This window comes from Miscanthus floridulus, chromosome 17, assembly GCF_019320115.1.
Source record: "Miscanthus floridulus cultivar M001 chromosome 17, ASM1932011v1, whole genome shotgun sequence".
NCBI lineage: Eukaryota > Viridiplantae > Streptophyta > Magnoliopsida > Poales > Poaceae > Miscanthus > Miscanthus floridulus.
In genome coordinates this window covers 76260541-76332629 of record NC_089596.1, presented here as the reverse complement: position 1 = coordinate 76332629, position 72089 = coordinate 76260541, and the positions used below count along the sequence as shown (strand labels likewise).

Sequence of the window (72089 nt, the reverse complement as noted above, 5' to 3'; positions counted from 1 at the left end):
AAGCCATTTGTTCAAAACCACACACACTCACACGGAGTTCAAATATAGTGCCAGCTAATGATCATCTCCAACAAAAGCATCAGACGAGATGTAAGAAATGACCATGCCCATGGTCCTAAGCATCATCCATCGCAGGATAAAGGCAGTTGATACAGTAGCCGTAATACATATGCCCATCTGCAACAAGTGGGAATAAAACCCTGAGTACGAGAAGGTACTCAGCTAGACTTACCCGACATAACCGAAAATAAGTGACACCAAGGATTATGAAGGACTTTATAGTAGGGTAGCTGACTCATTTGCAAAAAGAAGCATTTTTAGCATTTCAAGAACCTTTCCAAAAGCATTATTGTCAAATTAATTATTATTAACCTGTCGACTAGATTTGCACCTATACTAGAGCAAACATGTGATTAAGCAAATAATGATAACCCATGATCATCAACCACTTCCATAATGTTATATTCATTACAATTGTCCAAATGTTCCATTAACATTACTACGATGAAGTAACTCAAGTCAAGTGCTCACTATCTAGGAGCGATGGCGATTCGAATCGATTCCTAACCAGCTGGTGATTTATTCCTTACACAAACCTCACTCACCCACTAAAGTGAGGTATCGGTCACCGAGTCAACTATCCAGGAATCTCGAGTTTGCTAGGAACCACATGTAATCGAGGGCCGACCGACTGTACTTTGGTCTTATCATCTCGCCCCCGTGTCCTACCACACCTGCTCCGGCACAGTGCGCTGCGGGCAATCTACTCGGCCCGAATAATCTTCCAGCTTCGCAGTCGAAAGGTACTTTATTCGGCCAGCTAAATGTAAGGCATGCGTTTAACATGACTCGAGGCCCAACAACGGTCGGTCCTTAATTGACACAGACGGAAAGCACTACAGGTCAAAACTCTGTAAGTCTCCGTCCGGTCTCAACTTTATTTAACACTTAGTTATACCATGACTACATAGTTATCCAAGCAGATCCAGGTAACCCCTATAGCTCGCAGGTGACAGGAAATCACCCGACTTTTACCGGTCTAAGCCAGCTAAGCATTGACTCGATTGCGGATACCAGGGTAACAAGGATATAGAATAACAAAGGTAGACAAGGTATAATGCAGCAACGGTTGCAAACAACTCCTGAACGTAATGCATCAATTAAAATAAAGCATTTAATTAACAATTGCAAATCGAGGAGAAAATGCTCTGGGGCTTGCCTCTCTCGAAGGAGCTCGGGCGGTGATCGGGGCACTCCAGAAGTTCCTCAACGTCCTCCTCGTCGACTTTAGGCACTTCCTGCGGCTGCACCTCGAGCTGCTCCTCGGGCTCCTTGGGTATGATGACTGGGTTCTCGGTTTGTGATCCTGTATGATGCATGTGCGTAAGTGCTTATGCAAAAAGTGCATCGGATGAAATGAATACAATGGATATGCTTGAATGCAAGGTAGTCAACATCATCCAAAAACATATACTACAAACACATGTCATCTATTGCATTCTCTTCTACTACTAATATGCTAAGTCAACACATCTCATTAAATGCTTCAAAGATACACCAAAGCTTCACTAATTTCTTAATTACACATAAAGCAACACTTGATTAAACCCTAATTAATAATAGGCTTGAATAGCAACATCTATTTTTAATTGCTTAGAAAAATCTTAGAAAATTACCATAGCACAGTACTCTCCTAAGTAGTCTACCATCAGATTTTTATGGTATTTGAATGAGTGGATTAGCCTACACAAAAATAATAAGCTATGGCATGATTATGAACATGAAAATACTTTGTACTGTGAAAAGTATCAAACACCAGATGAAATATTTTTCCTATGTTCTACACAACAAATAATCACTATACAAAAATTATCATGTGCATATTTTATATAAATTTTGCTCTCTAACAAAAATAACAAAAATCAGCCATTAAAGGCACTTGAACTACACCTCATAATTTTTCTACAGTACATGCATGACACATATTTTTCCTAGGAAGTACATTACATAAGAAGAGTAACAAACTTAGAATCATATTTTTCTGATACATATATGATTTACTAACCATTTTATAAGATATCAGCAATATCAAGAATTAATTAAAGCTCTACAGAAAAGTATCTAAAAATGACATGCAATAATTTTATCATGTAGATCTAGTGACAAGGAACCTAGCAAAATTTGTTTCAACAAATTTGGAGCAAATTTGAGCAAGTTATAAATTTCCAAAGCATTTAACAGAATTCTGAAAAGCATTTCTTAAATTCATTTCAAAATCAGCCGACACAATTGCTGGGTGCACCCGGTGTTGTGCACCCGGAACCTTCACCAGCCACTGCGGCTGGGCCCTACGGCCCCACGGGTCAGCGACCTGAGAGCAGGGGAGGAGCTCCGCCGACCGGTGCTCACCAGCGACGAGCCCTTCCGGTGGCGCGGGTGGTGCCAGCGTGCACACCACGCCGAGCCACACTAGCTGAGAGGGTGGAGGTGGCCCGGCAACGTGATGGACCACATGGCCACAGCAGCGCGCTCGTCAGAGAGGAAGGAGGTGGCCAAGCTCGACCCTTACCTCGACGACGACGGCCGCGAGTGAGCGCAAGCGAGGCAGGGATCCTAGGCGGAGCTACTGGCAGCAGGAATCGAAGGAAGAAGGCGTGGAAGGTGGTATGTCGCCGGCGGGGCAGCGGCAACATTCGGTGGCGAGAGCGAGTGTGCGCTGCTGCTGGCGCTGCGTCTGAGAGAGCGGGAGGGCGAAGTGGAGAGCGCAGCGGCTTCAGCAGATGAAGGCGAGTGCATGGAAGCAGAGGCAGGCCATGGCTGCCGCGCGGCGTGCGTCGTCGGAGCATGGCGGGCACGCGGCGAGCGCGTCCTGATGTGGTCGGGCGCGGCGAGCAGGAACGGCGCGGCGCAGCGCTGGGGCAGGCCGGGCCAGCGGGCCAGCACGGAGGCAGGCCAAGCGCGCGAGTTGGGCTAGGCCACGGCGAAGGCACTGCTGGGCGAGACGCGGGGCGGGCGAGCGGGCGGCGGGCGCGGAGGCAGGCCGAGCCGGCTTTGGCCGTGGGTCGAGAAGCGAGGCGGCGGCCCGTGAAAGGATAGAAACATTTTTTTCAATTTTCTATTTTCAAGGAAATTTCAAATAGCAGTTTTCAAATACCCTTTTGAGCAATAAAATGACTTCTTTTGAAAATGGCTCAAAAATAAAAGTTGCTTAGAATTTAATCCTCTACAACTTTACTTTTATGACCAAAGTCCAATTCTTGCTAGATTTTGAATTATAAAATTAAAGTCAATTTTACTCAAAACCCTAATTTTGGAGAATTATTTTTAAAGCAAAATTTGGCAATAATTTAAATACAAACTTTGCTCCAAAAATTATGCTAAATAATTCTAGATGATTTACAATGATAGCCAAACATGTTTTACTAACCTAGCAAGCATAATTAGAGAAAAAACAACTCTAAACAAGTGTATGCAACATTCATGTTTCAAGAGCATGTTTCATATGTTTCGAAGCAGGGTTTCAGTTATTATTTACATGATTAGGCATGTATGATTAGGATGCTTGATGATGCATAATATGCATGATTTGCAGTGCCTAAATGCTGGTATAACACCGGGGTGTTACAAGTTTCCCGACTCCAAGGAGTATGATAGGCAAAATGGGGTTGTTCTTTTCTTTTTATTTGTGAAAAGCATTACTAATAGTTCATCCTTACAGTCAAGTTTTATTGGCAGTCATGATTACTTCATTAGCTAACCATTCTAGGTAAGCACATGTTCTACTTTCAAGTAAGGGTTGAGCAATCAGAAACATTTTACCATCCTTTATCTTCTAGTTCTTATTATAGTGCTAGACCATAGCCAAGTCGTACCGTCTCATAGAAACGACGATTCGTGAACCAATGTATCCCAGCTGGATACCCCAAAACACACGCCCCGGTTGCACCCTAGGCACAAACAAGATCAACCCATTCCACTCCTATCACGGGGTCTAGGTCTTCGTCCAAACTTGGACTCCAAGCCCCCACACTTAAGACCCGGTCTCAGTATGGTACTTAGACCTCCACCTTTCTCCACCTCCAATTAGTTAGTCCGAAAAGAGCCGGAACCCATGACAAGAGCGTAACGAGCCTTTCCACTCCCATAAGCAAGAATATGCTCAGGATAATAAGTCTGTGACCTGACTACCATCCACAGCAACAGATGATCCTTAATTCACATGGATAGGGAAAACATGTAACCAAGCTAAGCCATGTTGACTGCGGAACACAACCTGTTACACCCACCAATATCCATACCATATCCCTGCCCTGTCTCTATTTTTCCTTTCATCATTTTATCATGAGAGTAATAATAATAATCACATATTGTGAGTAACGGCAGGTTACTCACGCTACCAAAAACCTAAGCATGGCAGCTACTCGAACCTACACTAGTAAGACTCTTAGGACAATTATATCTATGCATGTGTTTTTCATAAAATTCCTGCAACATAAATGCACATCACACACACACAAACACACACACACATATATATATATACAAGTGATTATAAAAAAAGGGTTATGCACCGGGGCTTGCCTTTGACAGGCGCGGTGTCAGCTGAGTCAGTCAGTGGCGGCTCTGAGACCTCCTCCTACACGAGAATCTTCTCCTCGTACTCCTCGACGATCTCCTCGAACTCATGATCGTCAGTGGTCATGATCTCCACCAACTCGTTCTCTACATGCATGTGATGATGATGCAACACTTAGCATTTATACAACAATAACTCTTAACATAAGAATACGCATAGTAAGCCATTAAGCTAGCTCTAATGACTAAGATACTAGCTAACTATCATCTTCATCAAGCAAGGTGTTGAGTTCAACTAACAAGCACCTTGCTTTACAAATGAAGAATATACCTTTATTTCTACTAATGATTTAATATATATTGAAACAAAGAGCATTTAACTACCCTAATACTTAGTCTATTCTAAAGCTACAAAAATTACAGTGAGCACATAATAATACAATGAAGCTACCGTAAAAATTTCAAGACTAAAGCTATCACCAATTTACCACAAAAATTCCTACAATTATTCTCCAAACAATTTAAATATTTTCAAATGATTTAATAGCTCTTGGTATCAACATGTACATATATGAACTAAATACACTAACAAAAGAGCACAATTTTAGGAACTTAACAAAATTTGTTTCACAATTTTTGGACACCTACATGATTTTATAAGATTTACCAAAGATCGGCTTAAAAATTATATTAGAAAACTATTTCTAATTCCTTATGAAAAAGAAAAACGAATTCTCCCACGTGGCCCACACGCGCGGCCCACATGACGCTGGCCCATGCACGCGAGGTGGCCCACGGCGAGGAAGCCCGCTCACACCGGCGCTTTTGCAGAAATGCTCCCGCGCTATCTTCTATTAACATGAAGACTATGCGCACTATTTCTACAGACAATGTTTATGCAAGAAGACCCTCGTATTAACCTGTCTTCGCATCGAAGAGGTCCCCGACACCTCCATGCTCGCCGGCACGGCATTGACCGGCACTGGGCTGCTATATCGGCCAACTAGGGATCCCCTCGACCCACCTAGAGGACCAATGCTCACCTACGGGACAATGCACAACAATGGGCAGTGATTCAGAGACCGGAGACGAAGCAGGGCGACCTCTCCACATCGGTGAACAACCTACGGTGGCGATGACATTCTGGTGAGCCACGACGCTAAGGGAGTAGTAGAGGTAGCAGGTGAGCATTAGAGACTCACAAAGGACCTGGCCGAGGCGATGGTTTGGCTGGAGATGCCCTAAGCAAGGCTGGCCGCGTACATGCGGTGAGCTCGGCGATGAGCCGCAACGGACACGACCGCGTCAGCAGCATTGGGACAGCAATAGGGGTACGGCTTAGGTGCGCATAGTGAGGTGGGGTTCGAGGCAAATCTAGTGGTGCAACCAATTTGGCCCGAGGTGGTTAGATAAGAGCTGCCCTCGATGATGGGCGGACTCGACCTTATCGACACGGTGGTAGGGAAAAGCTCCAAAATTGAAGCTCGATCGGGCGCCATTCAAGGCGAGATGGGGATGGGTAGCTAGGCAGCTGTGCGACGGAGCCAACAACACGACAAATTGACTTGAGGTGATCTCTCCTTGACAAATTTAATGGCATGCTCGACGGCGATAGTAGAGGGAGAAAGGGAGAAAGAGAGAGACGGGGCACGGTAGGTGGCTTGGCTCGTCCTCGCCTTGGCAGGATGTGAGCAACACGATCAGGACACCTACGCATGGCACTACAGACAAGGCATGCATGTATCCGACCGACATGGCCTGTGTGGCCGCAATGTCTTAAATGACAAGGCGACGGTGGCTCGACCATGTGCACATGGTAGTGGCGGCCTTGAACTGGGCCGGCAGCGGCGCAGGGGGTACAACGGATAGGTGTGGATGCGATGATGATGCGATGGCAGCGGCCGCGTCACGACTCGAGGCGTGTCGGTAGTGCGGCGAGGCAGCAGTGGGTGGACATGACGGCAGCAAGTGTGGCCGCGGCAACACCAATGGTGGCACCATGAGGCTAGGCAACAGGACATGGGGCCAGTGGCTTGCTACGGCCGACCTTGACCAAGCCTAGGCGACCCGACAGACCCAGCGTGGTGGCACCGGTTGACCACACGGGATGCGGCCATGTGCACGGCGTAGAGTGGCCCCGCGGTGACTGCACGCACGGCGCCAACCATCCCGATGTAAGGTCAAGATGGCGACTAGAGGGGTGTGGATAGTCGTTATTAAAATCTAATCGCGCCGGCTAACCAAAACAAATATGGAATTATAACAATCGGTCTAGCCGAGACTATACCCCTCTATCTATGTTCTCTAGCACCTTGCAAATATCCTAATTAAACAATAAAGGTGCCGAGCTAGCTAGAGCTTTCCTAACCAATTCTAGAAGCAAGGTCACACGAACCTATGCCACTAGTACTTTACGTAACGGGGAGCTTCTACACATGCTAGTAAGCAAAAGCATAAAACCAACTAAGCTCACTAGTAATGCTCAATAACAAAGCAACCAATGCCAAATTAGAGAGCGCAAATACTTAGCTACACAAACTAAGCAATGTGACTAACAAGGTTACATAAACTAAAATAGTCACATGAGGGAGCTACTTCTATGCTACACAAGCAAGAAGGTAACTAGTGAGCTACACAAGCAAACTAATTACAAGAGCAACTACACAAGCACAATGTATATGAAAGTAATTACAAGCTTGTGTAACAAGGATGCAAACCAACAGGAAGAGCAAAATTGATACGATGATTTTTCTCCCGAGGTTCACGTGCTTGCCAACACGCTAGTCCCCGTTGTGTCGACCGCTCACTTAGTGGTTCAGCGGCTAATTGGCATCACCCGCCAAGCCCACACATCGGGCACCATAAGAACCTACCCTAAAAGTAAGGGTAGCTCAATGACACACTTTACTAGAGTTGCTCTTCGTGGCTCCCGTGGGGCGAGCACAATGCCCCTCACAGAGCTCTTCTCTAGAGCACCGCACAAGCTTCTTGCGGGCTTTGATAGAGACCACCACCAAGCCATCTAGGAGGTGGCAACCTCCAAGAGTAACAAGCACCACCGGCTTGCAACTCGATCACCTAGTGCCACTCGATGTAATCTCACAATGCAATGCACTAGAATCACACTCACTCGCAATCGATTCGCACTCTTGCAAGCACAAGTGAGTTAGAGGGCATCCAAGCACTCCTACACAAGCCATATAGGCATGAGGGTGCTCAGCGACCAGCCCAAGGCCGGCCACATACTCCTTTTATAGCCCCAAGGGCTAAAATAGCCGTTATCACTACCGTACGCGCAGGTCATAACTACCGGACGCGCAGGTCATAGAGTTTAGTTGCTAGGATGACGCCACGCGTCCCCTCCTTTCGAAGCCGACCATTGGGCTTCAATGGCTCGCTCCCACATGTGCATACCCTTGACCGGACATGCCTAGGTCCAACGACTGGATGCGCCAAGGCCGAGTCCGGTTATCAATACATTTCTACACAACTAACCGGACTCGCCTTTCTCCTACGACCGGACTCGACTCTCCCAGTGTCCGGTCACTTACAGAGAGGTTCCAGAGATATTTTTCAGTGACTAGACACGTTCGGTCATCACACACACACATTGTGGGGGGTATGACCCTAGATACCTATGGCAGGCCACATGGGCTACGCCTCTAGGGGCGGTCCAGCCCACGAGAAGGAGCCTTACGGGGCACGATTCTACTCGACGCCTCCTACAAGGCATGGGAAGGATATCTGAAAGATGTCACATAGTTTGATAGGATATGCATGATCCCGTATTTCTTGTAATCTATTATTACTTTCTGGTTATCTCTCAGATCTAACCGTCTTGTAACCTTGCCCCCGGACTATATAAGGCGGGCAGGGCCCCCCTACAAAATCACGGCAAATCATACGATAGCTAATACAAACCAACAGACCATAGGAGTAAGGTATTATGTCATACTGATGGCCTGAACCTATATAACTCATGTGTCTCTGTTGCCTTCTTGTTCTTGATTACACGCTCCTCTGCCGATCAATCTACCATCGTAGGATACCCCTCGGTGGACTGCCGACGATATTCTATTGACAGTTGGCGCACCAGGTAGGGGTGTGCATGCTGTTTCCTTGTCGAACAAGATGGCTTTTTCCGCAGGCTCTTCGTTCCTCCCACAGCTCGGCCAGATCTTCATGGTCGGATCCATCACATGGGTCATCAATGCCGACAGAGTTGGAGAGCTTCTCGAGCCAGTGTAGATCCATTCTGTGTCGACCACCCTCGCACTTGCGACTGTAGATCCAATCTCGGAGCCACTTCTGAGGTCGACTTCATCAGCCACTCACCGCTCGCTTCCTTGCTATCAGAGGAGGCACATCAACAATGATGATCTAATCGAGTCTATCGATCGGGTCGACCTAAAACTCGCCGATTGCCTCTCCATTGCTGAGTCGGCTCTAGACACCCTTATTCAGCACCAACCACCTTCCGATCCCGATCTGTTGGAATTTAGTGCTCGGGAAACCTCAGGGCTCACCGCCCTACCCTTTGGGCTCGCCAACACTGTCGCTACATATCAGGACACCCTGAGGGGCAAATTCGCCGACCGGCTCGCCGACCGACTCGTCGACCAGCTTCCACCAACTGTCAACATGCTGCATGCCAGCTAGGGTCCCGGAGCATCCCTCCAAACTATCCTTGAGGAAAATCCGGACTCCGAGTCTCAAGGCTCCACCGAGCCCCTTGCCAAGACCTTCACCCAGCAACCTCCTCTCCTGCCTTTCCGGGGTGGCGCAATCTTCAATGTTAGTATCGATAGCCCCCTCGGAACGGTGAAACAGATGAGGAACGCGCCACTCGTGAAAACAGGAATGCCAACCGTGTGCAACGATGTGACAATGAACGCGCCATTGCAATGGCCGAGGCCGCTCATGATAACCAGTTCAATTCACAAGGAAGGCCCCTCCATCGCAATCTCAACATAGAATTCCTTCGCGTTGACGGCCACAACATTTTCAAGACTCCGAGCACCAATCTAGCTATGGCCGCCAACGAACTTGCTCACCTCCCGCAGACGCTCGAGCTCGCCAAGGTCGCCGCTATGCTTAAAGCGGCACACTGACAAGTTAATGAGATCCGAGAAGTTTAGAGACCTTCATGCTCCACAAGCATGATCCACTGATCCTTGATCTAATCGCTGCCCCAGTCAAAGCCGCTTCACTGACCAGTCACTACCTCCCCAGGGGGGAGTTGGAGGCCACCACGCCGAGCATCATTGCTAGCACGACCAAGAGGTCGAACAGGACGCCCGAGTGCACCTTAGTAACCTTTGGGATGCACGATGGTGTATCGATCAATGATGTTTCGAGCACCATGAAGATGAAGTACGATGTCACCAAGAGTACGAGCAAGAGTACAGCAACCCAGACTCAGCTCTGGAGCCGATCGTCGCCGGTAATACTACCGATGTCGGCCCCGACAGCCCAGAAGGGCCCCCAGCATTCACTAGGGCACTCCGAACGCTCCAGTGGCCCCATGGTTTCAAAATCACTGGGGTCGAGCCCTATGAAGGGAGGATGAATCCAACTCAGTGGCTATAGGCTTATGCTACCACCATCCGCGCTGTCGGAGGAGACACCAACGTCATGGCAAATTATCTCCCCATCATGCTCACGCCAGCCACCATGAGCTGGTTCACAAGCCTTGCCCCAGACTCCATTGGATCTTGGGAAGATCTGAAGAGAGTTTTCACCGACAACTACATGGCCACATGCAGGCGGCCGGGTACCAAGCACGATCTCAACCGCATCACCCAAAAGCTGTCTGAACTACTCCGTAGCTACATTAGACGCTTCTCCGAGATGAGGAATTCTATTCCCAACATCACGGAAGCCGAAGTTATCACCGCCTTTGTCCAAGGACTTCATCACCGAGAACTCCATTCTAAGTTCAATAGGAAGCCACCTACCGGCATCGGCGAGATGATCACAACTGCAAACCAGTACGCTGACGCCGAGGAAGCGGAGGTGCGCTTTAATGAAGATACGGGCACTAATCGCCCGCCTCACCGCCACGACGACCGTAATGATGACCGACACCACAACGATCGCCGCCACGACAACCGCAACGACGGCCGATAGCACAACGATCGCCACTACGATGACCGCAGTTTCCATCGGGACAGCGGACGAGATTGGCCAGATGGATACAAACCTGGTCAGAATCGCCGCCGCCGACCAGATCACTTTGTTGCCAATATCAATGAGCTACGCGCAAAGTGTAACTACGATGAGCAGTACAAGAAGATCCTTGACGGACCGTGCCCCCTGCACAAGAATGCTAAACACAAGATGAAGGACTGCCTTGGTTTGGCTAAGGAGTTCCAGGAGAAAAAGTACAACAACAACAATGGTGGGAACGGAGGACGCTGACCACCTAGGGATAATAATAATGCCTTCTAGAACCACGACAAGGTGGTTGCCACCATCTTCGAGGTTTTGCCTCCAACAAGAGCAGAAGGGAATGGAAGCTCGCAGCCCGATGAGTGCTCACTGTCGTTTCAGAAGAAACTACTGCCAACCCCAGCTATCGCCTGTGGTCCGAAGTCTCCATCACCTTCAGCAGGCCGACCAGTGGGCGGACATACCCTACACAAGGCATTTTCCCCTCATCCTTAACACGACTGTCCAGAAGGTGCTCTTCAAAAAAGTCCTCATCGACGGTGGGAGCACTTTGAATCTACTCTTCGTCGGGGCCCAAAGGGAGCTCGGCCTCGGGCCAATAGATCTCACGCCTTTAGACTCGTCCTTCTAGGGCGTGGTACCTGGCAGGGCATCCAAACCGCTTGGGTAGATTACCCTACCAGTACAGTTTGGCACAGCAACCAACTACCGAGTGGAGCATATCAACTTCTATGTTGTAGACTTTGACACCGCCTATCATGCCATACTAGGGCGACTGGCTCTGGCCAAGTTCATGGCCGTTCCGCACTACGCGTATTTGGTGTTAAAGATGCCTTCGCTAGTAGGGGTCCTGTCTTTGCGGGCCAACCTCTCCGTCGCCTATGCCTGCGAGACAGAAAGTCTTGCCCTCGCCGAAGCCACCAACCTCTCCATCCAGATGGCTAGCGTGATCGCTGAAGCCAAGATGCCATCTGCTGATGACATGGAGATCCCAGAACCTCCTTGTGCCTCCGCCAAGTCCAAGGAAGTCAAGGAGATCAGCCTCGGCCTCGATGACCCTTCCAAGATGGTGAAAATTGGGGCTCACCTTAACCCCAAATAGGAAAGCGTGCTCGTCTCCTTCCTACGTGCCAACGCCGATGTGTTTGCTTGGAAACCTACAGACATGCCGGGGGTACCACGGGAGAAGATCGAGCACTCCTTGAATGTCTCGCCGACCGCTAAACCGATCAAGCAAAAACTTTGCCGATTCACGTCGGACAAAAAGGAGGCTATTAGGGTAGAAATAAAATGGCTCTTAGCTGCCGGATTTATAAAAGAAGTGTATCATCTAGATTGGTTAGCTAATCCTGTTCTTGTTAAGAAAAAGAATAAAGAATGGAGAATGTGTGTTGATTATACTGATCTTAACAAACACTGCCCTAAAGACCCCTTCGGCCTACCTTGGATAGATGAGGTTGTAGACTCCACCGCTGGCTGCGAATTACTCTCCTTTCTTGACTGTTACTCCATCTACCATCAGATCTCCCTCAAGAAGGAAGACCAGGTCAAAACATCTTTCATTACGCCTTTCAGTGCATACTGCTACACCACTATGTCCTTCGGACTAAAGAATGCTGGAGCGACCTACCAAAGGGCTATCTAGACGTGCCTTGACCAACAGATCAGCTATAACATCAAGGCCTACATCAACGATGTGGTCGTCAAGACTAAAACCACCGACAACCTCATCACCGACCTTGAAGAAACTTTCACAAACTTGAGCAAATACCGATGGAAGCTGAACCCTTCAAAGTGCATCTTTGGAGTTCATCCGGTATCCTGCTAGGCTACATCGTTAGCGCTCGGGGCATTGAACCAAACCCTGATAAGGTCTTCGCCATCACCAACATGAAACGACCGACGTGTGTCAAGGATATATAGAAGCTTACAGGCTGCATGGCTGTGTTAAGCCGATTTATCTCGCGCCTTGGTGAAAAAGGGCTACCTTTCTTCAAGCTCCTCAAGGCCTCTGAGCTTTTTTCTTGGTCAGAGGAGGCAGACACAGCTTTCGAGCAGCTCAAGTTGTTTTTAACAAAACCTCCAATCATGATAGCGCCACAACCAGATGAAACTCTGCTGGTTTACATCGCCTCCACTTCTCGAGTTGTCAGTACGGCTATTATCATCGAACGCGAGGAAACTAGACACGCCTACAAGGTACAACGTCTGGTCTATTTCATCAGCGAGGTACTTAATGAGCCCAAAACTCGTTATCCTTAGGTGCAAAAGCTGTTATATGCAATTTTGATCACCTCACATAAGCTCCAACATTACTTCGAATACTACAAGATTGCCGTGGTCACTGAGTTCCCTCTAGGGGATATTCTCCGCAATAAAGAGGCCAATGGTCATATCATCAAGTGGGCTATTGAGCTCGGCACCTACTCCATTGACTTTAGAAGTAGACCGACCGTCAAGTCATAGGCGCTTGCTGATTTCATCGCTGAGTGGACCGAAATCCAAAAACCCATCGCCGCCACTTGCCCCAAGCACTGGGTGATGTACTTCGACGGTGCCCTTAATATCAATGGTGTCGGTGCGGGCATTCTGTTCATCACACCGACAAAGGATAAACTCTGATATGTTCTTCGCATACATTTTCCGGTCTCCAACAACGCCGTGGAATACGAAGCATGTCTCCATGGCCTCTGTATAGCCGTCGAGCTCGGCATCAAACGCCTCATGGTATACGGGGATTCCGCTCTGGTTATCAATCAGCTCAATAAAGATTGGTCCTGTTCCAGTGAGAAAATGGACACATACTGCGTCGAAATCAGGAAGCTTGAAGGGAAATTCTACGGCATCGAGTACCACCACGTGGTACGGGATCAAAACCAACTAGCCGACCAGCTATCAAAGATAGGATCTTCTTGCACCGCGGTTCCGCTGGGGGTTTTCATTCAGGACCTCTTGACACCATCCATTAAAGAAGATAAGGAAGTTGTAGAAGTACCCCCTGTCGAGCAGTTGGTACTCACGATACCTTCGCAGGTCACCAATTGGAGGGAACAGTTCATCAAATACCTCTCCAACGGTGAAGTACCCGCCAACAAAATCAAAACCGAACGACTAATTCGCTGAAGTAAGCACTATGTGTTGGTAGACGGCAGCCTGATGAGGAAAAGTGCCAAGGAAGGGATACTGCAGAAGTGCATCATCCAAGACGACGGTGTGAAGCTACTCTCCAAAATTCACTCTGGCTCCTGTGGCAATCATGCGGCTTCGAGAACACTGGTCGGCAAAGCTTTCAAAGTAGGTTTTTACTGGCCCACGGCCATCTCCGATGCGGAAAATCTCATTCGACGATGTGAGGGTTGTCAGTTTTTTGCCAAGCAAATACATGTACCAGCACAGGAACTACAGACCATCCCAGCTTCCTGGCCATTCTCATGCTAGGAACTGGATATGATCGGACCTTTCAAACCAGTGCCAGGAGGTTTCCAGTATGTGTACGCACCATTGATAAGTTCTCCAAGTGGATTGAGTACAAACCACTCGTAGCAGCTACTGCTAAGAAAGCAGTCGAGCTCTTTGAAGACACCGTACACAGATTCGGTTTCCCAAATAGCATCATCACCGACCTCGGAACAACTTTTACTGGCCATCATTTTTGGGACTTCTACGAAGATCGGTGCATCTCTGTTAAATACGTTTCCGTTGCTCATCCTAGAGCTAACGGCCAGGTCGAATGGGCCAATGGTATGATCCTCGACGCCCTCAAAAAAGGCTCTATCAGAAAGAAGAAAAGCATCCGGGCAGATGGCTCAAAGAACTACCAGCTGTGGTCTAGGGACTACGCACTCAAGCTAGTCACAGTACCAGCGTATCTCCATATTTTATGGTCTACGGCTCAGAGGCCATACTTCCAGCGGATATTGCATTCCGAGCATCCAGAGTAGAAAACTATGATGAAGAACAAGCCGCAGCTGTTCGGACAGAAGACATTGATCGGGCTAAGGAAGAACATCTGATTACTTGCATCCACACATCCAAGTACCTCGAAGGTCTGCGGAGGTATTACAACCATAACATCAAAGGTCGTTCGTTCGCGATCGGCGACCTCGTCTTACGTCGGAAACAAAAAACCGAAGGGCTTCACAAGCTGTCTTCACCCTGGGAGGGCCCTTATGTTGTAAAAGGTGTTACTTGACCAGGGTCTTATCGCTTATGCGACTTAGATGGACTCGATGTTCCCAACTCCTGGCACATAGAGCACCTTATACATTTCTACCCCTGAAATAACATAGATATGTATTCTTTACTTTAATATTAATAAAGTTCTGGTCTCCATAATTTTTCTCCATTTCTTCCTCCATCATAAGCTTCACTTACCATTAGCGGGCTATACGCCACTCCGTGATGACCTCCAATACGCTCGCCAAGTACGCCCAAATCGCCGAGCATGATCTCTCCAAATCGCTGAGCACGATTTCTCCAAATCGCCGAGCACGATTTCTCCAAATCGCCGAGCACGATCTCTCCAAATCGCCGAGCACGATTTCTCCAAAATCGCCAAACATGATTTCTCCAAATTGCCAAACACGTTAACTCCAAAACGCCAAACACGATTTCTCTAAATCGCCGAACACGATAACTCCAAAAATTCGATGAACATGATTTCTCCAAAAATCGCCTATTATGTTTTCTTCGAATCACATAAGTCTTTCCTCCTAAAAATGACAATGATTTTTGCACTCCAAATTTCGTAACATAGCTCACCGAGCAACACATGTTTTTTCTTCCTGTTTTCTATGGATGACCTAGTCTCCGATTACTTCCTACACGCGCTAAGGGGCTACGCGCTCTACGTGTCGGTTGGTCAGCTGCGGTTCCTTGGTCATGCTTGTTCATCCTACATGTGTTAGGGTCTCTATGCTCGACGTTATGGACTATGGGTTAATCAAGGCCTAGATTTCAGGCATAGACTAACTGCTCGGACGCCACTTTAACTATTTTTCTCGACAAGTTACTCAAATCAGCCGCCGAGCGGCATGAGTTTTGTTTTGACAATTATGGAGGAAACCAAGGCTCTACCATCCCACCACACGTGCTACGGTCTCCATGCTCTGCGTATCGGGTAGTAGGCGATGGTCCTATGGTAACGCTTGTTTTCCCAACATGCACACGGGCTACATACTCTGCGAATTACGGGCTAGCTAAAGCATTAGGTTTAGTGGAAACTAACTGATCGAACACTACTTATATTATGCATAACGACGTCAGGTTATTAATACAAACGACTCTTCATCGCTAAATAAAGTAAGTAGTACAGGCGACGGTATCCGAGCAGTTCGTTAAGATTCGCCACCAGCTTCTGTTTCGCCAAACAGGTCTATATCGCCGACAAGCATTTTGGCTGCATCTTCAACATCATCCTCTAGTTGCTGGGTTTGCGCGTCGCTCAGCCCGTCTGTGAACCCACCACCTATCGACTGGATGTCAATAGACGGATAATGGGACCGAACCACTGCAAGGGCATGAGTAGCGGCGGTCAAAATGACGTCACGGTTGAAATTTTTTAAATTCTCCCACGCTGCCTTGCATCTCTGAATGATGGTATCTGGCCCTTGCTGCCTGCTGTCAGGACGGGGTGCCGGTTCAATATCGATGCAGTTGAGTACTAGTACTATTGCATTGGATATAGTGTTGAAGTTGTCTTTCTGGACCTTGGCTTCCTGTACCAGCACATCGAACTGTGCCTTGGTTTTATGGCGGTAATCTACAATAATTAAAATGGTTCATCAGACCAGAAAAGTACTACAACATTACTTCCGATCAGGGGGTATTTACCTTTCAGCTCTTCGACCAGTTTGGCTGCACGCTCCGACTCTTTCGCTTTCTCTTGTCGAATTTGCTTGACGGTCTAGCGAAGCTGGCTAAGTTCTACGTCTTGCTCTACAAGAACAACGGTTATCATAACAGTGTATTGGCAAATTACTGCAAAGCACATTATGTAGTAAGGCATACCGGATTTCTGCTTGGATACATCCTCGAACTACTGGCACTTCCGATCGAGTTGCTCAGATTTATTTTTGAGTTCTTTGGTTTTCTTGCCCAATTGCTCGGACATATTTTTTAGCTCCTCGGATATAATCGCCAGTCGCTCGGACTTCTTTTGCAGCTGCTCGGATGCAGCCTATAATCGTTCAGAGAGAACCCCCTTCTGATGTTCAAGGTCTAGTGAGTTAGACTCTGTAAGGTCCCGCTCGTGCTGGGCCCTCCTAATATTCTGCTCCAAAAGATTTAACGCCTCTCAGAGTTTCTTGTTTTCCTCGGTGAGAGGCTCCATCCTCTTCATCAGTTGATGCCGCTGCTCGGCTGTTCGAGCTATCCCCTACGGATGAACAATGCTAAAGATAAGCCATAGTTTCCAACCACATATATCAGTGTTTCAGGTGCGAAACTCACCTCGATCTGAGTCATAACACCAGCAACGGCGGATTTTAACCTCTTTATTTCCCTGGTGGTGTCTTCTTCCTCGACAACTACCACCTCTTCCCCGCATTTTCGGAGAATCTGGACGGACTAGGGCTTGGGCGCGGCATGCTCGATCTCCACAACCTCGTCCTCCTCCGCCGTTGATTGAGGCACCATTGGGGGACTCCATGGTCGGACAACTGCTCCGACCATTCCTGGCATCGCTGCGGGTGGTGAAAGTTGCTCCTCGGCCACCGACGGAGTTGCATCCTCAGCCTCTGGTGCATCAACGACAGCTGCAGTTCCGCTTCCAAAGTACCAACCTTTTTAGTCATAGCCTCCGTCATGGTCACCGATGTGCCTGTCGTGTGCACTAACGATTCACCATCGCCAGGAATGCTGGCAGCAGTGGCTGGCTCGTCCTCTGTTCGTTGAGCGCTCGGGGACTCCCGGACGAGAGCAGTTGTCATTTTTTCTTCTGAGATCACGGGCCTCGGCGTTGCTCTACATAATGTCAGCTTATCAGTAACCAAGAGAAATCAAGGAACAATATTATTACTCCAAGGCAAATATACTTACGGTTTGGTCTTTCGATTGATTTTCTTGAATCGGCGATGCCTGCCTGATCCCCCGGGCGCGGCTGCCTAGTCAGCTTGATGGGATGACTCCTGCGCCTCTGCAGTGGGCTGCTGCTCTTCTTGGCGCCTAGGGGCCCCACCTTCTATGCGTGGTTCTGCGGTTATCCCCTCTTGTTGCTCGGGGACTCCGGTAGTTTGCGTCGCCGGGATTTCTATCATTGCCCAAACATAGCTTTCCCTTGCTTGCTGCTTGAGAGCTTCAGCATCCGCCGATGCCTCCTTCGTGCTCGGCGGAAGCACTAACTGGTCCTCGTCATCGTCCGACCACTCCAGCACAGCGGTCCTTCATGGTCGAGCTGTTCAATCTTCACCAAGAGAGATGCCGCCTGGTTTGTGTGCATGAGAGCTTGTGGTTTTCCTCCTCTTTAGGACCAGCTCGTCTACTGCCGGTCTTTTGCCATGGATCTTCTCTGATGCTTGGGATGGACTATCCGACAAGGTGCTCTGCTCCTCCTCTTCGGACTGTAGCGGCCATTGAATGTCCACTCCTTTTGGCCAATCCGCTCTCGGAACATTTGAAAAGTATATTGCCCTATCCTGCGAATGGATCTTTACATAAGTAAGTCAGTTCTTTGCTCGGAAATTGATGCCTAAAAAATGCAAGGTGAAAGGGTTACCTAAGGAGGGGGATTGGTATAGTTGAAAGCCTTCGTTCCTTTTGGCCAACTAAATGAGACATTAGAAGTAAATAGGTCCATGGCACGGTCTATTACTTCTTTCTTTGTCAGACGGTCTGTGTTTTCCCGGGTACTGTCGTTGTCACCTTTATAGTCAAATGCCGGGTGGCCCCTCTATTTGCAGGGCTGAACGCGCCGCACTATGAAGCTAGCCACCACTAGCTCACCCCTAAGCTCCACGCCCTTAATCAAGTCTAGCAATTCCATTACCTGCTCCATGCCAGCATTGTTGGGTCTCTTCAACCAGTTACTATGATTAACCGGGATGTGGTGGACGTCGCATCGAATCATTGGGTGACTTTGTTTGATATAGAACCATCTGGCATTCCAACCTTTAAGGGGGTATTTAGCGGTACGCTGATATATTCGCTGGCCATCCCATCCCTGAGTTGCAGGTACATGTCGCCAACCACCTTGGAACTGCTGCCCCCTTCTTCAGACAGAACAGGTGCCTGAAGAGGTTGAAGTGCGAAAGAACACCGAGAAACGCCTTGTAGAAATGGATAAAGATAGACACATGCAGAATGGTGTTGGGATGCAGATTACAGAGGCTAATCGCCCAAAACTCCATAAGAACCCTCAAAAAGGGGTGGACAGGAAACCCTAATCCTCGCTAGAAATAATCTTCGAATACTACAGCCTCATCAGTATGTGGTGTCGAGAAGGGCTCACCACTAGCCGGCCGCCATCCAGTAGTGAGGCGGTCTGGGAGAACGCCCACCGCCACCATCCTATCGAGATCCGCCACCGACGTCTTTGACGGCACCCACTCCTCGTCATGGCTGGCTCCGATGGCCACTTTCTTTGGCTTTGCGGCTCCTTTTTTCGGCGCCATTTTCTTCGGATTGGAACTAGGTTGGAGGCGAGTGCTCACGATGGTGCGGAATGTGGAGCATAGGGTTTGCGAAGGAAGGAAGAAAGGGAAACTGAGTGAGGTAGGAGGCGATGTATGTGGCGGCATAGTTATAAAGCACTTCCTCCAGTTTTTATTGCGCCTAAGGGTTTTTGGGAAACCGTTTTCGCCATTAGCGCTATTTCGACTCCACCAAAGCGGTTTAATGGGCCGCAAGTTGGGCTATCATGCAACAGTAGCCCACGTCGCTCATTTATCACCACCAAATATTCACCAATTTCTCCGCAATTTAATGAGGCTCAGCACCTGATGCTGCACAGCCATTACTCTGATTTTTTTCTCAACGGTTTGATTTATCCGATATCTACGCTAGACACACGGGGACTAGCTACTTGCTCGGATGGATTACTTTTTTCTGAGCCTGGCACCACGTGACTACGTCACCTACTGTCAGGCTCGGGGACTAAGTGGGCACACTTCACCTTGTGGTGAATGTGTTTGTTTTTCATCTTGAGGCTACGAACGAGGACTGGTAACCTGCTCGGCTGGTTCAGTATTTTCTGAGCCTGACACCACCTGACTACGTCACCTACTGTTAGACTCGGGGACTAAGTGGGCACACTTCACCTCACGGCGAATGTGTTTGTTTTTTCCGAAAGACTCCGAGCCTCTAAAAGTTAAACCAAGGTTTCTTTAACCTCGTGGTCAGACTCTAAGTGGGCACACTTCATTTTACCACGCGGGAATTTTCAATTTTGAAATTGAGCTCCTTACACCCTTATGACAAGCCGAGCTCGGAACAATGATGCACGCTGCTCGGCGATGATGCACGCTGCTCGGCAACTGCTCACAACTGATCGGTGATTCATTATGGTGGTCGAACCATGATCTGGACAGCTCGGTTTTTGTTCGCACCTGCTCAGGAAAGTTCAAGATGGCATTGCTCAACGGGTACAAGGTGCTTGGGGACTAGCTATGGGGGGGGTATGACCCTAGATACCCACGGCAGGCCACATGGGCTACGCCTCTAGGGGCGGTCCAGCCCACAAGAAGGATCCTTGCGGGGCATGATTATGCTCGGCGCCTCCCGTAAGGCATGGGAAGGATATCCGGAAGATGTCACATAGTCTGATAGGATATGCACAATCCCATGTTTCTTGTAATATATTATTACTTTTTGGTTATCTCTCAGATCTAACCGTCTTGTAACCTTGCCCCCCGGACTATATAAGGCGGGCAGGGACCCCCTACAAAATCACGGCAAATCATACGATAGCTAATACAAACCAACAGACCACAGGAGTAAGGTATTACGTCATACTAACAGTCTGAACCTGTATAACTCGTGTGTCTCTGTTGCCTTCTTGTTCTTGATTACACGCTCCTCTACCGATCAATCTACCATCGTGGGATACCCCTCGGTAGACTACCGATGATATTCTGTCAACACACATATATATACACGATGGATATGAAAAATAGAGGTTATGCACCGGGGCTTGCCATAGGGCAGGCGCGGTGTCAGCTGAGTCAATTAATGGTAGCTTTGGGACCTCCTCCTACATAAGAATCTTCTCCTCATACTCCCCGATGATCTCCTCGAACTCATGATCGCCGGTGGTCACGATCTCCGCCGACTCGTTCTCTATATGCATGCGATGACGATGATGCAACAACTTAGTATTTAGGCAACAACAACTCTTAAAATAAGAATACACATGTTAAGCTACTAAGCTAGCTCTAATGACTAAGATACTAAGCTAACTATCATCTTCATCAAGCAAAGTATTGTGTTCAACTAACAAGCACCTAGTTTCATAATTCAATGGTATGCCATTATTTCTATTAAAGATTTAATATATATTTAAACAAAGAATATTTAACTACCCTAATGTTCAGTCTAGTCTAAGGCCACAAAAATTACACTGAGCACATAATAATACAATGAAGCTACGATAAAAATTTCAGGATTAAAGCTATCACCAATTTACCACAAAAATTCCTACAATAATTATCCTAATATTATTAAATACTTTCAAGTGATTTAATAGACCTTAGTACCAACACAGATATGTATGAACTAACTATACTAACAGGTAGATCACAATTTTAGGAGCCTGGCAAAATTAGTTTCATAATTTTTCAACACCGATACGATTTTATATTAAGTCTACAAGTTTAGCTCAAAAATTAAATTAGAAAAGCATTAACCAATTCCTAAGAAAAAGAAAAACGACTTCAGCCGTGCGGCCCATTTACACGTGGCCCACGCGCGAGACGGCCCATGGAGAGGGACGCCCGCACGTGATGGAGCTTTTGTAAAAGAGACCTCGAGCTTATCCCGAATTACACCTAAACCCACAACACTTTTCCTATGTCTCTCTGACGAATTCATTTAACCCCCTGTCTTTACTTGAATTTCCTCGCGCATGCCCCGACGACTCTGTGCATGGCGGCGTGGTGGGTGGTGGCACGGGGCGGTTACATCAGCCACCAGATGCTCGCGCAGGCCCAGCTGACAGGCCGACCTCCACCTATGGCCCTAGCGCCTATACTAATCGACGGTGAGATGCAGCAGGACGCACCGGAGTGGGTGGCAATGGTGCGCGGTCATTCACGACGACGATGCAGCCGTTCTAGAGAGCTATGATGCTAACAGAGCAGTAGAGGTAGCGGAGAAGCATCAGGGGCTCACCGCAAACCTAGGCGAGGTGATGGTTCGATCAAAAGCTACCTGAGCAGGGCTGGCTACGTGCGACCGAACGGTGCGGCGGTGCACCACGGCGGACACGGCCGGGTCAGCAGCGCTAGGGTGGCAGTAGCGGTAAAGCCAAGGGGCACAGAAGAAAGAGGAGTTCTAGGCTAAGCTAGTAGTGCAGCAGATTTGGCTTTAGGTGGTTGGCTAGAGGGCTGCCATCGGTACCTACCGATCACGGCCTTATCGGCCCAGCGGTGAGGAAACACCCAAATTAGAGTTTGGCCGGGTGCGATTCAAGGCTGGGTGGGGATGGGCGAACATGCGACTTAATGGCAGAGCATGAGATGCGACGACTTGAGTCGAGGTGACCTCTCCAAGCCTAATTGGTGAGCAGGGTGAAAGGTCCTAATGGCTAGAGGGGGGGTGAATAGCCTAATAAAAATTTCTACAACAACACTTAACCAAATGGTTAGACAATTATGAGACGAAGCGAGTGTTGCGCTAGCCTACTCAAAATGCAAGCCACCTACCACAATTCTAGTTTAGATAGTGTCAATTCACACAAGAGCAATGACACTACCCTATGTTAGTGTGCTCTCAAAGGCTAACTAAAGAGCCACACCAACCAAGCATGTAAGCTCTCACAACTTGATATACATGAGCTATTGAATCAACTTTTATTTAACATTTTTATTAGTCATTTTAGGTTACAAGAAATTGATCTACACACTTTATCACATAAATATGATGCTCATGACATGGTTTAGTGGTTTGTTTAGGGTGTAACACTGAGGGTGTTACACTACGTGAGCGCGACCTGGCTCGCCGAGAAGACAGACGTCTGCTGCTGGTCCTCCTCCGGCCAAGGACGCCCATCGGCCCTCTTGCGTCTGTGGCTGTTGTTGCCGCTGTTGGTGCTCGATGAACGCGGCGACGGCGCGGCTCACCGTGTTGGCGTTCCAGACGCGTCCCCCGACGTGGAGGACATGGCAGAGCAATGCGGCCGGGAGGGGCGTGTTGGCGGCGGAAGGCAACGCGTCCATGACGGCCTCGAGCAGCGCGTGCTGGTCTGCGTCCGCCCAGACGACGACGGAGCCCGACGAACGGGCACCGCGAGAATCCCGGCCATGACGTGCTCCGCGTAAGCGGTGGCCACGGCAATCCAGGCCTACGCGGTGGCACCGCAGCACCGCGACAACCCTCCGAAGCAACGCCGGAGACAGTGCCGCGAGCTCGGCCACCCACCACCCGGGAGCAGCGCCTCGCAGGACTACAACACGTCGGCGGCGCCTGGGAGCGACTGGAGCGCGGCCTGCGCGAGGAAGTCCTCGGCGCGGCGGGCTCCGTCCGGTGCGCCGAGGAATGCCGTGGCAGTAGCGCGCCGCCACCGGGTTCAACGCTGTGGAGGTATGCGGCGAGCTGCACAGTTTGTGTCATAGGGCCGTCGTCGAGCCGCCACCGTGCCGCTCCCGTGTTTCGTCGGCATAGCCGCGCCACCGCTGCTCCAACGTGCACACGCGGGGCAGCCTTGCCCAACCGCGCGGGGGCCGCTGCCGTCCCCACCCTTGCCACGCGTGGGCACCCCGCTATGCAGCGCGGCCGCCGCGCACCTCGCGTAGGCCTGCGCGCCGCTGCCGGCCCCGGATCAACGGCGAGGCCGCTGCAGAAGCGACCGTGGGAGAGAGAGACCGGGGACGAGGGGCACGGTCTAGTGGCATAGCGCAGGCCCCACACATCAAATACATGCCACGTCAGCCTAAATGTGGGTTAAGGTCCATTTGGACCTAGATGAGACCCATAACCAAGTTGAAGGACCCAGAAATACCATTTTGAGAGTATTGGGACCTAAATGACATCCCATGCCAAGTTCGAGGACCGCCGGTGAATTTTTCTCGAAAAATATTGTTTCATGTCTGATAAGTTCAAGCGGGGCAATTTCAAAACCTACCGTAACCATTTTGACATATATTCTGCAAAAAGAAAAGTGCAAGATCCCAACCGCCTAAAATAGCTATAGGTTTTGAATTTCAATTGAAAACGAAGAAAGACTCACAGCAGAACTGCCAGAACAGCTACCAAAGGCCCCTAAAAAAAAGAACAGCTACCAAAGGCCCATGTACCTACATCTCCCGAGGATAGCAGCACAAATTAGAGCCCATGGGCATGCAAACACAAATTGCGTCTTCATCTGTTATCATCTCTCTGTTTCAGTGTCTCACTGTCTCTAAATCCGCTCAAAAGAAAAGAAAAAATTGCGATTTTGCTGGGACGCTGAGTCAGACTGAGGGTCTGAGGCGTTGAAGGTTGAACAGCAGCCGCCGTCACCGCGAAGCGAAACCGAAACGCCCCCGAGCCGAGCCGCCGATGGCGTCCGAATCCTCCCCGCCGCCGGCGCAGGCGCCACCGCCGGGCCCGGGAGACAAGCTGGCGGTGTTCTGGCACGAGGGCATGCTGGACCACGACGCCGGCCGCGGCGTGTTCGACTCAGGCCGCGACCCGGGATTCCTAGATGTGCTCGACCAGCACCCGGAGAACGCCGACCGCGTCCGCAACATGGTCTCCATCCTCCGCCGCGGGCCCATAGCGCACTTCCTCTCCTGGCACTCGGGCCGCCCCGCCCACGCCTCCGAGCTCCTCTCCTTCCACTCCTCAGGTGAACCCCCAAAGCCGAAATCCCCTCACAGACTTTCTTGTAGCTCTTACTACCTGCCCATCGCATTCTGGAATCTTAGATTCACCAAATTGTCTCTTTTTGTGGTGTTCGCATTGTAAAATATATTTGTAAACGCTGAGCAAAAGTCAGTTACCTTCACGGTATATTGGCTAAAATCTTCTTGTGGTTGGTTTGCAGAATACATAGAGGAGCTCGTGCAGGCGAACGCCACCGGAGCCAAGAAGCTCTGTGAGGGCACGTTCTTGAACCCGGGCTCCTGGGGCGCGGCGCTTCTAGCGGCCGGGACCACGCTCTCCGCCGTGAAGCACATACTAGACGGGCACGGGAACCTGGCCTACGCGTTGGTTCGGCCACCTGGCCACCACTCGCAGCCCGACCATGCAGATGGTTACTGCTTTCTGAACAATGCCGGACTTGCTGTGCAGCTGGCTCTGGATTCCGGGCGCACAAAGGTTGCCGTTGTGGATATTGATGTACACTACGGGAATGGTACCGCGGAGGGCTTCTATCGCACAGACAACGTGTTGACAATGTCTCTTCACATGAGGCATGGTTCTTGGGGGCCATCGCATCCGCAGAGTGGCTCCGTCGATGAGATTGGTGAAGGCAAGGGGCTTGGGTACAATCTCAATATACCTTTGCCTAATGGAAGTGGAGATGCTGGGTATGAATATGCGATGAACGAGTTGGTTGTTCCAGCGATTGATAAGTTTCAGCCTCAGCTTTTGGTTCTAGTGATCGGTCAAGATTCTAGTGCGGTAAGTTTAGTTCCCACACTTGTTTTCCACTTCTCCTCTGCATTACATGTTGCTTCCATTAATCTAGTTAGAATTCCATGTATTTGTGTGGTCAATCCATTGCTCCATTAGCCAATTTTGCTAAGTAAATATTACATTAGCAGCTAGTGGATATGGTTGTCATTGACAAATAATGTACAGTTGACTCCATTTAACTGGTGCTTTCATTGTGATGCTTAAAATCCGTGGACCAAATAGCTAATAGGTCATATTTCCCCAGATGTACTTTTGGTGATTTTGATTTGTGAAGTGCAACCTGTTGTAGGATAAGGCACATTTTAGCAACAATTGATCCCCAGATTTTACAAGTAAAAGACATACAAGAACCACGATAAGATTGCAGACAAGATGAACATTTAGTCAACGCATTAGGACAGATTTATGCTACTCACAAAGTCATAAGCAAACATCATTTTTAATCGACACAATAAGCAGGTGAATATAAAGGGCGTACCCAGTGCAGAGAGCTCCTGCTCTATGCGGGGTCTGGGGAAGGGTGTCAGTGGCAAACCTTACCCTCGCCTGTGCAATGAGAGGAGACCGCTACTCGAACCCGGGACCTTCCGGTAACTAGAAAAAATGCTACAGGAATTATACTCTAATGATTCTCTCAGTACGGGACTACGGGTTACCAAACCAATGGCCATCCAAGGCCTAAAAGGCTTTTAGGATCCTTGACTAAGTACGGTAGCATCCATTTTATTCCAGAATTTAGCTCAACTAGTTCACAGTTGATCAATTACACACAGTTATCATGAAGTATACAGATCACTTTGCAATGAGAAGTGCTCAATGGAGATAATGTGACAACATAAATGATCAATGGACAAACTTATTCATGAGTAAACCAGCATTTACTAGATTCTTAAATAATTCTATGCTGCCATACATGAATTTCACTGAACCCATATTGATCATTGAGCATCACATTCAAACCTGTAGTTGCAAGTCAGGCTTTAACCAATAATAAGCTCTTTTTCTTTGAGAAAAAAAGCGCTATACAAGAAACTAACATTAGATATTGCACATATAAGAACAGATAGCTGAGTGCACCACACTTACATAGTCCTTGTAGTTGAAGCAGAGTGACAAAGCACACTTGTGCCTGTCCCAGAAAATTATTTGCTCCCTCTATGCCGCGGTAGTACAGGTGTTGTCTTCGGAGATATGGTGCTGCTGTGCCAACTGCAGGGCACACTGCAACTGGTGCCCGAGTAGTAGATCGTCGCTACTCAGAGGGTCCCAAACTGCAGTTTAAAAGTCATAAACAACTGCAGTCTAGATTAGATAGGCTCAAATTTGGCTAGGTTATGTTTACATGATAGAGAACATTGCTGCTTCATTCACTCCGTGGCAAATTTTGTCAAAGTTGTTCATAATGTCCTTATTCTCTTTTCCTCCTTTCCCTGAGACCAACTATGAAAGAAAGGAAACTAGTGCAAGCTTGATTGGCTCTGCCGAGACCACCACCTGGAGCAACCTGTATGCATCCTCATCATTAACTTCGGGCAATCGCACTTCCACGCATGACTCATACCATTACTGAGTGCACAATTGTGTGATCACAAGGAGAGGGCTGAACAGGCTGCCAGCCTGAGTTATTATATAAATGATTCTTTTAGGGTTATTTACTCTGATAAAAAGTTAGTAGGATTCTCTGTTTGAGTCTATATTATTATTAATCTGACCCAAGTGAATGCATGTTAAAGATTTCCACATAACCCACATTTTTGTTTTATATATATCCTAGTGAATCCAAACATTATCTTTAGATTTTAGTAGTCATGACAATGAATTTCTTTGGTCATGTGATGCTGTGCTTAGAAGGGCAGGCATGGTGTAGTGGTGAGAGCTGTCTCACTGAGTCACCAGGTCGCGGGTTCGAAGCAGCCTCTCCGCAGATTTTGCGGGGGGAAGGCTTGCCTCGGTTTTTCCCTTCCCTAGACCCCACTCATGTGGGAGCCTCCGGCACTAGGTCTGCCCTTTTTATGTGATGCTGTGCTTGAGGACACCTAAGTTCACATTTTCCTCGTCTTTGTTTACTGTCCATCAAAATCCTGTTGGTTGGTGGTGATAATCGCAAACGTTTTTAGAAAGAGACAAATTTCTGTAGACTCTATGACACCTGTTAGACCAACAATAATTACATTATGTTTTGATTTATGCAGTTTGATCCCAATGGAAGACAGTGCTTGACCATGGAAGGCTACAGGAAAATTGGACAAATAATGAGGAGCCTGGCTAATCGACATAGCAGTGGGCAGATATTGGTTGTCCAGGAAGGGGGTTACCACATCACTTATTCAGCATACTGTCTGCATGCTACACTGGAAGGAGTTTTGGATCTGGAAGCCCCGCTGCTTGACGACCCAATCGCTTATTACCCCGAGGATGAGAAATACACTATGAGAGTTGTTGACATGATAAGGAGTTGCTGGAAGGAATCGGTTCCTTTCCTGAAGGAAATTTAGCAGAAATCATGTTTTAGACACCCTGACTGAATTAGGAAGAACCTCACACGTCTATGTTTTTAGGCCTTCTATCTAAGATTCCCTGATTGGCTGATTCACAAAGACAACCAATATTGCACAGGATAGCTTAAGAACATTGTTGTTGCTGCTGTTGAGTTTCTGAAATCAGGATCTTGTCAGCCTATTTTAGATAAGCAGCCGATCTTTTCCCTGAAGTGCTCTTGGTGGCAGTAGTAGGAAGGCGGTGCTTGAGAATGACAGAGAGCCACTAGTGGACAAATCTTGATTGGCTAGTGTCCAAGCAAAAAGGGTGATGCTCGCTCCCTACGAGAACTGGAATGTGCTTTTCCATCCGGCTCATCTGATGGTCCAAATTGCAGCATGCCGGGCCAGTCAATTGGAGTGCATGAATGAAAGCATATATCCGCTGGAAGGAAAAGCTCAACGTTGATGCCAAAGCGGAAATGACCTGGAGGAAGGAACGGACCTCCTTGTTTGGCTGGTGGCCAACGTCTTCCTCGCCGTATTGCATCAGATTCTTGCATGTACTTGCTGCCCTGTCTACGTCACGTAGGTTTTTCAGCGATCATATGCCAGAGTCAATTGTCAATAGGACGGAGTATATCTTCCTTTCCCGGTGTTTTGTAGCGAATTCGTGTGGGTAGTCGTGTGCGAACCTATTGTTGGGAGCGAGTATATATAGCTGCTGTTCTTTTGGATTGGAGGTGCACACGACCTGTTTTTGTTGTTACAAGATTACAGCGCAATCTGTGTAGCCGCCATCTCTTTCGCTGAATCGCTGCTTGTGCCGTGCTGTGCACATGCACAACAGCACTGTCAAGGTAATCTCGCGGCGTGCTTCTTGGTTACGTTGCCCCTGCCAATGCGACGCACATTCGGTGCAGATCCTAGTAAACGGAGTTGTTTTACTCATCGTCATCAGCTTCAAACCCCTCGAACGAGACGCGTTTTTGCCGCGGATCGTGCCTGCCGACAACGCTTGCGCTGCTGAGTGCTGACCCGACCGCGAGGGCGCGAGCCGGCGACCATCAACATCAATCAATCAGCGCTGCTGTTCAGTTCTACAGACATACTACTGGGGATCTCCACTCCTCCAGGCTCCAGTCCAGAAACCTTCGTCCTTAAGTCTTCATCATGTTACCTATTCCATGAGCAAGATACGTCATCATTAAGCGCCGAGTATTGTTTTTGTTGTTGCAAAACTATCATTCTGTTTTAGTGGACAACGTTACTCAAACGAGAGTACCAACAGTATTTTTGAAAAAAAAAATCATAATAACTGTTTAAAGAAGAGACAGTTTTGCAAATCCGATGTTTTTTTTTTGTGCACTGTCGTCAGTTCTCATCAATCGAACCAAAAACTTGCTTGGACAGCCAGCAACGGTTGCGGGCGTGACGCCCGCGTGAGATCAGCGTCTCGTGCATCCTACGTTCCTACGGCCACCGGCTTTCCCCATTTTGTCCTTGACTCAAACGCGCAAGCCACCTCCTCTTCGCTTCCGTCCCTCTCCTCTCCTCTCCTCTCCTCTACGCCGCTTCTGCTCGCCGGCCCAAATCGACTCGTCGACCACGCCCGCCGCCAGGCTCCCGTCTCCATGGGTCTCCTCTCAAACAGGTCACCCCTCAGATCCATTCCTTCTCTGGTATTTGTTCCTAGATAGACTCATCCGTATTGGTGGTCAGTCTGATCTCTGCAGTGCACGGTTATTTTTCCCCCTTCTTTTGTGAGAACTTTTTTCATTGTGTTGAGATAGGATTGGGAAGGAGAGCCTCAAGGCGGGGGATCACATCTACTCCTGGAGGGCCGCGTGGGTCTACGCGCATCACGGTGAGGTGATTCGTATTGTATTGTATTGCTTATATTATGCTTACTCCGTTGTATTTAAACTTTGATTGATTGGATGATTGGATCACATTAATTTGCCAAGGTTTTGGGTTCGTGAATTTGCGAAATGGGGACTTGGCTTAAATGTTATGCACCACTCTCATGCTATTCGATATTGTCTAATCTACTTACTTCATGCGTGTAGGTCTCATCACCGATGTCGGATGTTTTGGGTTAGCAGGGAGGGGATTTCTCTGAACTGATTGGCCCTGAAAATGTTTTTAGGGTAGAGATCTCATTAGCTGCTTGGGGCTTGGATTGATTCCCTAGATATCTTAAATACCAGCACCGTTTGGTGAGCGTATTCATGAACCCTTTGGCCCCGTTCGCTGGTCTGAAACTTGGCTGAAACGGGCTGAAAATACTGTTCCGGCTGAATTGTTGTGAGAGAAAAACACTGTTCCGACTGAAAAAACAAGCCGAATATGGGGTAAGCCGAACAAGGGCTTTGTTTGTGCATCAAATCAGCATGGTTGATTTCTAGATGCTGTCCATGGTCTGCTGTGCTGTTCTTCAAAGTTTGAAGTCCAAACTCAATAGGAGTTTTATGTCAGACCAAACAAGACAGACAAGTTCCATTTGGAACTAGATAGGTCCCCCTAATCTTGTGGAAATTGAATCGAACCATGTGAAATTCTTGCCTTCAAAGGGGGCCCTACCTTAAAGCAATGCAATTGCACGGTAAACAATAGATTGATTATGGAGCCATGGAATACATGTACATATACAGGCAAGGATCATCTAGGTTAGGTTTATAGAAGTATTACCACCAATGGATATCCTTGCCTATGGTTAGAAAACCAATCTATCGAAACCATATGGGCTCAAGGCCCAGGTGCAGCTAATAGACCGAGCCAATAAGGCCTAGCCGGTTATCTGTCTAACACCACCACCTACGTCCTCTCTTTTCCCTCTTCTTTTTATTTATCATTTCCCAAAAATTTCTCTTTCTTGTTACTGTCAAGCTCTAACGGCTGAGAAAATTTAAATTGTAAATTTTAGGTGTAAATTTCTCTTTCTTTGTTGTTGTTGTTGTTGTTGTAGGTGAGTGGAGTAGCTTCGAAAGTGCACTGTAAAAGAAGATATTTACAGCTTTTTTATGTTTCTCAAACTAAAAGTTTGTGAATATGTACACAAATCAGTGCATTGTGCATTGGAACTGGACATATCGGACTGGCTTGGTAATAAATGGTTATAATGGCTCTGGAGACACTTTCATTAGTGTGAAGATGAGATCATTTAAGTCCTTCCTTCAAACTGCACCATATGAGATACATATGTGGACAGTTTGTTGCCAATCAAAGTACTTGTCACGAATCGGCAGGAGAGATGATTATATTGAGAAGGAATAGATGATCTGGTTACATTTGATATATAAAAAAGATGGACCACACGGTCCCTAGCCAAATAGAAAAGACCACACTCCATAAACTGAAGGAACAAAAACTGCCCTGGGAGGAATGAAATTATGTTTAGTGTATTGCCGTATGCATAGGTGTTTTTGGGTTTAATTGATCACCCTTTTGACAGGCGCTACATGGAAAAAAAATGAAATTGTTATTGCAGATTGTATATCTTTGGGTAACCTACTAACCTTGTAGGAAACATTGTAGGTATTTTGTTGGGGGAATTTTCTTATGTATAAATGTTCCCCTTACCTGTTATATGCCACTTCCACTCATTGTGTTACTGACACGGTGATCCAAACACTGAACCTACCTTGTGATGCATTGAGGAATTTTTCAATGCACACAATCCTATGCAATTTGAGGTGCCATTCAAAGTAAATTTGTTTAACCATACATTTCTCACAGGAATATATGTGGGTGATGATAAGGTGATCCATTTTACAAGAAGTGGCCAGGAGGTTGGAACAGGAACTGTCGTTGATATTCTTCTTGTGAGTTCTGCCCCAAAGCGAAGCAACACGCCTTGTCCGGTATGCACCAACGAAATCAGTGACACCAGCACAGAGATAAACGGTGTGGTATCCTCTTGCCTCAGCTGCTTCCTAGCTGGGGGTGCCCTTTACCGTTTCGAGTATGCAGTCAACCCAACGCTCTTCCTTGCCAAAGCACGAGGAGGAACGTGCACCCTCGCACACTCTGATCCTGACTATACGGTGATTCGCCGTGCCAAGTACTTGCTGAACAATGGTTTCAGGTGCTACAATCTGTTCAAGAGCAACTGCGAGGACTTTGCGATATACTGCAAGACTGGCCTTCTTGTGGCTGAGCGCGGTGTTGTTGGGCAGAGCGGGCAGGCTATCTCCATCATCGGTGGACCTCTTGCCGCAGTGGTCTCAACCCCAGTTCCGCTTGGTTACCACAAATATCTATGGAATGGCAGTGATGGCCGTCGGGGTGTACTGTGCAAGCAGGTATGCAGCTGATATTGGCAACCGCCGTGACGTGGTGAAAGTGGAAGTAGAAGACCTGACGGCCGGATTGGCCAGCGGCAGGATACGTGCTGTGGAGAACATCGCTCAGCTGGTGGCTCCGGCCGCAGAAAGCCCAGCCACGGCCACACTGGCTGCTTAATGTAGTATTGTTGTTATGCGTCAGTCAACATGTTTACTATTGCTTTGGTTCATTGTGTTCAGAATCCGCTTAAACTCTGTTGAAGTGAGCTTTCCATTCGGCAATGTCTGTACGAATCTCGATCTTGTATGTGTTGTAAGTGTTATGTTTCAAAGATAAAAATGTGACTGTTGTGCGTCTTGTTGGTAGACTACCGAACTATCAACATGAGTAAATTTGCTCATGAAGTACAAAGATGTTAGTATTGGTAAGGCAATACAAGAAGGTCCGAAGGTAAATTTTATAGCTCCTCTTTTATTAGAACAAAAAAAGGTCTTATATGATTGTTTGGGAGTACAAATGACTTAGAAATGTTTCACATGCATTTTGGAGCAAGGTTGGTATTCAAATTTTCCCAAATTTTGCTTTTGAAAATAATCTTCCAAAATACGGTTTTGAAATTAAATTGACCTTAATTTTGTAATTCAAAATCTAGTGGGAATTGGCCCTAGCTCCTTTTGACAAAGTTGTAGAGTTTAAATTTCTAAACAACTTTTATTTTGGGTTCAACTTTTGAAATTACTTTAAAAAGGTTTAAAAATTCATTTGAATGAATTTGGGGAAGAAAATAAAAAGGAAATATCATTTTCACCTTAATGGGCCGCCGCCTCCCTTTCGGCCCAGCAGCACAGGCCGGCCCGACCTGCCTCCGCGCTCGCCCGCCCGCGCGCGCGCCGCGCCCGACCGGCGTCAGGCCGTGGCCGCCGCATGCCAGCGACGGCGTACGGGTGGCACCTCAGCGGGCCCCGCCACTCCACGCGCTCGCCTTCACCTGCCTGACCGCGCCGCGCTCCCCACTTGCCTCTCCACTTCGCCAGCCGCAGCACAGCAGCAGAGCACGTGCGCGCTCGCCTCCGCCACCGCCCGCGCCGCGCCTCGCCGGAGCTGGCTCGCCCGGCCACCCCAGCTCGCCGTCGACCTCTCCATCTCGCCAGCAGCTCCGCCTCCACCTCGCGCACCCCGTGCTCGCGTCGGTTCACCGTGGTAAGCTTTCACCGGCTGTGAATCGCTCACCGGAGTGAGCTCCTCCTCGCCGGAGTGCTCCGCTCCGTGGACCTCACCGCTCCGTCCTCCTTCTCGCTCTCTTTTCTCGCGCACGAGCACCACCCGAGCTCGGTGGAGCTCCCACGCCGCTCCCCACGTCACCCCATGGCCGGAGACGTGCTCCCGCCAGAGAGCCGAGCCGCCGTGCTGCCATGCACGCCGGCGAGGTCACCTCCGTGCACCTCTGGCCATGCCCGTGGCACTGCCGTGTCCGCCTTGGCACGGTGGTCACGATGGTGGTGACCTCGTCGCCGGCCACCTCGCCGACGGCGAGTTCGCGTCGGTCAGCGTCGCCTGCCCTGCAGTGTGTGGCTGACAGGTGGGGCTGGCTGACCCGCAGGGGCCGTTCGTCAGTGCCTCAGGCGCAGACCTGGGTGCACTGCACCGGGTGCACCCAGCGTTTTCATCGGCTGGCTTTTTCTAAAAGGATTTAGGAAATGATTTTCCAGAAAATGTTAAATGTTTCTAAAAATTCATAACTTGCTCAAAATAGCTCCAAATTTGTTGAAATAAGTTTTGCTAGGTTTCTTATGACTAGATCTATCTGTTAAAAATATTGCATGTCAAATTTGTGATACTTTTCTGTGTAGCTTTATTTAAATTGAATAAATGCTGATTTCTTAGAAAATGTCTAGTAAATAGAATAATTATCAGAAAAATATGGTTCCAGTTTTGTTAAACTCCTTTAATGATGTACTTTGTAGGAAAAATATATGTCATGCATGTTCTGTAGAGAAATATTGATGTGTAGTTCAAGTGCCTTTAATTGATGATTTTTGTTATTTTAATAGAGAGCAAAAATTGTATAAAACATGTGTATGATAATTTTTGTGCAGCGATTATTCACTGTGTAGAACATAGGAAAAATACCAAATCTATTGTTTGACACTTTTCATAGTACAAAGTATTTTCATGCTTAATTATCAACCATAGCTTGTCATTTTGTGTAGGCTATTTTACTTATCCAAATGCCATGAAAATTTTATGGTAGTCTACTTAGAGTAATACTATGCTACTGTAATTTTCTCAGATTTTTATGAGAACCAGAAATATATGTTGCTGTTGTAGCCCTAGTTTAAAATGAAATGAAATAATCTTCTTTAATGCATGTTTAGTTAATAATGTTTGCTTTGGTGTATCTTTGAAGCATCTTAGCTTGATGTGGTGACTTGGCATGTTAGTACAGTGGTTGTAGTAGTAGTATAGTAGTACATGTTCTTGGATGATGTTGGCTACCTTGTAGAAGAGCTTTACTTCTACTATGTCCAATAAAGTTAAACATGTTCATCTACATTCCATGCATCATGATCATTACATGTTATCTCTCCGATGCACCTATGCATGAGCACTCATACATCTGCATCATATAGGATCGCAGGAGGAGTTGCTAGTAGCAGTTCAGGAAAAGCAGACCGGGATAGATCCACAAGAAATCTAGGCACAGGAGGTGCCAGAGGAAGAGGAGCAAGGAGAGGACTTGCTCGAGTGCGTGGATCATCAACCTAGTTCGTTCGAACGAGGTAAGCTCCAGAGCATTCTAAGTCTCCTACTTTATAAAAGCAATTCTTTATATATATATATGAGTTTATATATTGTTGCATTAAGTTGTAGGAGTTGATTGAAACCGTTGATGCATTTATTACTATCCTTGTGTACCTTATTACCTTTTTACCCTGTTAGGTCGGGATCGAATAACTGTTTAGCCTTGCTTAGACCGGTAGCGATCGGTGATTTTGGTCATCTACATTTATAGGTGGTTACTGGAAGAATTTAGCTATGGAAAGAATGATATCCTGGAATTAACCATGTGTGATGGATAATTGGAGACCGGACAGAAAAGTTGGAGGCAACCAGACAGGGTTCTGGGGTGCTATTAGTTTCCATCTGTGTCGATTAAGGACCGATCGTTGCTCGTCCCTCTTGTCATGTTGAACGCATGCCTCACATTTAGCTGGCCGAATAAAGTACCTTTCGACCGTGAAGCTAGTGACACTATTCAAGCCGGGATAAACTCGGATTGGTAGACTGGTGCTGAAGGGGGTATGACGGGGATGCGAAGAGTGAGCCCAAGGTGCGTCCTGGCTGTCGGGCGGTCCCTGGGTAGTGCGGTCCCTGACTGTTATCCCACGGCTACTTGGAAAGTGTCATTGGTGATCTGTAGCTCACTTGATCGGTGAGTGTGGTTTGTGTGAGGAATAAATCACCAGCTGGTTAGGAATCGATTCGAATCGCCATCGCTCCTGGATAGTGAGCACTTGACTCGAGCTACAGCATCATAGTAATTATGATGGAACACTAATGGTTATCTGGATGGTATGAGATATGCTAAATCTAAGTTGGTAACTGGATGTTATTGGTTAATCAAGTGATTGCTATAGTATAGGTGCTTACCTAGATGGATAGGTCATAATAAAGATGATGCAAAGTACTTAAAATGGTTATCTTCATGATAGCTTATGCTTTTCGCAAACAAGTCAGCTAGCCCACTAAAGAAAGCCTTGCATAATCCTTGGTGTCGCTTTATTTTGATTTAAGACGGGTAAGTCTAGCTGAGTACCTTCTCGTACTCAGGGCGTTGTTCCCATTGTTGTTGCAGATGGTCAAATGTACTACGGCTATTGCATTAACTGCCTGTACCCGGCGATGGGTGACAACTAGGACCAAGGGCAATGGTCACTCCGTATCTCTCATCTGATGCTTTTGTTGGAGATGACTACCTACTGGCACTGTATCTGAACCAAAAGTGTGTGTGTGGCTTTAAAACTATTTGCTTCTGCTATTTCAGTTTGAACTTGGGTTGTAATAACTTTATGTTCTAAACTCTGATGTATCCAACTGTCATTGCGAACTTTATGTAACATGTGACGGTAATTGCTAAACTTGTACGATCTTGGTTTGTATGTCGATTGGTTTGAAATCCTTCGTGGTTTCATGGACTACCGGGTTATACGGGCTTAAGTTTGCTAAATTATCTGCTTCGGCTGGAAGATTTCCTTACTTAATCTCGTATAATTGGTCGGTTCTGTTACAGCTGGCATCAGAGCAAGGTTTAGCAGGTTACTGTTCATGCATGTATTTAAAACAAAAGGGTTTTGTGTTACAAAACTAATTACGAACTTATAGTATATAGGTGTTTCAACCTCTAATTTAAAACTTAATAGTGTGCCAGTGGTCATATCCTGTATGCCCAGTTAAGGACTCTAGGTGGCTTATTTAAGTACTGACTTGGGGGTCTTTGCATCATATTTCTATTTCGTTGCTCATACGGCATGCTATTGTATGAGTGCCATTCACTTGAGTGGTAATGTATGGATCCATTGCCTCTACGCCTCGGTAAGTGAGAGTTGTGAGAGCATGATCGGATACACTGCCGATCTAGGGAAGTGCTTATATGATGCCGGATTATTTACATGCCATACGCGTGTTTGTATGAAGGTATCCAATGTGTGGGGAATTCCGTCCTGTGGTGACGATGCCGTCGATAGGACGATGGTTCGGGTAGTTGCTACCGTTGTACGCGTATCTGGGGATGCGTGTAGAGCGAGTAGATTACTTTACTGCTTTCGTGCATATTTTTCATACTAGTCAGGGTTTGGGCTGAAGTGGATCTTTTGCAGGTACATAACAGCGCTATCGTGTAGTACGTATTAGCTACGTTTATGAGAGACCATTGTATGCCACCGTCTATGCCGCTAGCAATTGTTATTTTCCTAAGTTTGTGAGAACGTACGGAACATGCATGCATCATGTTGTTACATATCATTCATGGCATTGTTCCTCCCCTTATAAGTTGATTATCTCATTTTGATAAAAATGACAACTTAACCTTGTTCTCACGTGAGTAATAAAACAAAATTTGCTACAGATGGCACGCACAAAGCAGACCGCTCGCAAGTCCACCGGAGGCAGAGCTCCCCGCCATCAGCTTGCTCCACTGTACCCGTCAGCGCCACACGTTTCTTGGAGAGTTTGGGATGCCTACACTCTTGTGGAGAGTGCTCAGCTATGTAGGCTATCCTGATAGGAATGGAGCCCCGCTATTTCTGGACAAATGAGCAGTTGGGGGAAGGTCTCTTGGTTACTAGTGGAAGGCCGTTGTTCATCCTCGAGGTGACGGTTCTGAGTGGACTGGTTGGCGTTATGAGTCAACTGGCAGGACTGCTGAAGAAGGTAGCTGACAGGGCAGCCTTTGGGATACTAAGGGATATCATGGATCGTTTTCCTCAGGAGTTGGCTAGCCGCTATAGTTGGAGTCTTTCCGAGGGGCAACCCCTCCACTGACTCGTGGCAACAAGCAAGAGGAAGATCTCTGGAGATTGGTGTAGTAGAAGGACAGAATAGTGATAACCCTGCTATGAGCGCCATGTTCGTAGTGATGAAGGCTTTTGATGGAGTAGAAGGTAGCCTAACACGTGTGTCTGGTGCTCTTGGTCATGCCCACGATGATCGACATTAGCTTCAGAGGGATCACGACGCCAAGATTGAGAGGCTCAATGCCGAGATGGCTCAGTTGACTCGTCAGAGGGATCAGGCAACCCAGAGGACTGGAGTCTATGAGGGAGATGTACATGCACTGAGAGAGAAGGTTGAGCATTTGACCACCGCCAATAGGAACACTGAGCGCATGTTGATCCATGTGCTCCACCAGAGGAATGAGCCTGGTCTGCAGAAGATGTTCTGAGAGCTCGATAGGTTGAGCTAGAGCAGCAGCTAGCCAATGCAGAAGAGTACAACGACAACCTACATGAGGAGGTTCATCAGCTGAATAACCAGCTCCACCCTTACATTCCTCCTAGAGCAGCAGAGATGGATCTAGATGAGGACGAGGATCCCGAAGAGCCTGAGGCACCAGCTGATGATGACAACGATGATGTGGATAGTGACAATGTCGACATCTCCGACTTAGATAGTGACCATGATGAGTAGGCTAGTAGTTGTTGCGCTAGCTACTAGGGTTTCGTTTGCAATGACCTTTTGCATGGTTGGCATGTCTGGCATGTAATAATGAGTAGAAAGACTAAGACCTTGATGTAATGTTGGAAAACTTGGATGTGTTTGTGGCGATATCTGAACGTCAAAAGTCCAGTGTATGTATGCTGGCAATTTGGTTATATGGACGCGATGTGTGCGCTTAAGTAATATAATTAGTGATGCTATGTTAATTGGAATGACTTATTGTGCCCCTGTTTTATTGTATGAATTTATTCTCTCCAGTGAATTCAGTACGGCATAATTTTTCATTCACCTGCAATTTCTACAACATCGCCTAATAATTACTATTGCTGAAATATGCAGATGCCGAACACTCACCATACCGTGTATGACGCTACTGAGGCAGGTGGCAGTGCCCTGGGAATGAGAACCGTGATCCACCACCACCTCCTCCTCCACCGTACACCGCGGAACAGTTCTTCGCACAGTTCCTTGGAAGTCAACGCAACATGGAGAGCATGCAGCAGAACATGGAAGCTGCATTGCGCCACATTGCTGACAACACCCGCCGTGGGTTAAACCCTAGGTGGACATGAAGCGAATCAGTCATAGCAGTTTCAAGGACTTTATGGACACCAGACCACCAATTTTCAAAGAAGCGGCAGAGCCATTGGATGCAGAAGAGTGGATAAACACCATGGAAGATAAGTTTCAGTGTTCTAAGGATGACAGAAGTGTTGAAGACTGAGTATGCAGCTCATCAGCTACAAGGCCCTACAGGAATGTGGTGGAAGCACCACCGCACCACTTTTCCTCCCAATGCCCACATTACTTGGAGGGAATTCACTGAGGCTTTTCGTGGAGTTTACATTCCACCTGGTTTGACAGAAATGAAGTTTGGAGAATTTCTAGCACTGAATCAAGGCACCAAGACTGTGACATAGTATCTACATGCATTCAACAATCTAAGTCGCTATGCCTCTGACATGGTGAATACCGATGCCAAAAAGATCGCTAGTTTCAAGAGAGGTCTGAATCCCAAGATGATGAAGCACAGTAGGGTACCAACACAAGAACTGGTTTCAATGACTTTGTTAGTGACTGCTTAAAGCAAGAAAAGAACAACAATGTATATGCTACATCCAAGACTCGCAAGAGGGCTTTTGAGTCAGGTCCATCCTAGTCAAGGGCCCCGATGGCAAATCGTTCTGCGTATCATCCGCCTACCCCTGGTGCAAGGTTCAGGCCACCCCAGCGGAGGAATCAGAATGCCCAGCAACCTCAGAGGAATTAGAAGCCATTCAAGATGGCGGTGCCACAAGCCAAGACCGTACAAGGCAGTTCATCTGGAGCTGCTACTCAAGTAAGAGGACCGTGTTTCAACTGCAATCAACCTGGGCACTTTGCGAAGTTTTGCCCATATCCCAAGAAGCAGCAGAATCAGTACCAAGCTCGTGTGCACCACACCACCATTGATGACATCCCAGAAGGAGAGCCCATGACAGCCGGTATGTTTTCTATCAACAATCATCCTGTAGTCATTTTGTTTGATTCTGGATCATCTCATTCATTCATAAGTCAAGCATTTGCAAGAAAGTATGAGCAAAAGATAGTTGAATTGGAATGTGCTTATCGGATAAGTTCAGCTGGGGCTGATCTGTTAACTAATCAGATAATCTAGGGGGTAACCCTGAGTATAGCAAACAGGCAGTATAAGCTTAACTTGATAGTTATGCTAGGGCTAGTTCTGGATGTGATTATGGGAATGAACTGGATGAATAAGATGGGAGTAGTAATTGATGTTGGAGGAAGAAGCATTTCTCTCAAGGAACCTGTTGGAGAAGGTACATTTCAAGTAACCTTACCTCAGAGAATAGATCTGGCCAGTACCACTTGTGCAGTCCGAACTACTCTTCTAGCCAAGATTCTAGTAGTGTGCGAGTTTCTGGACTGTGTTTCCAGATGAGTTACCCGGTCTTCCACCGGACAGAGATGTTGAGTTTGCCATTGAGTTAATCCCTGGAACACCACCGATCTCAAGAAGGCCTTATCGGATGCCTCCAAATGAATTAGCCGAGTTGAAGAAACAACTCCAAGATCTAGTTGACTAAGGGTTTAATTCGTCCAAGTTCATCGGAATGGGGATGTCCCGCACTGTTCGTGAAGAAGAAGAAGGATAACTCCTTATGGATGTGCGTGGACTACCGGCCACTGAATGCGGTGACAATTAAAAACAAGTATCCTCTACCTCGGATTGATATCTTGTTTGATCAATTGTCAAAAGCCAAGGTGTTCTCCAAGATAGATTTGAGATCAGGGTACCATCAGATCAAGATTAGACCACAAGATATACCCAAAACCGCTGTTCTCCACCAGATATGGTTTGTACGAGTATCTTGTCATGTCCTTTGGTTTGACAAATGCTCCTGCATACTTTATGTATCTGATGAATTCGGTCTTTATGCCAGAGTTGGATAAGTTCATGATTGTGTTCATTGATGACATTCTAGTATACTTAGAGAACGAATAGGATCATGCAGAGCATCTAAGAATTGTCTTGACTAGACTCAGAGATCACCAGCTGTATGCTAAGTTTAGTAAATGTGAGTTCTGGCTGAAGACAGTTCCTTTTCTCGGTCATGTGTTATCTGAGAATGGAATCTCAGTGGATCCTAGTAAGGTACAAGAGGTTATGGACTAGAAGGCACCAAGCATAGTTCATGAGGTTCAGAGTTTTCTTGGATTAGCCTGGTTACTATCGTCGTTTTATACCGGACTTCTCAAAGATTGCCAAGCCAATGACAAGTTTGCTATAGAAGGATCATAAGTTCGTTTGGATAGAGGAGTGTGAGGCAGCTTTCTGCACCTTGCGGAATTTGCTAACCACTGCTCCTGTTCTAGCGCAACCGGATATAGAGAAGCTGTTTGATGTGTTTTGCGATGCATCAAAGAATGGTTTAGGATGTGTTCTGATGCAAGATGGAAGGGTCATTGCTTATGCCTCATGTCAGTTGAGGAAGCATGAGGTTAACTATCCTACGCATGATTTAGAGCTTGCGGCCGTTGTGCATGCTCTAAAGATTTGGAGACACTACTTGCTTGGGAATGTGTGCAATATCTTTACAGATCATAAGAGTCTCAAGTACATATTTACTCAGTCTGAGTTGAATATGCGACTAGAGAAGATGGTTAGAGCTGATAAAGGATTATAATCTGAATGTGCACTATCATCCGGGAAAGGCAAATGTAGTAGCAGATGCCTTAAGTAGGAAGTCACATTCTCTTGCTGTGCAACCATTGTTTGAAGATGGGTTCAATTTGTTGCATCCTGCTATGTTGCATAATATCCAGGTTAGTTGTACCTTGGAGAGCAAGATCATTGAGGGTCAGAAAATAGATAAGGGAATATTCCATATCAAGGAGAAAATGAAGAAAGAACCGACCAAGCACTTTAGAGTGGATGAACAAGGAGTGTTATGGTTTAAGGACCGTCTGGTTGTACCTAAAGATCGAGAGCTCAAGAACAAATTGATGGATGAAGCTCATCACTCTAAGTTGTCTATCCATCCTGGAAGTAGCAAAATGTACCAAGAATTGAGACCTCGTTATTGGTGGACGAAGATGAAGAAGGAGATTGCAGCGTATGTTGCTCGTTGCGACATGTGTTGTAGAGTGAAAGCTCTTCACATGAGACCCGCAGGAATGTTGCAACCTTTGTCAGTACCAGATTGGAAATGGGATGATATAAGTATGGATTTTATCACCGGTCTTCCCACCACACCAAAGGGGAATGATTCGATTTGGGTGATTGTAGATCGCCTTACCAAATCAGCTCACTTTTTACCAGTCAAGAATCGCTTTTCGACCCCCTCAGTATGCTGAGAAGTACATTGCAGAGATTGTCCGATTACATGGTATACCAAAGACTATCGTGTCTGATCGTGGGTCATAGTTTACCGCTCATTTTTGGGAGCATCTTCATAAAGGTTTGGGTACTAGCTTGATTCGTAGTACAAGCTTACCACCCACAGATAGATGGGCAGACAGAGCGAGTTAATGCTGTTCTTGAAGATATGCTTAGAGCTTGTGTGTTATCGTCTAGGGGTTCATGGGAATCATGGTTACCTTAGGCAGAGTTCGCTTACAACAACAGTTACCAAGAGAGTATCAAGATGGCTCCATTTGAAGCATTGTATGGCAGGAAATGTAGGACACCGTTGAATTGGGTTGAGCCTGGAGAGAGAAGGTTTTACGAATCAATTTTGTTGACGAGGCTGAGAAAAAGGTCCGTATTATCCAACAAAACATGAAAGCGGCACAGTCACGCCAGAAGAGTTATGCAGATAAGAGAAGGAGACCGCTAGAATTTCAAGTTGGTGACTATGTCTATTTGAAAGTTACCCCAATGAAGAAGAAACGGTTTGGAATCAAGAAGAAACTTGCTCCTAGGTTTGTAGGACCGTACAAGATCATAGAGAAGAAGGGTCCAGTGGCTTATAAGTTACAGTTACCAGAAGCGATGGGTTCGATCTTTCCAGTCTTCCATGTATCACTAGTTGAAGAAGTGCTTGCGTGTTCGGAAGAGAGAATAGAACCTCAGAGCATTCGGATCAAATCAGACTTGGAATACCGTGAGCAACCGGTTCGAGTTTTGGACACTAAGGACCGAGTCACTCGGAATAAAGTGGTGAGAACATATAAGATACAGTGGAGTCATCACGATGATGGTGATGCGACGTGGGAAACAGGAGAATATCTGCAAAACGCTTATAAGGATTTTTATAACAAATGGTTCGTAACTCAAAATCTCGGGACGAGATTCTTATAAGGGGGGAGGGCTGTAACACCTCGGTGTTAAGCATGCATTAGACATTTGCAAATCATGAACATAATACATCATCAAGCATCATAATCATACATGCATAATCATGTTAAATAATAACTGAAACAATGCTTTGAAACATATGAAACATGCTCGTGAAACATGTGTGTTGCATCACTGTTTAAATGAACCTGGGTCGTGTTTGTGCTTGTAATAATGTTTAACATGATTGTTTGGGAGTACAAATGACTTAGAAATATTTCACATGCATTTTGGAGCAAGGTTGGTATTCAAATTTTCCCCAATTTTACTTTTGAAAATAATCTTCCAAAATACGGTTTTGAAATTAAATTGACCTTAATTTTGTAATTCAAAATCTAGTGGGAATTAGCCCTAGCTCCTTTTGACAAAGTTGTAGAGTTTAAATTTCTAAACAACTTTTATTTTGGGTCCAACTTTTGAAATTACTTTGAAAAGGTTTAAAAATTCATTTGAATGAATTTGGGGAAGAAAATAAAAAGGGAAAATCATTTTCACCTTAATGGGCCGCCGCCTCCCTTTCGGCAGAGCAGCACAGGCCGACCCGGCCTGCCTCCGCGCTCGCCCGCCCGTGCACGCGCCGCGCCCGACCGGCGTCAGGCCGTGGCCGCCGCACGCCGGCGACGACGTACGGGTGGCACCTCAGCAGGCCCCGCCACTCCACGCGCTCGCCTTCACCTGCCCGACCGCGCGCTCCCCACTTGCCTCTCCACTTTGGCAGCCGCAGCACAGCAGCAGAGCACGTGCGCGCTCGCCTCCGCCACCGCCCGCGCCATGCCTCGCCGGAGCTGGCTCGCCCGGCCACCCTAGCTCGCCGTCGACCTTTCCATCTCGCCAGCAGCTCTGCCTCCACCTCGTGCACCCCGTGCTCGCGTCGGTTCGCCGTGGTAAGCTTTCACCGACCGTGAATCGCTCACCGGAGTGAGCTCCTCCTCGTTGGAGTGCTCCGCTCCATGGACCTCGCCCCTTCGTCCTCCTTCTCGCTCTCTTTTCTCACGCACGAGCACCGCCCGAGCTCGGTGGAGCTCCCACGCCGCTCCCCGCGCCACCCCATGGCCGGAGATGTGCTCCCGTTGGAGAGCCGAGCCGCCATGTTGCCATGCACGCTGGCGAGGTCGCCTCCATGCACCTCTAGCCATGCCCGTGGCACTGCCGTGGTCCGCCTTGGCATGGTGGTCATGATGGTGGTGACCTCGTCGCCGGCCACCTCGTCGACGGCGAGTTCACGCCGGTCAGCGCCGCTTGCCCTGCAGCGTGTGGTTGGCAGGTGGGGCCAGCTGACCCATGGGGGCCCGTTCATCAGTGCCTCAGGCACAGACCTAGGTGCACTGCACCGGGTGTACCCAGCGTTTTCATCGGCTGGCTTTTTCTAAAAGGATTTAGGAAATGATTTTCCAAAAAAATGTTAAATGTTTCCAAAAATTCATAACTTGCTCAAAATAGCTCCAAATTTGTTGAAATAAGTTTTGCTAGGTTTCTTATGACTAGATCTATCTGTTAAAAATATTGCATTTCAAATTTGTGATACTTTTCTATGTAGCTTTATTTAAATTGAATAAATGCTGATTTCTTAGAAAATGTCTAGTAATAGAATAATTATCAGAAAAATATGGTTCTAGTTTTGTTAATCTCCTTTAGTGATGTACTTTGTAGGAAAAATATATGTCATGCATGTTCTGTAGAGAAATATTGATGTGTAGTTCAAGTGCCTTTAATTGATGATTTTTGTTATTTTAATAGAGAGCAAAAATTGTATAAAACATGTGTATGATAATTTTTGTGCAGTGATTGTTTACTGTGTAGAACATAGGAAAAATACCAAATCTATTGTTTGACACTTTTCATAGTACAAAGTATTTTCATGCTCATATTTATGCCATAGCTTGTCATTTTTGTGTAGGCTATTTTACTTATCCAAATGCCATGAAAATTTTATGGTAGTCTACTTAGAGTAGTACTATGCTACTGTAATTTTCTCAGATTTTTATGAGCACCAAAAATATATGTTGCTGTTGTAGCCCTAGTTTAAAATGAAATAAAATAATCTTCTTTAATGCATGTTTAGTTAATAATGTTTGCTTTGGTGTATCTTTGAAGCATCTTAGCTTGCTGTGGTGACTTGGCATGTTAGTACAGTGGTTGTAGTAGTAGTATAGTAGTACATGTTCTTGGATGATGTTGGCTACCTTGTAGAAGAGCTTTACTTCTACTATGTCCAATAAAGTTAAACATGTTCATCTACATTCCATGCATCATGATCATTACATGTCATCTCTCCGATGCACCTATGCATGAGCACTTATACATCTGCATCATACAGGATCGCAGGAGGAGTTGCTAGTAGCAGTTCAGGAAGAGCAGACCGGGACAGATCCACAAGAAATCCTAGGCACAGGAGGTGCCAGAGGAAGAGGAGCAAGGAGAGGACTTGCCCGAGTGCGTGGATCATCAACCTAGTTCGTTCGAACGAGGCAAGCCCCGGAGCATTCTAAGTCTCCTACTTTATAAAAGCAATTCTTTCTATATATGAGTTTATATATTGTTGCATTAAGTTGTAGGAGTTGATTGAAACCGTTGATGCATTTATTACTATCCTTGCCTACCTTATTACCTTTTTACCCTGTTAGGTCGGGATCGAATAACTGCTTAGCCTTGCTTAGACCGGTAGCGATCGGTGATTTCCGGTCACCTACATTTATAGGTGGTTACTGGAAGAATTTAGCTATGGAAAGAATGATATCCTAGGAATTAACCATGTGTGATGGATAATTGGAGACCGGACGGAAAAGTTGGAGGCAACCAGACAGGGTTCTGGGGTGCTGTTAGTTTTCCGTCTGTGTCGATTAAGGACCGATCGTTGCTCGTCCCTCTTGTCATGTTGAACGCATGCCTCACATTTAGCTGGCCGAATAAAGTACCTTTCGACCGCGAAGCTAGTGACACTATTCGAGCCGGGATAAACTCGGATTGGCAGACTGGTGCTGAAGGGGGTATGACGGGGACGCGAAGAGTGAGCCCAAGGTGCGTCCTGGCTGTCGGGCGGTCCCTGGGTAGTGCGGTCCCTGACTAGTTATCCCACGGCTACTTGGAAAGTGTCATTGGTGATCTGTAGCTCACTTGATCGGTGAGTGTGGTTTGTGTGAGGAATAAATCACCAGCTGGTTAGGAATCGATTCGAATCGCCATCGCTCCTGGATAGTGAGCACTTGACTCGAGCTACAACATCGTAGTAATTATGATGGAACACTGATGGTTATCTGGATGGTATGGGATATGCTAAATCTAAGTTGGTAACTGGATGTTATTGGTTAATCAAGTGATTGCTATAGTATAGGTGCTTACCTAGATGGATAGGTCATAATAAAGATGATGCAAAGTACTTAAAATGGTTTCTTCATGATAGCTTATGCTTTTCGCAAACGAGTCAGCTAGCCCACTAAAGAAAGCCTTGCATAATCCTTGGTGTCGCTTTATTTTGGTTTAAGACGGGTAAGTCTAGCTGAGTACCTTCTCGTACTCAGGGCGTTGTTCCCATTGTTGTTGCAGATGGTCAAATGTACTACGGCTATTGCATTAACTGCCTGTACCCGGCGATGGGTGACAACTAGGACCAAGGGCAATGGTCACTCCGTATCTCTCATCTGATGCTTTTGTTGGAGATGACTACCTACTGGCACTGTATCTGAACCAAAAGTGTGTGTGTGGCTTTAAAACTATTTGCTTCCGCTATTTCAGTTTGAACTTGAGTTGTAATAACTTTATGTTCTAAACTCTGATGTATCCAACTGTCATTGCGAACTTTATGTAACATGGGACGGTGATTGCTAAACTTGTACGATCTTGGTTTGTATGTCGATTGGTTTGAAATCCTTTGTGGTTTCACAGACTACCGGGTTATACGGGCTTAAGTTTGCTAAATTATCTGCTTCGACGGAAGATTTCCTTACTTAATCTCGTATAATTGGTCGGTTCTGTTACAACGTGATCGCCTAGTGGTAGCACCAATTGAAGAAAAGCTTGTCCAACATCGATTGGGGTGGTTTGGCTATGTCCAAAGGAGACATCCAGAGGCACCAGTGTATTGTGGAGTCCTAAGCCAAGCTAATAATATGAGGAAAGGTAGAGAAAGACCAAAATTGATATGAGGGAAGGCAATAAAAAGAGATTTGAAAGCTTAGAATATACCTAAAGATCTATGTTTGAATAGGAGTACTTGGAAAGCAGCTATTGAAGTGTCTGAACCGTGACTTGGGGCTCTTGGTGGGTTTCAACTCTAGCCTACCCCAACTTGCTTGGGACAGAAATGCTATGTTGTTGTTGTAAAATATTATTTCCATTTAACTAGAGAAACAATTATTGTTCTCAGCATAAATTTAACTAAAAATGTGGCAATTTAACTAAAAATGTGGCATAAATTTAACTAAAAATTCGACATAAATTGATATCAAAACCCGTAAAAAATTATGCACACTTGTAAATTTACAAACACTTTATTTTCATTAAACAAAAAAATTCACCCCCTCTTACTCTCTCACCTCTCCATGAATGGCTACATATAGATATGGATCTAGATTTACAAATATCTCCATTCGTGGACAACCTTGTATAGCACTATAAGAAGCAAGAAATCTAAACAAAATAACTAGATATTGAGGTGGGCCTACTCCATGCAAGTAAGTTGGGCAAAAAATCGGCCAAAATTATTAACAAAATGTAAAATTAAGTATGTCTCTTTCCAGACGGAGGCCATAACTAAGCAAAATAAATATATAAGTAGACCTTTAAAAAGACATTTAGATGCCAACTCCTTCAAAGTTTCAAAGTGCAAAACCTCCCCCCTATATTTTTGCAACAGTTTCATCTCCAAGTGAGCTTCCAATGGAGTGATATGTAGAGTTGTTGCGAGGAAGAAGAAAGCTTTTATAGGGAGTAATTTTCATGGATGGTTCACTAAGAGGACCAGCACTGCACATTGTTTTTTAGGGATGCTTCTATTAACACAACCGCCCCTAGAAACATCTGATTTTTAGGGCTAGTTCCCTTAACAAATCCAACCTTGAATCATCTCATTTGAAAGGGCAGCTCTCTTCTCTCCTGCGTGTTCGAGAAAAAAGGGCAGCTCTTTTACAACTGGCGCCATAAAGGCGTGTTGTATTAAATTTTTTCTCTACCTTAATACAAAGACGCGCAAACCATTTGCGTGATTGAGAAAAAAAATCGTCTAAAAAATGGATACATTTATAGGGACAATTTTCTTAACGGATGTGTCCCTTAAAGTTAATTTACAGGGGTGGTTCGTGAGTTACAGTGCTTCCGTCCTAGTTATAGGTGGTTTCTTATGTGAACTGTGTCTCTATAATAAATCGGTGCCAATTGTAGAAAAGATATGTGTTGTGTAGTTTAGTATTGTTTTTTAAGATGTGAGAAGCTGCTTCAGTGCTTCTCCTGCTTAATTATTAATGTAACTATCCTATCAATGACAAACGCCTGTACACAGTACACAGCTCACGCCATCTCTACGTTTTGATGGCTTGGCTAGCTTGAAATAGACTGAATTCTGAAGCACGAGTTGGCCGGAGCCATACTCTGTTCACCGTGGTCGTCTTCGACTACTGCCAGTTCATGTAGGGTACGAGCAGAACTGGCGCTGAGACTGCAGGAGAAGATTTGAAGAGAAGCGGTGCTGAGCAGCAGGTGGCCGCAGGTAGGACATGTCCAAGAGAAACGTGACGAGGATCAATGCGAGGATGAGTAGCGTCGCCAGCATCTTGAAGAGGTTGAGCCACGGCGTGCGCGAGAGCAGCAGCTTCTGGCAGGGGATTGGGCGCGGGCCCAGCAGCACGCCGAGGAGCCCCTTCAGCCCGAGCCGCGCCCATATTGGCTTGGCGAGCACCGTGGGCCACCAGGTGCCCGGTTGCGCGAAGACCACGGACACGCACGCCATGGCGCACACGGCAGCGTTCAGGTTCCCACCGGGGATCCCGGTCCCCGGTGGGCTGAGCGCCAGGTGCACGCCGAAGGCGAAGGTGGCGATGACGAGCAGGACGCCAACGTGGAGCAGGTTGGAGGACCAGACGTGGTAGCGGCTGCGGTACCTGGGGTGCACGGTGGTGAGCCCCGCGTACATGAGCAGGCACGTCGCCACCGTGGAGCACAGGAACGCCAGCGCGTCGGACAGGATGAACGCCCAGAACGCCGGCCTCTCCGCGGCGTCAGCGGCAGTCCCGGGCATGGTGAAGGGCGCCGCGAACGTCACCGTCGCGATGAGAACCGACCCGATGGCGCGGTTCTGCGTCAGGTTGGTGAACTTGCTGAGCTCCTTCTCCGAGCCCCCAACCCCGGTGCGCTTGTTCAGGTACTCGTCCCGGCGGCGGGGGCTGCGGTGCGCGCCGCACCACACCAGGCACTGCACTATCAGGACCTCCGGGTTCATCGGGTACGTGTAGCCGTGGTCGAGCTCGTTGATGGCCAGGTCCAGCGGCGTCGCGCCGTCGTTGTTCATGATGCTCAGGTTCACCTTCACGTCACGCACCAGCAGCATGGCGATCCTGTCGCAGCCGTGCTTCACAGCCAGGTGCAGCGGCGTGTTCCCCCTGCTGTCCCGCGCGTTCATCATCCTCCCGAACCTCGGGTTCTTGCACATGTGCTGCACCACCTTCTCCTTCTTGTGCTCGATGGCGCAGTGCAGGACGTTCCTCCCTCGGTTGTCCAGCAGCTCCTCGCTGTTGGGGCACGTTTCCATGAGCTGCTCGATGATGTCGATCTTGCCCATCTTCGCGGCGGTGTGCACGGGGAAGAGCCCGTCCACGTCCGGGATGTACGCCAGCGAAGAGTCGTCCAGCAGGAGAAGCTTCACTGCTCCGATCTTCCCAGCCGACGCCGCATGGTGGAGGGCCGTGTTCCCAGAGTTGTCCACCTTCTTCGCGAGCGTCGGCTCCCAGCACCACAGCGACTTGCTCATTTCTTGAAATATTCCAGTTGTATGCAAATGCAACACATCATCAGGAACCATATCAAATCAAAAGCACGAAATGCCCAAGAAAGATTGGCAGCTTACCTTCACTAGCAAGGACCGCAGCGTGCAGGGCAGTCTGTCCATCGGGTCCGGCGTAGTACGCCGGAGATTTCACCCCATCAGGCGGAGAGCCTGCGATCAGGACGTCGACCATGTCGGCGCGGCCTAACGCGGCCGCCAGGTACAACGGGGAGAAGCCCTTCCCGTCGACCACCGCGGCCAGTCCACCGTCCGCGGACATGAGCTTCGCCAGGACCGCCTCATGGCCGTTCCTGATGGCCTCGTGCATCGCGGTCGCACCTTCCGAGTTCCTGGCCCGTATCATGGACTCCTCGTTGCTAGACGCGCCAGCATACCACGGCGGCGACGCTGCCACCGTCGCAGGGGCAAGGGCATGCTCCATGAGGTAGCACACCACGTCGACATGCCCGGCCTTCGCGGCACAGATCAGAGGAGTGTTGCGCAGGTTGTTCCTGGCCCTGACGAGCGACGCGTCAAGGTCGCACATTATGCGGGCGTGCTCCAGGTAGCCACGGCCGGCGGCGATATGGAGCGCCGTGTTCCCCTCCGAGGTGACGCCTTTCAGGCAGCTCGGGTTGCCTCGCTGCGTGGCTTCCAACTCGCCTCCATTGTCAGTAGTGCTTCTCAAAGCGAGGACCTGTTCTAGGAGCGCCTTGTCGCCGGTGGCAGCAGCTCTGAGCAGCTCATGGTTCATGGTGTGTGGGGTGTGCCGTGGTGGTACACCTGTTGAAGGAGACATGATCATGGTGTGGTTTGAGCACGGCATTAGTTTGAGTGCTCATACAGTAATTCCAGACACTAAAGTAGGCGCTTTAAGCTAGCCCTCCTGCATAAATATACACATAAATATGGGCGATTTGCATGGTAATTTACCACATTAGAAAGAAGAGTCAAACACACAACCGCGTAAGTTACTTGGCCCCATCAATCAACATCAAAATTTTGGCAAAGCATATTATAACTGCAAATAGAAGCCACTAATTTTGCACAAGATGACAATCAAAAGCTCAGATCGCTGGAAACGGGAGTTTGATTTCCTGATGTGGGTATGAATGCTATGGATGTATACAAAAGGCTCTTGAAATCACATGAAATTTGAGTTACACAAACATAGGCTACATCGCGGCTTTCACTCAGCTCTCCAAGTACCATTCAGGTGTGTCATGGATGTTCAAGTATTGAAGTTTCATTTTATCTGTCGATCGAAAGCGGATATAGGGCAAGAGCATATCCAATTCATGAGACTAGCTATGAAAGTGAAAAAACTAGTAGGGAGGCCAACAATCCTAAGTAATCTAGTTAGATTACGTTCAAGATGGGACACCGATGAATATCACAGCAAGTGGTTAGATATCATAATCCTGTCTAATGCAAATCTGAACAAGCGATATCAGTACGTGTCGTTTACTCAAAAAAAATATCAGTACGTGTCATGTGCATATGAAGGACAGGCGGACAGGCCATCAGAGCACATCTATTTTTTTACAACCACCTGCTAGTATCTTAGCATAACTACTAATAATGAAAATGATTGGAAAGGTACCTGAGCTTAACGAGTATCTTAGCATGACTACTGGTACTACGACTGTCAATTTCAACTAGAAAAGAAAGGGATGCTCAAATGCAAGTTTGCTATTACTCCTACCTTAGTAACGTGTTACATAGAGAACATGCGCTGCGTTTGTTAACGATTCATTTTTGCATTGACTAATAGTGAATTACTAATATAATGACGCCACATGGTACTGCCTTTCATCATCCCTTTGATTACTTCTCCGGTGCTCAGACATGGCGAGATGCACAATGTGCATCATAGATAGATGAGACAAAACAGAGCCAACCACTCCACCTTATCTGCACAAGACAACAATAATCCGAGGACGTCACAATCGAGCCCCAAACACAAGCAAGCGGCTGCAGGACCATGCAACAGCAGCGAAATTGCCTAGGAATGGAAACCGATCAGCATCAGCTCCATTCCATTCCGGTTGCACGCGTTGTGCCGGTTGAGGTCCCTGGAAGGCTCCAACGGGGAAGAAATGGCATGGAACTTTGCGCACATAACTTTTACTCCCTCCGTTCAAAAATGGTACTCCATTCATTTCAAATTATAAGATACTTTGACTTTTCTAGGTACATCATTTTACTATGTATTTAAACATGTCAAAAGTTATGAATCCAGAAAAGCCAAAACGCTAATAATTTGGATTGGAGAAAGTAATTGTATTAGAACAGGCAAAAAGTCATACAAAATATATTTTGACCATTAATTTCTCTTATAACCTGCTTAAAAATCAACATCTTATAGGCACTTTTAACATAAATTTATTGATGCAAGTTTTATGCTCTAAACTTTCACACAATTTGACTAATTATTAGTCAAAATTTATGAACTTTGACTTTTCCTTTGTTCAAATATGATTATATACTACTAGAAGGAGAACACGGCAGAAATAAGGACGCACCTCTATGTTTAGTTAAGTTGCGTGTTGATCTTCGAGCACGGGCATGTAAAGAAGAAAGTTACGTCATCTCTTTCTAAATATGACGAGCAATAGTTTGACACAGGGCGTTATTTGTTTGTAACAAAACTATAGAATGAGGAAGTCTATTAAAATGTGAATCTAGTGACATAATATTTTATAAAAATTTTATATCATTATAACGATAATTGATGTTTGGAGATCACGATGTTTTTACTTTTATTTAAATGCACGCACTTATATAAAAAAACTCGATCCGCGATGGCCAGACAGCCCTCAGGTATAGATCGAGAAAATCCTCTCACGCAGATCGAGAAAATCCTCGAACTCCTACTTCAACCTTACACAGCGGCATCGTAGCTCCGTAAGATGAGCTGGTCACGGACATATGCTTTGGATGTAGGGCAGACGAGAGAGTTTTTTTCCCCTGATCGCTGCGGCCAAAGCCACAGATAAAGAGTGAGTCTCTCAGGACTCACCGTTCGGTCAGCCAGGCCGTTCCCACGCACGGCTAGCTGTAATGTTTAGTGCACATCACGTACTAGTGATGCATCTGCTTGCTTTTTTTAGAAGTGTTTAAATTTTAAGAACAAATAAGACACTTTGACACACAACAACCAATAAAATAAAAAATGCAAAGAAATTTTCTGAGGTTGTCTTCTTCTTCCTAAAAACATGTTACTCGCCGAAAATTGAAAAACACAACGTAGCAGATGCAGATTTCTCTTGCAATTGATGATTGCAGTAGCCACCTGGTGCTAGCGACAAGATCTTGAAATCGCTACAAGAGAATCGTCTTTGGACCCACACCAAACAATGCAAGATTGATATTTCCACCATTATCGTCAAACCAAAGGGTAGATGGGTACCGGATCTTGCTGTAGAAATCGAAGAAAGATGATGAAGAAGTCGTTGTTTCCATGGGCATTGAACAACGCTACACTCCCATAAAAGAGTCCAACAATAATAGAAGCTTTGACACAGATATGTTAAGCCTCTGTCTCACAAGGGTTCCGTTCGCTTCGCTGAAAAAACAAGTCAAAACACTATTCTGATTTGTTGGGAGAGAAAAACACTGTTCTGGCTAAAAAAATAAGCTGAAAAAGACGGATTATAAGAGAAGCGAACATGACACCATCGTTAAGGTAGAAAAGAACCCAAAAGACTTCATTATAAAACGACAGAACACCCTGTAAAACTACATTTTGTAGACTCTGAACTTTTGCTCCCTACTGAATGAAACGGCAGAACACCTGCCACATTATTATGCTCAAGAAAGAAAACGAAATCATCGTCATTACGACGATCTCGCCATGGAGACTCAAAAGCCATCCTACCTCTTCGTCACTGAAGAGGGAGCATCAAAACCCTGACACAACTAAGCATACTTACATAAACCATGGACCTAGAACTCGATATACTAGTACTACTACTACTATGGGTGCACGAACGGCCTGGCTAACCTTTACCCTTAGGGCGTGATTGGTTGCCCGAACCGGACCGTCATATGGCCCATCCCGCATCCTTTGATGCATTCGCCTATGTTTAGTTGCCCTACTCGTACCTTTTTCCCGCTTCCTCCCATGCAGATTCCCTCCTCCATCCCAGACGGCGCCGTCTTCTCGATCCCCACTTCCCTCTCGGTGCAGGCTCACTCAGTGCTTGGCGGGAACCTTTGCGCAGAGCGCGGGAGATGAGGCTGTCTGGGCCATAAAGAACGTGCGCGGGTCGCGGCTAGGGTTACCACCTCACTCTTCGCCTCTCCTTCCGCCATAGCTCCAGTGCGAACTCCCCTCTAGCTCCCCCTTGACCTCAATGGCCCTACCCAGGCGACCCTCGTCGGTGGATTTCTCTCGGTCCTTTGGCGCTTTGACTGTATATGCCACCTGCGCTCTTTCCCTCCCCCTTCTTCAGTGTCGATTTTGTTGATTTGTTGGTGGATTTTGCTTAAAATGCCAAGAAATTAGGGTTCTTGGTTTGACATCCTCAGATCTGTGCGATGCTATACCTGATTTACCTGTTCTTAGCTCAGATCTATACATGATGCTTCGTATTTGGTTTATACCTCATATTTTGTGTAGATCTTCTACATGTTGATGCCTATTTTGTTGTACACATTGAGCAAAGTGCCTAGAGGTCAGTGATGTTGATTGTGTAATAGTATATGCTAGAGGAGCACCCTTTGGTGTGGCAGCCGCGTCTTTGATAGTTCATTTTGTCTGATTTTTTGCTTGCTAAGCAGTACACACCCATGTTGCATGCTCCCTTTCTGATGTTGCCCTCCATCCTGTTGGTAGACATGGCCTTTGAAGCTAGGCGTAGGGCTACCGCTACTGTCGTTGTTGCAGTGGTTGCTTGGTTTTTCATGTGGTTTAGGAGGAGAGTTGAAGATTCACGCTCAGTCACCTATGGTCCCTTGGCTGAGAGGGACAAACAGAGGATGAACAACCTTAGATACATCTATGAATCTAATGATGTGCACTATGTCAACCTTCTTAGAATGAAGAGGGCCCCCTTTTCCAACTTTGTGACCTTTTCTGTAGTAGAGAGCTTGTCACTGACAGCATACATGCATCTGTTGAAGAACAAGTAGCCATGTTCTTGCATGTTGTTGGTCACAATGAGAGATTTAGGGTGGTTGACCTCACCTTTAGGAGGTCCACAGAGACAATTAGTAGGTTCTTTCAGAAGGTATTATATGTGGTAGGAGAGCTGAGGAATGAATTGATTGTCCCTCCTGCGACCAATGTCCATCCTAGGATCCTTGGGAGCAGAAGGTGGTACCCCTATTTCAAGATTGGTATCCATAACTTGTCATACATAGATCTCATTCATTATCAGTTTAGTGTTAATATTCACTTGCACTTATGTTTTGTTGATTTAGGACTGCATTGGAGTAATTGATGGTACTCATGTATTAGCTAGAGTGCCTGTGAAGATGCAAGTTGCCTTTAGAGGTACGAAGCACACCATCACACAAAATGTGTTGGCAGCTGTGGACTTTGACCTCAGATTCACCTATGTGCTTGCTAGTTGGGAGGGATCTACACATGATGCTCTTATCTTGTTTGATACTCTTGAAAGAGCTGATGGCCTTAGAGTGCCACCAGGTATCATCCAAACCATAAAAAACCATTGACACTTTGCTTAATCCTAAATGAAACTACTAAAACATATTCCTATCTGCTAATTTCTAGGCAAATTCTATCTTGTCGATGCTGGCTATGCAGTGAGGCCTGGTTTCTTTCCACCATTTCATGCCACAAGGTACCATTTGAGGGAGTTTGGTTCAAACCAACCTCAAAATCAAAGAGAGCTTTTTAATCTAAGGCATTCGTCTCTTAGAGTAATAGTTGAGAGGGCTTTTGGGGCTCTAAAGAATAGATTCAGGATATTAGACAATAAGCATTTCTACCCATACAAGACTCAAGTTAAGCTTGTTCTTGCCTATTGTATTCTTCACAATTGGATCCTTAGGCATGGGCAGGACAAGCATGTGCCTGCTAAATCCACATGGACTTCTAACATCAATGACAATGCCTCACAACCAGATCATGTCCCTGACAATGGTACCTAGACACAACAGCAGGAGGCATGGGCTGCATAGATGTGGCAAAACAGGGGGAATTCTAGGGTGTAGTGGCATGGTGTGTATACTGTTTAGTAGCATTGGAGAAACTTGTATTTTAACTAAGACCTATGGCACTTTGTAATGATGTAGTACCTATTCCTTTTTTGCCTATTTGATCTGTTGAACCTGTATTTCATATCATGCAATTTATTTTCCTTACATACTGGTTGTTCAATGTTATGGTGGTTATGGATAGGAAATGGACAATATGCCTGACCAGGTTGTTAACATTGGTGGTGAGGACAATGTGGTGGAACAGGGTGGGGTAGTTGCTGCTGATGATGGCAACCAAGCAGCCTCTTAGCCCAATAGCCCTATGCACTGGACTCATGTCCAGTCTGGATTCATGCTAAGGAGGTTCCATGATTTGGTGGGGCAGGGGGTCAAAACTGAGAAAGGGTTCAAGGAGGTACATGTTAGGCAGGTTGCACTCATGGTCTCTGAGTTTGCTAGGGTCAATGTGAGCACCCAACAGATTTACAATCACCTGAGAAAGTGGAGGCAAAGGTGGGTTAAGATTGTTAGGCTCAAGGATTTGAGTGGTGCTCTATGAGATGAGGACCACCATATGATAGTACTTGATGATGAACACCTACTTGGCCACACCAAGATTAGAAACTATTTGGATAACACCTTAGCTATCCCTTTTCTTTTCTTTTGCTCCCCTATGTCTAATAGTTACATCTGTTTCACTAACTAGGACCATCCTGCTGATGCTAAGTTCTTGAACACACCAATAAAGAACTATGTTCAGATGGAGGCCATCTTTGGTGGTAACCAGGCCACAGGTAGGTATGCAATGGGCTCAAATGAGCCTCTAGGTACTCCAACTAACATTGGCCAAGGTGATATTGATGCCATTGAGGACATCACTGACTTAGGTGGCACAGAGGCTGATTCTAGAAAGGGAACTCCTTCTGGTATGGAAGGCTCTAAGGGTTCTGATGCCAAGGGCTAGGAGGAAAGGGGTGGCAAGAGAAGGAAGCTTACCCCAGAGAAAATAGACCACATGAATGGAATGATCAAGGCTGTGGAGTCTGTAGGATATGCCCTCAAGACTCTACAACATAATGAGGTGTATCAGGATCTTTATGGCTGTGTTATGGACTGCCCTGAGTACTCATAGGAGGCACTCATGTTTGCCCTGGTTTACCTACTGAAGAACAAGGCTGAGGGACTTTGCTTTGTTCAGATGACAAAGGCTCATAGGATCCTATGGCTTAGGACCTACCTGAGCACAACCTACTTTGCTTAGATGCATATGAGTTGGCCTCTCAACTTTTGCATATAGCCATGCTAATTGTCTTATGTTGTAAGAAGTATTTTGATGTGTAGCACTGACCTCATCTGATGCTACAAAGAACCATTTGTAGCCTGACCAAGGCTGCACCTAGTTTGGAATAGCATAGGAGCCATGGTGATGGATGTGAGGCTTTGTTGATCTATGTGGTGTAGACATTAACAATGGGTGATGGGTTGTCACTTAGTTGATCTGAGCCTTAAAATATCTTGGATTGTTACTTAGTTGATCTAAAACATTTCAGATGTTGTTATTGTTTTTGTTATTCTTATTGTTGGAGTTCCTATTTGGCTGATGATGCAAACTATAGCAATCTGAGGTGGCTGTGGGTATTCTTCCTGTTGCTGCTTTATTGTCTTCTTGTGTTTTCTCATGTCTGTCATCAAACCGTGGGATACGTCCATTCCTAAGCAACTATTGTAGGCATGGCTACCGGATGGCTAGGATGGATGTGTCTCATGCTTTCATGGGAGCCATGAACTTGCCTTAGCAATTTGTGTTCTTATTTGCCACCTAGGATGATTGCAGTTAGCTTGCAAGATGATTATAAGTTAGTTTACATTAGCTGAGGCCTATGTTTTTTTGTGCTTATGATGTCAACCATTTTTTTGACTAAGGCTGATACAATTATGAGATCATTTTCATGCCTATAAAGATAACAGTACCAGTTTGAGTAATGGATTATGCACATTGATGACCTTGGACTTGTGAGGTACTGGAGCATTGTTTCTTCTATCTTCTGCTTATGCTTCTCATCGCTATTATCAAACCATGTGTGACATCCATGCCCAAGCAATAGCTAGGTGGTTATGATGATCTGATGGCTGGGCTAGATGTCTCTCATGGTTTCATGCCTGTCATGATCTTGGTTTCCTACTATCTATTTGAGGTTTGTTGCTGTCTTTCTTAAGCTCCAAGTTCAAGGTCAAATGAAAAGGCAATTAAATCTGAGACAAATCGATTGAACTACCCCTCATCTTATCAACATCTTATACTTGCTTTTATGTGTTTTTAAGGGGCAAATGGCTTGGTATGTTGTGTACCATGGCAGAGTTCCTGGGGTATATGCAACCTGGGCTAGATGCAATGCCCAGGTAACTGGTTTTTAAAACAACAACTATAAGAGCTTCCCTAACAAAGAAGAGGCAAAAGCATCATACTTGGAGTTCATAGGTTGTGAAGATGACAAAGTTTTTGTCAATCCTCCACCAAAGGTGGTCAAGAACAAACTAGTGTTATTTGTTGTGGCTGTGGTGCAGTCTTTTTTTGTTGCTGGTGCTCCTGTGGTTCGTTCTTGCTCGTTGCTACAACTACCTGTGATGTTCAAAATGCCATGGCTTTGTATGTTGTCTATCGGGGAAAGGAGCCTGGGGTCTATGCCCTAAAATTCCTCCTTGCAGTGCTTCGGGCAACCAATCAAGCCCTGAAATATCTTGGTTACTGGCTATTGCTTTGGTTCGATCGTTTATTTTGATGGTGCTTGTCTTTTTCATGGCTAAGCATTGTTGTAGGTGCCTCTAATTATTTCATATTGCCTGTGATGGTTTCAAAATACCATGAACACGTGTAAAGACAATGACCTTGTGAGGAACTGTGACTTTTGTTGTTCATGATTTGTTGGGAGTACTATTGTCATATTTATATCATTAGAAGCTCCAAGGTCATTGTCAATGACAAGCTTGTTGAACTAAGGCAAAGTTATCTTTGTTTTCTTCTATTGTTCTTCATTCTGCAATAGCTGGTGGTAACCACACCAAACTCATACATGGGTACTCAGACCTGGGGCAATGCGGCCAACCAAACAAGACCTAGAATCACCAGTTCATACATCAAAACGGTACAAACGGGGAACCAAACATGATGTAGGTCATCCGGTATCCTATACTCGGATGCAACCAAACACACCCACTTGCATGCTTCCATCATGGCTGGGAAGAGCCTGCATAGGACCCCCATCCTAGATTACCAATGCCGGAGCAACCAATCATGCTCTTAGAGTAGTCAGAGTTTGAGTCCCGAGACCCACTCTTTATTTGTGGCTTCGGCCACAACGACCAAGGGGAAAAACTCCCTCGTCTGCCCACATTTAAATCATAGGTCTATGGCCAGCTCATCTCACGGAGCTACGGTGCCGCCGTGTATTGGTGGGGTAGGGGTTCGGGGGTTTTCTTGATCTACATGAGAAGATCTTCTTCTTAAACTAGAATACCCGAGGGCTGTTTAGCCACCGCTGATCGAGTATTTTTACTACTATGGGTGCAGCCATGCAGGACGGGCCTTGTTTAGCTCCCCCCCTTAAAGTTTCGTCCCTATCACATCGTATGTTTGGACACATATATGGAGTATTAAATATAGAGTAAAAAATAACTAATTGCGCAGATTGCGACTACTTTGCGAGTCAAAATTTTTAAGCCTAATTAGTCCATGATTTGATAATGTGGTGTTACAGTAACATGTGCCAATGACGGATTAATTAGGCTTGATAAATTCGTCTCACGGATTCCTGAGGACTTTTGTAATTTATTTTATTATTACTATCCGAACACTCTCATATGATAGCTGATGTGACACTCCTAAACTTTAACCCCTGGATTTAAACACCGCCTATCCAATTCCAAATGGCCAGAAACAGAAGAGGGAGTGAGGGCCTTCCAGAAATGATTCCTCTGCAATCAATTACTGTGCAATGAGGCCCATTTATTAGTGAGCCAGCCGAGGATCTCATTGTAGGCCTTCCATGATGGGGAGAGGTACGGTGTCTCTTACGAGTGCAAGCTGCGTTGGTGCATGGCCTATAAAATTTATTTTCTCTTCCACACAAAGACCATATATATCTCCTCCTTTTCTAGTTTTCGTCAACCTTTTTCCTTTCGCATACGTAACATATTTGATGTTTTTTTTGTAGAAATGGGGATGCTGGTTCCTAAGAAAACATTTGGTGGAGACAAATGGAGAGACTTTATAGTACCGATCACATACTCCGGTAAGCCTTAACTTGGCTATTCTATTACGAGAATGGCTACTCATGCACTGGGAGTGGAGAGATGACGAGAGTAGCGTGTACCCACGTGGCCAGGGGCTGGATTGGTGGAGTACTATATTCTTGGGTGGCGCGGATCCGTTCTTGTTTTAGAGGATCTTAGGGTAGGTTGGTATATGTAGGTCAGGGACCTGCATATGTTGTGTGGTTGGGAATCTCCAGCTGGGTTATAATTGGTTTGAATCATCGTTGCTCCTCGGCTATGGAGATCAACTCACTGTTCATCATCGTAGTTAATAACTAAAACTTGAGCTGGTTTTGGGAAAGAGTTTGATATAAAGTTCATGATCTCATTACTGGTCATGGCAGATTCATATACGGTTTTTATGAAGTTTTAAATGTTGAAAGAAAGAATCTTGTTAGAGAGCTTTTACGCAAAAGAACTTTGTTTATTGCTAAAACCATACCTTGAATCCATGAGCCTGCATTCCTGAGTCTTATCTATTGTTATTTTGGTTAAGTCTTGCTGAGTACTTTTGTACTCAGGGTTTGTTGACCCTTGTTGCAGGTGAGCCTCATGAGCAGGTTTGTTTTGGACCGTGCTGCATGACTGTTGTTCAAATCGATGAGGATAAGTGAATGTGTGATCCTTGGGCAGGATACTTATATTGTGTGTTTGTATTATGTTACTAATGCCACTCCACTACTACTATAGTTTGTAATAATTATCGAACTTAGTTTGTAAGGTTTGAAACAACTGGTTTGTAAACTAACTTATTGTAAGACTTCCGCTATTTTACTCTGATGTAGATATTTGAATAAATGTTGTAATACTGCAATGACTCTGTAATGGGATCCTGCTCGGAAATCGTGGATGATTCGGGGTTCCCCGCGGACACCCGACAGTCTTCTTAAGTTACCGGGAACATATGCATAGTCGTCAAAGGTCATTGGACAGTGACAGGTGCATGTGGGCCCTATAATTTAGGAGGTTCTACCACATTGTGTTTGTAGGTATAGAAATAGTTTGGATAAGTTGCAAAACACTCCAAGAAGACATACATACAACACGTTGGATTGGATTGGAGGAAGAGCGAAGGCAAAAACTAACTTTTGTGTCCAGGCTTAGGAAAAACCAGCCTAGGCCGATTTTGGCTAGTTGAACACAACAGGCTCAGAAAATCGGTCCATGCCAGTTTTGACAGCTTTTGTATTTCTTGTTGTTTTAATTGTGCATTTTTAGGGGAAAAATTGTAAAGCGTATTCATCCCTCTCTAGGCATCGACTCGGTCCTTTCAAGGAGGATCCGCCAGGGGTCTATATGGCACACGGGGCAAAGTAGCTGCGTCAGAGGAGGAGGACAGCAAGGAGATGGATGTACCGTGGGTCTCTAGGGGAAATGGAGCCAACGGAGTAGTCTAAGAGGAGGCACGTTGCTTGTAGAGCTGTCAGGGGAGGAGGGCACCGAGAGAGGTGGATCTATCATGGGGGGGCTCATCTTGGAGAGGTAGCATATAACATCCTGGGTTTTTGTACAACCAAAAATACAAACTTTTTAAATTTTTTCCTGCAATATGTATTGCATGTAGTTATTAGGTCAAACCTAAGTCAATTGTCTAAAACAAAAACCCTAACTCTCTCTAATCATCTTCAAAGATGACATGCAAATAAATCATTGCACCACATTTAGTGTAAGTTGCATAATTTGAGTGCCTTGAGTTGGTTCTTGTTGGGAGTTCATTGTTTGATTGTAGGACTAATTAGCTCATAGTTTGGAGTAAAATCCCCCCCCCCCCCCCAAGGAAAATAGAAATTAGATGATAGAAAAAAGGACAGAACAAGCCTTTCCTTCCCAGCCGAATCAGCCCAGCACCTCCCACCACCCGCTGGCCCAATGGGCTCAGCCTGTCCTCGCTAGCCCATCCCGCGCCGCCAGGCCCGCTCCGCAACCTGCCCTTCCCCTTGGCCCAGTCGTCCGCGCCCACAGGCTCATCTCGCGCACCTTTGCTTCGCAACCCAGCTCCCCAGCCTTGGCCCAGCGAGCTACCTGGCCCAACACGGCCGAGCAGCCCAGCTCACCGTTCCCCTGCTCTCACGTGCGCGGCACGAGGAGGAAACGCCGCCGCTCCGCCTCGCGTACGCTCTACGCGCACGAAAGGAGCCGCTGCATACTCCTGTACGGATGCCATCCTTGGGACCACGCGTCAGTCGCTGAGGGAAGAAAGGAGCCGAGGACGTGAAGCCCCGGTACCCTCCGTCTCTCTTCCGTTAGCATCTCCGTCGCCCAGCCCCGACTCCTTTCCGTTGCTTTTCCATGAGAACATCGTCGTCTTCCTCCTCGTTCCGTCTCGCGCCGTTGGTTTTCACTACAAGAAACAGTCACTTTGGCGTATGCCACAGACACTCGGTAAAGACAAAAAAATATTCAGCAAAAACTCTGCCGAGTGTAACACTCGGCAAATAGCACACGGCCTCTACAGTGTCGACAAACAGTTATTTGCCGAGTGTTTTTTATCGCGCACTCGGCAAATAGTTTGCCGAGTGTCAAATTTGACACTCGACAAAAAAAGTGGTTTGCCAAGTGTTTTTCCAAAATACACTCGGCAAAAAAGTATTGTTTGCCGAGTGTTTTTAGGAATTACACTCGGTAAACCTATTTTTCAAAGAAAAAAATATTTTTTTCTCAGCATACCATTATTGTTTGCCGAGTATTTTTGGGAATTACACTCGACAAACCTATTTTCCAAAGAAAAAAAATAATTTTTTTCTCAGCATATTTTAGTTTAATAGCTGCCATACAAAATACTCTTAGTACACCATATCTGCATGCACATCATGCTCCTGGCAACATAATTATCATAATAACCACATGGACATAGAAATGAAGATGACAAATTTAAGAGAAGAACATTTTTGATCCCCTAGCTTCTTCCTCACCTGGAGCAAAAAAACAAGAGCAAAAGAACTCGAGAAATGGCTCATATTTACCCATTATCAGCATGACAACTGCAACTTAATTTCACCTAGAGCTTAATTTAATTCTCTCTCTCTAATGGAATTGAACTGGCCATAGAATTGATTGCTTGTACTTATACAAGTCATCCTAGTTAAGCAGCAAATAGAACAAAATATCCCAAGTACCAGCTCATATGGTGTTAAAGTGTAGAAGTTCTCTAATGAAAACTTGATTCATCACAGCCACTCAAGAGTAGTACAAAACAAAAAAAGTCACAAGGCATAGTTAGGGAAGGGGAGAGCAGCGCGGCATGAGACTCTTCTAGCAGCCTGCTGGGCCAAAAGGCCTTTAATTTATGCAGCTAAGCAACAATTTGAAAACAATCCACTTCAGAAAACATAGAAAATAGGTCATTGAACAGGAAATAGGGCATGTTTCACAACGATTGGAATAACTAAGTACTAAAATTTCTCACTGTATGGCTCACTGTGCAGCAGCAGGGGCAACCAGGTAAGGGCAGAAGAGCTAGGCTATATGGTATTTCATCCTATAGTTAGTTGTAGGATTGATTTTACAGCTATTTCATGATGCACATACATTTAAAATCAAAATCATTGTCTTCTAAATAGCTCAATATCGAACACTTTATTCACCTTATAGTTAGTGTTTTCCAGGAGAAAAATAAAAGGTCCCATGATTGTATTATCCTCATGGGAACCAGTGAGGACAAAAAAAAATGCCGTGGACACTAGAATTCAATTTTGCTACCGAAGCAACATACATAAAGGCTACACAGATGGATCAGAGGAGCACTTTGTCCACTAAAAATCAAAACATCAGCACGCTGCTATATCTAACTGCTGTTGTAAGTCTGAAACTGAACAACTAAAAAACACATCACCTAGTTGTTGTAAAATAATTCAGATTAAAACCAAAACAATATCTATTTTAGTTGAGCAAAGCAAGTTATTGTAAACTGATAATGGACTGCTGCTGCTCTGAACTGAAACACTAAAGCACTAAAACACTACACAGGACTTAAAAAATGAAGTAGCCATCCAGCCACTAAGTGAACTGATAAAATTATACACTGATATATCAGAGAAATCTTGTATCATTAATCTAAATACACTTTGCTAGTTATTTCTTTCTCTGAAATATTTACTAAAGAACAGCTACGAGATGTCAATAGCCTCAAATCATTTTTTTTGATAGGCCTTAAGCAAAATTAACTCTTTGACCCACTCATTGTTACATCCTGGAATATTTTAGAAGATACAACATAGAAAATAGAACTTGTTTAGAAGTGAACTTGTTTAAAAGTGCAATGCAATACAGCATAGAAGATACCTCCAGGAATATTTTAGATAAATGAGGCAGGCCACCATTAATCCTAGAGAGGAGCCTGAACATCCTTGAAAGATCTTCAACCTACAGTAACGAATATATCATAAAAATTTTAGTAAGATTATACCCCTATCAACTCTTGGATATATAGACATGTTATTCTATCTATCAAACTTTTTCATCACAAAGAAACACTTAGCATACAGAGTTCTGTTTCTTCAGTTTGGTCTATATACGTAGCTAGCAATTCTCCTTGCACATCATGTAAGTATTTTTTGTTACAACAGTGTAATAATTTTAGTTCCAAAGAAAATTACTACACTCGATCTGGTTAGAAACACCATTCATGTAATGATAATAAAAAGTGAGATAAATTAAAAAAATGGCCTGATACAAACCTCCATCAAACTTGGTTCAGTATTAGCATGAATGCTCAAGACCTCTTATATGGAAAAGCAGTATATGTAATACTCATGCACTGAGTCTTAATGCGAAAAATAATAATAATAGTAACACTAAGGCCTAGGTTTAGTTAATTGTCATGATTAGTCATGGGTTAATGCATTTTATGCCTAATTTAATGCTTAATGTTCTACATTAAGCTAAGTTCATGCCTTAATTAGCCCCTGTTGATGATGTCTTATGCTAAGACGGTGCATATTAAGCCACTAGGGTTTAGATTAGCATGTAGGAGGAGAATTTGCAAATCACGACCAAATTGAAACTTTCTCCCAAATTCCCAAAATCCTACATCATGATTTTCGCCCTTTTACCCCAAATTTCAAAAATGGAAACCCTAATTTCTACTAAGTTTGGGCCTTGGAACCTCTTACCTTAGCTCGACGTCGTCACTGCCATCATACTTGGGCATGGCGGCGCCACTGACATGTCCTCACCCTGACACCACCACCGCGCATCAGGACCCGTCGCGCCACCGCCATGGATGAAGAACATGGCTCGCTGCGATGCCTGTTACAGACCGTGCCACCTCGCCGGATTGCGCGGAGGAGGCCACCGAGGCGACGACCACGATTCACCACCGATGCCTCTGTGGAAGAAGCCCCGCCGGGATAGATCTGTGAGGGAGAGGGTGAGGGTGAGGGAGAGTTAGGAAGAGGGAGAGAGGGTCCGCCAGCCACTCACCTAGGAGATGAAGCTCCACCTTCAGAGCCATGGCTATGGGCAGATCTGGGCCGTCATTGAGCAAGGGGAGGAGATCCGGAGGCTAGAGATCTGGAGCGCCATTGTTGCGGATGGGGAAGGAGCTACGCTCTTCGTGCATGGTTGATGAGGTCACGAAAAGGGGAGCAAACCACGAGCGTGACAGGCATCGTGACGGGGGAGGAGGTGGCCGAGGGCGGAGCGCAGTTGTGAGAGAGAGGGGACGGGGGCGGCGGATGGATGGAACAAGACGGAGGCCGACAGAGATGGGTCCAGACTTAACCTCTCAGCTAACGGGGTTACATATTTTTTTGGGTCTGATGAGACGCGTTTTTTTCTTTGCCGAGTGTTGTTTTGGACACTCGGCAAACCTCTCTTTTTGCCGAGTGTTTTTTTGTGACACTCGGTAAACGCCATATTTATTGAGTGTTTTTTTGATACTCGGCAAACCCCACTCTTTGCGGAGTGTTTTTAGGATATCACTCGGCAAAGATTTTTTTTAATTTTTATTTATTTTTCTCTTTTCATGGGAGGGAAAAAATAGCAAGCTCAGAAAGTTTGAGCTCAATCTAATGTATAGAAAAAGTTTCAAGGTCAAACGATGATTGAACTGTCACTTCGCCTTCAAACATGTTCCGTTCTCTCTCGATACCACGATTATTCCTTAGAGATGTTTCAGTTTCTAAGTAATGTACGTTACAACTTTTTCAAAATCTTCTCAAATTTTTACCATAGCCTCTATGTATCATATCACGATACAATGGCAAGTCCTATGTTTTTCAGACTTTGTTTGAATTTTTTATAATTAAAAAACCAATAAGCTACATGTCGATGGTCGAGTGTTGCCACCCAAATGTTTTAAATTTCTTTTTATTTCTTTGGTAAGGCCAAAAAATAGACTTGACAACATGAATATGATTTTTCTACCCATTTTATTCTATTATTTCACGCACTTATAGATCAAATTTGACGTAAATCAATTAAATTCCTAGAATGCATTTAATGAATTAAAACTAGCAAACAGATCCAAAAAAATGCTAAATTTTAACATGGATTATGCTATGTTGTTTGTTGAGTACAAAAAAGTTTCAAGGTCAAATGGGGAAAAAAATTGTTTGCCGAGTGCTGCCCAACGGACACTCGGCAAAAGGGCATTGGAGGGACACGTGGCGCGATGTTTGTCGAGTGCCGTAATTTGCCGAGTGTTTTTCCCATATTTGCCGAGTGCCGGAGTTTGCCGAGTGTTTTCAGTAGAATTGTCGAGTGTCAGAATGTTTGCCGAGTGTTTTTAGTAAGGCACTCGGCAAATAGTCAAAATATTTGCCGAGTATTTTTAGTTTAGCACTCGGTAAAAAGATGGTTTGCCGAGTGTCTAATAAAATACACTCAGCAAAGAATATGACACTCGGCGAAGCCTTCGATTCCGGTAGTGTTTCGACGGCGGCAGCTCATGCTTGGAAGAAGCCAAGCCGCTCCCTCGGACGCCCCCGCAAGACGCCAGCACGGGCCCACCCCAGTCCGCGCCCCGCGCCGTAAATTGCGGGCGAGCGCCCTTGACCGTGCGGACAGAGCCCCGGCGCTCCCCTTCTCGAACCTTCCCAGGCGTCGCTCACCTGCCCGCGTCTCCGGATGCACGCCGTGCCTCGGTCGTCCCATCAACGGTCGGACGCTAGCGTTTCACTTGCCGCTGTGGAACCCTAGACACTGGGCTATAAAGCCCCTCGGCCAGCCACGCGCTCACCAACTTGGCAACTCCCATAGCCCACCGCCACGCCTCTGTTCCCCTCCCTTCCCAGCGCAGTAGAGCCAGACTAGCAGCATCACGGTGAGCAGGGCCGGCTCTATAATTTTAAAGGCCCTTGGGCAAGCAAGAAGATAAGGGCCCATTGAACTAATTTTTATATAAAAATTAAAATATATAGTAAAAATAATAAAAATTACTTTGCAGCTTTTGCATCTAAATTATGCTCCTCTGTAGCACCTTAGTCAGCATCGACTTCTGCAATTAAAGTACGATCATCTTTCTGCTTCAGTACTGGAAACATCTCAATATTCAAATAAAAACATTGAATTACAAATTTATAACCCTACCACTGTACAAGCAAAGCGCATAAACAAATAAGAAAAAAATAGGTTTCATTGCTTCAGTACTGTGATGTCTCCCTAGCACTAGCTTCCAGCGAAAGTTAAAAATTGGAAAATACTAATCGTCTAATCGATCATGGGGGTTTGGCGTGTTGCCTACTGTGACCGTGATCACGTACGTCTGCCGTTTGCCGTCCGCGCAGCTCGCGCCGTCGCGGCACCGTCGCGGTGTGCCGGCGAGTCGTCGACTAGCGTCCGGCGAGTCGGCGTCTCCTCGGCGAGAATAGCGCGTTGATGCCCCGATGGGAGAGATGCGAGAATAGGAAGCGCCGGCGCCGGTGGAAAACGAAATGTCATTAGCTTCTCGCTCAGCGCCGGCGCGGCCTGCGCTCGATGGTTAGGTAGAATAGTAAGAGGTACGTACACATGCCTGGGCTTATGTTTGTGGGGCCTTCGAAAGCTTATGCCAAATAAAAAAAATATATCTACTAATTACCTATATCATCTTGAGCCCCCTAGCTTCATGGGCCCATGGCGGTCGCACCGGCTGCCCCTACCCCAGAGCCGGGCGTGACGGTGAGGCACCACTGCAGCGCCTCGCGTCGTCGCCAGAGCGGCCACGGCAAGTCCCTCGCCACCAACCTCCGTCTCGCGGATGCCGTACCAGAGTCCACGCACCGCCATGGCTCCGTTCAAGGCGAGCAACCACCTCCACCTCGCCGGGAAGACACGCGACGTCGGCCACGTCATCAAGCCGCCAGCACGCTCACGCCTACCCGTCCTCCTATGGCTCCACGCAGTGCGCGACCACGCCGGGAGTCCGCACGGCCACTACGCCATCACCCACACCACCTCGCCCGCTGAGCACGCGCACGCACTGACCCAAGGCCCCGTCGTGAGCCTCCTCAGCGGCTTGACGCCAATTCGGCCAGCAACCCGCCGCCAAGGCCTCGACTTTTCCTCGCCATTGCCTTGCCGACCACCTACACTCGCCGCACCCTGCACAATCGTAGAGCCTCGACCTTCAGCCGTCACGCGAACCCATCCTGGTAACGCACGTCTTGTGCTCGCCGTGACCTTGAGCCCATGCCCTATGAGCCCAGCCTTGGTAGCCCCTATTCCTTCCTCTGTAACCACAGCACAGTGGTGCCGCTTCACTCGCGGCCGCCGAAGCCTCACCGTCACCACGCTCACGCCGGTGCTCAAGCGCGGTTTCTAGGCAGCCATCACGCACGTGCGTGGTAGCGTCTGCACGAGCACGTCGGCAAGCTCTGAAGCACCGCACAAGGCCAACCTTGCCACCACCGTAGCACTAACATCTCCGAGCACCGTCTCGCTGTCGCCCTTAGGAGCCACCTCGCCACTAGCCAAAGCAAGCCCCTGGCTAGCCGTAGCCCGCTGGTAGCCGGCTGCAGCATGCTGCTGTTGGCTTTAGACAGCCAAAGCAAGCCCAAGCTAGCCACGAACGTCTCTGACAAGCCCCTACACTAGATCGTGACCACCGCATAAGCAAGTGCGCCGAGGACGCCACGACCTAGCCACAGCCATGATCGAACTCTTAGAGAACATCTACGCTACCTAGGCCGCACTCACTACCGGAATCCTCAAATTTGCCAAGTGTTTTTATATTTGCCGAGTGCATTCTCTCGGGCACTCAGCAAATAAATTATTTGCCGAGCGCTATCCTAAAAACACTCGGAAAAAAAACACTCGGCAAAAAGGAGGGTTTACCGAGTGTCAAACAAAAAACACTCGGCAAATAGGAGGTTTACCGAGTGTCACAAAAAAACACTCGGCAAAAAGGAAGATTTGACGAGTGTCCCAAAACAACACTCAGCAAATTCCAAAAAAATTGTATAAACAAAAAAGCCACCCGACCCTCCCCTCCCTCACCCGCACCCTCCCCTCACTCCCCTTCTTCTTCCCCGCCACACCCTCCCCTCCCCAGCCCCCACACACTCCCCTCCCCCTCCTCCCGCACCCGTACTCGCCCATCCTCCGCTGGATCCCGCCCCTCCCCTTCTTCCTCAGCGCGGCCGGTGCTGCCCCTCCCTCTCCCCCCTCCCGCTCCCCACCGGTGAGATCTGCGTGCGGCCGACGTTCCCCAGCGCGGTCCCTCCCCTCCCGCTCCCCACCGGCGAGATCCCATGGCCGATGCCGCCCCCTCCTTCTCCCCCCTCCCCTACCTTCTTCCACCCCTCCCGCTCCCCATCGGCGAGATCCGACGCGAACCCTCCCCTCCCGCTCCCCACCGGTGAGATCCGGCGGCTGGTGCCACCCCCTCCCACCCCCTCCCCTACTTTCTTCCCCCCCTCCCGCTCCCCATAGGCGAGATTCGGTGCGGCCCCTCCCCTCCCGCTCCGCACTGTTGAGATCCGATGACTAGTGCTGCCCCCTCCCTCTCCCCCCCTCCCCTACCTTCTTCCCCCCCTCCCGCTCCCCACCGGTGAGATCCAGCGCGGCCGGTGTTCCTGAGCGCGGCCCCTTCCCTCCCGCTCCCCACTGGCGAGATCTGGCGGCCAGTGCCGCCCCCTCCCTCTCCCCCCTCCCCTACCTTCTTCCCCCCTCCCGCTCCCCACCGGTGAGATCCGCGCACGGCCGACGTGGCCCCTCCCCTCCCACTCCCCACCGGCGAGATCCGGCGGCCGGTGCCGCCCCCTCCCTCTCCCCCTCCCCTACCTTCTCCCCCCTCCCGCTCCCCACCGATGAGATCCAGCGCGGCTGACACGGCCCCTCCCCTCCTGCTCCCCACCAGCAAGATCCGGCGCAGCTGGTGTCGCCCCCTCCCTCTCCCCCCTCCCCTACCTTCTTCCCCGGCATGGCCCCTCCCCTCCCGCTCCCCACCGGTGAGATCCGGCGGCCGGTGCTGCCCCCTCCCTCCCTCCCTCCCTCCCCCAACGGCGAGATCCAAGGAGGGGGCCCGGCGGCGGCGCACCCCAGGCGACGGAGGGGACGGTTGCGTGGGCCAGGGGCGAGCTGCAGCCCCCTAGCCGAGAGCGGCGATGTTGTGGCGGGGGCAGATGCGGCGTGGATGGTGGGGGCGGTGCTGGTGGTGCGGGCGTGGATGGTGGCGGCGGCAGCGGTGCTGGTGGTGCGGTCGTGGTGTCGGCATGCCTTTTTTATTTTTTTTTTGAAAAAAAGTTTGCCGAGTGTTTTCTAGGCACTCGACAACGTCTTTGTCGAGTGCCCAACAAAAAACACTCGGTAAACTAGCCTTTGCCGTTAAAATAGTTGCCGAATATCTCGGCAAACTCTTTGCCGAGTGTAACACTCGGCAAACTCTTTGCCGAGTGTTTTTGAGACTTCGCTGAGTGCCCCTGGCACTCGGCGAAGCTCCTGTATCCGGTAGTGACTCGCTAACCTACGATAAGCCAAACCTCGTCTTCCCACTTGGGAGACATCCATGCACATACACCATTATGACTCAGCCACAGCAAGGCAGAGTAGAGCCCCGACCTGCAACCCATGCAACCTACCTTGGCATTCGAGTGTGGTAATGCCAGGACCGATCTAATTCCAACGCATGGCATAGACAAACCCCACTCGTCAGCCTTGCCTTTGCCCAATCCTAACCTAGCATAACTTCAGCAGTCCGACCCATGTAGCCATGAGAACCTAACGCCAATATTAGGGGCCAGTCGACCCTGCACCCATACCGAATCTAGCCTAGCTACGGCACCTAACCTAGACCCGAAGCCACCTTGCGCCTACCAAAACTTAGGTCAAAGTCCTCGGTTCACAACCATGTATGAGTGGACTTGGTTCCTCTTTGTTC

General features: G+C 47.0%; 2 protein-coding genes and 1 pseudogene across 2 annotated transcripts; 2 read left to right on the top strand and 1 right to left on the bottom strand.

Annotated features, from left to right (window-relative positions):
• Window positions 1-24348: 24348 nt before the first annotated feature.
• On the top strand, window positions 24349-29391 carry LOC136516520 (histone deacetylase 8-like). Its single transcript, XM_066509926.1, has 3 exons — window positions 24349-24724; window positions 24923-25503; window positions 27711-29391. Exons 1-3 carry the CDS (start codon window positions 24436-24438, stop codon window positions 28011-28013), a joined length of 1173 nt encoding a protein of 390 aa, XP_066366023.1. The 5' UTR covers window positions 24349-24435; the 3' UTR covers window positions 28014-29391.
• A 104-nt stretch (window positions 29392-29495) lies between these two features.
• On the top strand, window positions 29496-32737 carry LOC136516521 (protein LEAD-SENSITIVE 1-like; annotated as a pseudogene).
• A 16218-nt stretch (window positions 32738-48955) lies between these two features.
• Window positions 48956-51137, bottom strand: LOC136514844 (ankyrin repeat-containing protein At5g02620-like). Its single transcript, XM_066508548.1, has 2 exons — window positions 50393-51137; window positions 48956-50298 (listed from the first exon to the last, which is right to left on the bottom strand). Exons 1-2 carry the CDS (start codon window positions 51135-51137, stop codon window positions 48956-48958), a joined length of 2088 nt encoding a protein of 695 aa, XP_066364645.1.
• Between the last annotated feature and the right edge of the window lie 20952 nt (window positions 51138-72089).

What these genes read in the sequence shown, in the direction of transcription:
- LOC136516520 (XM_066509926.1), top strand. Translation starts at nt 24,436, where the DNA reads ATGGCGTCCGAATCCTCCCCGCCGCCGGCGCAGGCGCCACCGCCGGGC. An exon ending in CCTCTCCTTCCACTCCTCAG is followed by an intron (nt 24,725 to 24,922) that starts GTGAACCCCCAA and finishes GTTGGTTTGCAG; the next exon opens with AATACATAGAGGAGCTCGTG. An exon ending in TCGGTCAAGATTCTAGTGCG is followed by an intron (nt 25,504 to 27,710) that starts GTAAGTTTAGTT and finishes TGATTTATGCAG; the next exon opens with TTTGATCCCAATGGAAGACA.
- LOC136514844 (XM_066508548.1), bottom strand. Translation starts at nt 51,137, where the DNA reads ATGCCGTGCTCAAACCACACCATGATCATGTCTCCTTCAACAGGTGTA. An exon ending in TGCGGTCCTTGCTAGTGAAG is followed by an intron (nt 50,299 to 50,392) that starts GTAAGCTGCCAA and finishes GAATATTTCAAG; the next exon opens with AAATGAGCAAGTCGCTGTGG.